The following is a 70,926-nucleotide window of genomic DNA, read 5'->3' as shown; positions in this document are numbered from 1 at the left end:
TATATATATATTGCGTACTTGTTAGTTAAACCTATGTATAAATTGTGACACTAAATATGACTAGTAAGTAGTACAGTAGCAGTACTAGTATACGTCGGTCAAATTATTCATCATGTCCACACATTGAATTGGGGTGACAACACGCTGCGCGTGAGGTGACACAAGAATCCCGGCGGCGTGTTCGGGTATTCTGGACTTCAGATTTGGAGTACCACTTATCTGTCGAAATCTTTCATCATTCACTTAAAACAGTCGATTGATCATACATTGAGTACCATATAACTGGAATTACCGATGCAAGTCGAAGAAGGATTGGCCGATGCTGCCGGCTGGCGTCAAGTTCGATCCCACGGATCAGGAGCTGATCGAGCACCTTGAGGCCAAAGTGAGTGCTGATAGCGCGAGATTTCAGTCTCTCATCGATTTGTTCATACCAACCATCGACAGCGAGCATGGCATATGCTACACCCAACCTGAGAAACTTCCAGGTAAGACACCGATCGGCCGTCTACTTGCACAAACATATTCCTTTGTTTATAGCTCTATTTTTCTTTTTAGACGCAGACCTAGTGAAGCAATTACAATTTGACAGTTAATAAAAAGTGAAACAAGTGACTGCAACATGCCCAAGATGTTATGAAAATTCCAACTAGGTACACTAAAACCTGTATTCCACAATACTGCAGGTATCACACTGAGTGGCCTAAGGAAGCATTTCTTCCAGCGCAATTCCAGGGCGTTCAAAAGGGGCACGTGGACGCATCGCAAGATACAGCCGGAGTGCGGCATGCACGCGATGTGGCACAAGACCGGCAATACCTTGCCGGTGATGGTCAACGGCCGGCAAGACGGGCAGCAAAAAAGGTTCTGGTGCTGCACACCAACAAGAACTTCGACCAGCAGAGGACCAACTGGGTGATGCACCAGTACCACCTCGGGGACCTGGAGCAAGAGAAGGAGCGGGAGCTGGTCCTCTGCAAGATTTTCTACCAGACGAACACTAGGGCCAGGAGTAAAAAGATTATAAGTTAGTTTGGTATTGGTAGTTGTACTACCTTGTCGTCCGCAAGTTGGTATTGTTGTTAACAATCTTTTGGTATGAACTTGCATTTGCTTCCAACCATCATGCCGAGGGTCGACGTGGATATAAAGCTGAATCATTTGTTTCGAAACGAATTTTCAGGCACCGGATTTTTATTTGATGGGTAGCATAAGCACCCGCCGTTCGAATTCCCAGTTCTCCAATTTTTTCGAAACAAGTGCATGCACTTATTATCACGATAAAAAAACAATATCCGTGCTGCATCCCAGTTATCAGTCTGTACTTGCAGAATTCTCTCGTTTATTGAGCATGTATATTGTTTTTTCAGGTCGAGCAAGTTCATCTGGGCTGTAGACTGCCCAGGGTTGGTTTTCTTTTTAACAGGCCCAGCCCATGACGACAATGGGGCACAAAGATCCAGCAGGTATCTACTGGCCTCTGGCCCGCCAGCGTTAGTTATATTTTGTCTTACAACATCCGCAGGCAGTTTTTTTTACTGAATCAAACACACAGCCCGGTTCTATTTTCCTCTTGAAACGCATGTCCTACATCCGTTTTCTAATCTCTACCTATAGTTTTACTAGTTCATATACACGTATCATTATATTAAAAACACATAAAATTCCCTTTTCATATTTACATCCTCATTTTTGTTGTTTTTTCCCACCCAGCGCTGATTTTTTTACCACTGGTTTTCCCTTAAACCAACTCAATTGTCCCACGTCTTATTTGCTTACAAAAACAAAACGATTTTTTTGGCAAATCAATAATTTATTAAAAAAATGTTTATCATTTCGGGATTACAACAGTTCGGAATCCACCGAAATATGCAAAATAAGGTTGAACTTTTTGACCGTGGTCCTGGGCAGAAAATGGGCTGTAATAAATTACTTAAGAATTAGCAAATGGGCTGCAAATTATAAAAAATAGCAAATGGGCTTTATGTTGTCTGCCACAGATTTGGAGGCTGACTTGTGGTCCTACTAAGTGCATGCGTACACAAGGTTTCTCAAAAAAGAAACTTAGTCAACAATCGACTCTACCAGCGTCAGACCGTTAGATGTCAATCTAACGGCAATCGTGCTTCTTCAGTCTCTGATCTTCCTGCCCCAGCCGCCCAAACCAGCGCCATCGGAACCGCCTGCTCCCGCCTCCCGTGGCCGGCAGTGCTGCCGGGCAGGCCTCACGACCCCATCATACTCGCATCCCTGGCTTGTCTATCCCTCTACTCACCCACACCTCCTATTATTTTCCGGCCACGGCAGCCGAACCAGTCAACCCTCGTACTCTCCACCGCGTGGGCAGCCACTGTCGTGTCTTCCCCGGCTCCGTGTCGTTCCCTTCGTAGGCCTCGCCGTCGTCCACCGCCCTGGTGCTCTCGGCGCGGCGTGGTCAACGATGTCCATCCAACGGCCGTAGTGCTTCTTCAACCTCTGGTCTTCTTGCCCCAGCCGCCCAAAGCAGCGTCGGTCGTGCCGCATGCTCCTGCCTCCCGTGGCCGGCTGTGCTGCCGCGGAGGCCTCACCGTCCCCATACTACTCCCACCGCTGGCCAGGCCATCCCTCCAGTCACCCACTCCCCCTGTTATTATGCGGCGACGGCAGCCTCACACCGCAGCCGAACTAGTGAACCCTCGTACTCCTCTCCGCGTGGGCATCCACTACCGCGTCTTCCCCGGCTCCACGTTGTCCCCTTCCTAGGCCTCGCCGTCGTCCACCGCCGTGGTGCTCTCGGCGCGGCGTGGTCAATGTGGTCAACGACCGACTTCCATCAGAAGAGTACTGTACGTGGAGAGGCTGACAGCTGGGTCCACGGCAGCCGCAAGGAAGTGCCTCCTTATTACGCGCAAAATAATTATTCCTCCACCTGACAGCAGGGACCCACCGGACGGGCCACCAGTATTTCGCAGAAAAAATGTTTCCCCCCTGACTGCTGGGACCCACCGGACGGGCCACCGTATTTTGCAAAAAAAAACTTTGCCCCTGACTGCTGGGACCCACCGGACGGACCACTGTATTTCACGAAAAAAATGTTCCCCTCGCTGTCAGCTCGGACCCACCGGAAGTGCCTCCTTATTACGCACAGAAAAATGAATACTCCCCCTGCTAGCTGGGACCCACCATGGTGGGAGGCTGACTTGTGGGCCTACTAAGTTGACGGGGACGGAGGGCTTTGTCAACTTAGTCAATATGAACGATTCTAGCTCCAGTGACCGTGCGATGTCCATCCAACGACCGTAGTGCTTCTTCAACCTCTGGTCTTCTTGCTCCTGCCGCCCAAAGCAGCGCCGCTCGTGCCGCATGCTCCTGCCTCCCGTGGCCGGCTATGCTGCCGCGGAGGCCTCACCGCCCCCTACTATTCCCACCGCTGGCCAGGCCCTGCGGCAACGGCAGCCTCACACCGCAGCCGAACTAGTGAACCCTCGTACTCCTCTCCGCGCGGGCTTCCACTGCCGTGTCTTCCCCGGCTCCGCGTCGTCCCCTTCCTAGGCCTCGCCGTCATCCATCACCGTGGTGCTCTCCGCGCGGCGTGGTCAACATGGTCAAGGAACGACTTCCATCGGAAGAGTACTGTACGTGGAGAGGCTGACAGCTGGGTCCACGGCCACAGCCCAGTTTTTTTGTGATTTGCCAACTAAGTCGCTTTGTCAGGCCTGTTGGACTGCAAATCTTTCAAGACGAGGAGAGCTTTCATTCGGCTAGCCGAGAAAATAGCCCATCAGTAATGAGAAATGGGCTGTACATTTTTAAAACACATCAAACCGGCAATTAGTTTCAAATATCTTTTTGTTATTTCGAGATTTTAAATTACATTAATTTTTATGCGTGGAGAATTTGTTGGATTTTATATTGATATACATTTATTTTTAAAATCAGTTTGAATGTGAGTCAAAATTTCGGGATTAAAAACAGTTCGGACCGCACCGAAATATGCAAAATTTTGATTTTTTAACCGTGGCCACAATATGGGTTGTAATGCTAACAAAAAGAATATGGGCTCCAAAAAAACCTTAATAATTAGCAAATGGGCTGTAAATTATTAGAAATAATGGCAGATGGGTTGTATGCTGTTTTTCACAGATTTGAGGCTTTCCTAAAAAAAGGTTGACGCACAAGCAGTGACTGTTGGATGGCCATCCAACGGCCGTCGTGCTTCTTCAATCTCTGCTCTTCCTGCTCCAGCCGCTCAAACAAGCGCCGGCGGGACTGCCTGCTCCCTCCTTCCCGCGGCCGGCTCTGCTGCCGCGCAGGCCTCACCGCCCCACCGTACTCCCATCGCTGGCCTAGCCATCCCTCTACTCACCCACACCTACTGTTATTCTCCGGCGACGGCAGACGAACCAGTAAACCCTCGTACAGTTGTACTCCCCTCCGCGTGGGAAACAACTACCGAGTCTTCCCTGCCTCCGTGTCGTTCCCTTCCTAGGCCTCGCCGTCGTCCACCGCCCTGGTGCTCTCGGCGCGGCCTGGTCAACGTGGTTAACGACCGACATGCATCTGAAGTGGACTGTACGTGGAGAGGCCGACAGCTGGGTCCACGGCCGCACGCAAGGAAATTCCTCCTTATTACGTGCAAAATAATGATTCCTCCACCTGACATCAGGGACCCACCGAAAGGGCCTCTGTATTTCGCGAAAAAACGTTACCGTCGCTGACAGCTCGGACCCACCAGCTATATCTTCGCACGCAAGGAAGTGCCTCCTTATTACGCACAAAAAAATGAATACTCCCCCTGTTAGCTGGGACCCAGTATAGTGGCAGGCTGACTTGTGTGCCTACTAAGTTGACGGGGACGGAGGGCTTTGTCAACTTAGTCAATATGCACGATTCTAGCTCGAGTGACCGTACGATGTCCATCCAACGGCCGTAGTGCTTCTTCAACCTCTGGTCTTCTTGCTCCAGCCGCCCAAACCAGCGTCGGTCGTGCCTCGTGCTCCTGCCTCCCGTGGCCGGCTGCGATGCGGCGGAGGCCTCACCGCCCCCTACTACTCCCACCGCTGGCCAGGCCATCCCTCTACTCACCCACACCCCCTGTTATTCTACGGCGACGGCAGCCTCACACCGCAGCGAACCAGTGAACCCTCGTACTCCTCTACGCGTGGCCATCCACTGTCGCGTCTTCCCCGGCTCCGCGTCGTTTCCTTCCTAGGCCTCACCGTCGTCCACCGCCCTGGTGCTCTCGACGCGGCGTGGTCAACGTGGTCAAGGAACGGCTTCCATCGGACGTGGACTGTACGTGGAGAGGCTGACAGCTGGGTCCACGGCCGCAGCAAGGAAGTGCCTCCTTATTACGTGCAAAATAATTATTCCTCCACCTGACAGCGGGGACCCACCGGACGGGCCACCGTATTTCGTGAAAAAAATGTTTCCCCCCTGACTGCTGGGACCCACCAGCTACACCTTCGCACGCAAGGAAGTGCATCCGGGCAAAAAAACAAAACGATTCGCCCCCCTGACTGCTGGGACCCACCAGCTACATCTTCGCACGCAAGGAAGTGCCTGACAGTCGGGACCCACCTGGTCGAAGCGTACATAGCATTGTCATTCTGGTCACGAACGTGTAGGTACATATATACTGGTGGATGTAGAGGCGCGCACGTGTCGTAGTAGAGGCGCGTACGTGTCGTAGTAGAGGCACGCACGTAGCATGTACACGTACGTACAGCGGCCAGGGTGCAAGAAAGAAAATACGGCCACGTATGTGTACATACGGGCGGGGTCTCGAATGCCTACTCGCGCATACGTACGGCCAGGGCTCGTGTACATGGCTGGGTCAGAACAGAGAAACAGCGTCGTCGTCGTGTTCATGGGGAGGCAACGGAATGCTTCATGTTCATGGGGAGGCAACGGAATGCGTCGTGTTCATCGGGAGGCAACGGAACACGTGGGAGCCAACCGGCTGGGTCGGAACGGAATGCGTGGTCGTGTTCATCGGGAGGGCTTAGATGGAACAGGCGATGGAAACGAGGCCTGGCGTACCGCAGAACGGAGGAAACGGACCTCCTACGGTCAAAACGGGGGTCCTGTTGATCGGGAGGGGTGTGGCGTACCGCAAAACGGAGGAAACGAACCTCCTACGGTCGAAATGGGGGTCCTGTTGATCGGGAGGTGTGTGGCGTACCGCAAAATGGACAAAACGGACCTCCTACGGTCGAAACGGGGGTCCTGTTCATCGGGAGGGGTGTGGCGTACCGCAAAACGGGACTCCATGGGATACTGTTCATCTCCACCGTCGACCTCCTCCAGCCTCCACGGGCTACCGTCGACCTCCTCCAGCCTCCATGGGCTCCTGTTCATCCAGCCTCCACCGCGCGCTACTCCAGCCGCTACTGTTCAACCACCCCTCCACCGTCTACTGTTCATCCAGCCCTCCACACCACGGGGTCCTGTTCAACCACCCCTCCACCGTCTACTGTTCATCCAGCCCTCCACACCACGGGGTCCTGTTCAACCACCCCTCCATCGTCTACTGTTCATCCAGCCCTCCACACCACGGGGTCCTGTTCATCCAGAGGCAACGCCACCGCTCACTGTTCATCCAACCCCCCCCCCCCCACAACGCTCACTATTCATCCAATCGATCGGCTTTAGTTAGCAGCAGTAGCGAAGGAATCGCTCGATCGGGTTCAGTTAACAACCATCGATCGATCGCTCGGGTTCAGTAACGCGTAGCCTGCAGTGCAATCGCTCGGGTTCATTTAGAGCCCAACGCCTCGCTTGGGTTCAGTTAGAGCCAACGCCTCACAGACACGCGCGTACGTGTACGAGAGAAACGCGCATCGCTCGGCCCCCGACCTCCCACCGAAACCGGGAACTCCCCGAAATTTTCCTCGCCCTCACTTCTACCACGGTTTTTTCCGTCATGGACGGCCCAAAGAATGTCATGCAGCTGCGTCTCCGGCCCGCCCAGGACGAAAAGCCCATTTTCTGTCATGATTTTTTGTCATAGAAGTAGGAGCCCACCACATCAATGATGATACCGGGTTTTGTCACAATTATCGTCATAGAAGTGTCATATGTATGACAGAAAAAAAATTCGTTCGGCCCAAAATGTCACGCTTGTGTCTCTTTTTTGTAGTGGGATGCGCGGGGTCAGCGTTGGAGATGCCTTTATGTCATCTGAAGCGTTAGGATACACTGAGTTAGACTCACTCTCAACCAATGAAGCCAATGGACACCGACAGATGATGCTTGGTAGGATACTATCTTTTCTTCTTCAGGAAAGGAAGGAGCTCAGTCGTGCAATATATTAGAGTGAAAGCGAGTTTATGCATAAAACCAAGACAAGGCAGGAGCCAGCACATCTTGGCTAGGAATGGTTCTTGTAACTCTTTATGTAAAATTTGGCTTCATGTTCCTCCAGAGTGTATGCACTCGGAGGTAACCGTCGAGGGGCTGCGAACTCTAAATAAATTAGCAACATTTCCCTTAAAAAAGGTGACGAGGTAGGGAAAGTCGGTTGGGCCGTCGATGTCGAAGTTGTAGTGCCCAAGGACCAGGTTCCAAATACCACGAGAGAAAGGGTATGTGACGCTAATATATTGACCCATCCAAAAGTGTGTCGGGACAGCAAGCGTGACTGGTTAACAATGGACGGGTGCTTGTTTGGGCGCTTAGAATATAAAAAATTAATTAAGGGGCATTTGGCCAACAATAGGGTGCCGATGGCTCTCCTCTCTCCCCCTCCCGCTCCCCTCTCTCCCCTCCCCTGCCCCTCCGCCGTCGCCCTGAGCCTTGGGGTGCCCGGGCCGGCGTCGGCCTCCCGTCCAGCCCCCCTCCCCATGGCTGGCTCCTCTCCCATGGCCCGTTCGCCGGCGCCGCGAGCTTCGCTTCCCCCCACCCCCGCCGTCGCTTGGCTCTCGCTTTTAGGCTCTCGACTCCGATGAGGATGGTTCTTCGGACGAGGCAGATGCGCGCTCTCCCTCGCCGGTCCTTCCCTTGCTGGCCTCTGCTCCCTCTGGCGCGCCTCGTTCTCGCAAGTTCGCTCCTGGTGGTCGGGGCCGGCCGGTGCCGTCCCCGACGGTGAATGTTAGCTGGGTCCGGGTTTCTCGCCGTCGTCGCAAGTCTGGTAAGTTTTCCCTCCCCTCGCCCGGATCTGGGATTCTGGGTGCTGCTCCGGGCGTGGATGGCCCTCCCTCCCATTGCTCTAGATCAGGCCCGTCGTCTCCGGCGATGGCGGCGCCTGGGCGCACCGTGGGGGGTGGCGTCTGTCCTAGATCTGGTCTCGCCCCCGCTGGCTAGTGGGCCATGTGGGGGGTTGGGCCCTGGGCCTGTTAGGCCTCCTGGGCCGCTCGTGTATGTCCAATCCGCTCTCCCCTCTGTGTCTTCAGTGGACGACTTCCCCTCCCCTTTCCCAATGTGGGCCATGTGCAGTTACCGCTGGCATGTATCCCTTCCCCCCGGCCCAGGTGGCCTGCCAGGCCCAAGTGGGTTTGGCACGGTCTGGCTATTTATGGGTTCCTCGTGGTTCCGTCCCTCCCCTGTTAGGGTTTCCGGCTTCTGCCGCTGATCTGCGTAGGTACCACACTCCCATTCGTCGGCTAGTCAAATCCACCCCCCCCCCTCCCCTCCTCCTCTCCTTCGCGGAGGCTCTCGCCATGGACAAGTCTAGGGGTTCGTCTAGTAATGCTGTCTCTGGTAGCAAGCATCGGCGTGAGGAGTCGCCAGGCTCGGGTGTGGATCTGGAGCTCGAGGCCTCCCTGCGCTCCAAGTTGGAGGCGGAGCAGGCGGCTCCTGAGCAGGCGGCTCGCGACCATGTTGCGTGGGCTGAGTGGCTCCAGCGCGCGGAGCGTGAGCATGCTCCGCCTGGATCTGGCCCCCAGGGCTCTGGATCTAGGCTGGCGTGTCCTCCGGTGCTGGATCCTTGGGAGGCCGTGGCGGCGGGCGGTGGGGGGCGCTCTTCCTCGTTGGGCTCCTTGCCTGCCCAGGGCTCGGGCCGTGGGCCTCCTGCCCCGATGCGGTAGGCCCCTGGCCCCGCTGGCGCTGGCGCTGGGCCTCGTCCGCCCCCGCGGTCCTTCTCGGGTCCTGTCCGGCGTCCTCTTGGCCCTCACCCCGGCGCGTCCGCGTCTGAGGTGGGGGACGACTGAAGGAAATATGCCCTAGAGGCAATAATAAAGTTATTATTTGTTTCCTTATATCATGATAAATGTTTATTATTCATGCTAGAATTGTATTAACCGGAAACGTAATACTTGTGTGAATACATAGACAAACAGAGTGTCACTAGTATGCCTCTACTTGACTAGCTCGTTAATCAAAGATGGTTATGTTTCCTAGCCATTGACATGGGTTGTCATTTGATTAACGGGGTCACATCATTAGGAGAATGATGTGATTGACTTGACCCAGTCCGAATTGGACAAGGAGGGGGGCGGCGCCCCCCTTTCCTTTCCCCTCTCTCCTTCCCTCTCCTCTCCTACTCCAACAAGGAAAAGGGAGGGAGTCCTACTCCCGGTGGGAGTAGGACTCCTCCTGTCGCGCCCCTCCTGGCCGGCCGCACCTCCCCCCTTGCTCCTTTATATACTGGGGCAGGGGGCACCCTAGAGACACAACAATTGATTTGATCTTTTAGCCGTGTGCGGTGCCCCCCTCCACCATAGTCCACCTCGATAATACTGTAGCGGTGCTTAGGCGAAGCCCTGCGTCGGTAGAACATCATCATCGTCACCACGCCGTCGTGCTGACGAAACTCTCCCTCAACACTCGGCTAGATCGGAGTTCGAGGGACGTCATCGGGCTGAATGTGTGCTGAACTCGGAGGTGCCGTGCGTTCGGTACTTGATCGGTCGGATCGTGAAGACGTACGACTACATCAACCGCGTTGTGCTAACACTTCCGCTTTCGGTCTACGAGGGTACGTGGACAACACTCTCCCCTCTCGTTGCTATGCATCACCATGATCTTGCGTGTGCGTAGGAAATTTTTTGAAATTACTACGTTCCCCAACAGTGGCATCCGAGCCTGGTTTTATGCGTAGATGTCATATGCACGAGTAGAACACAAGTGAGTTGTGGGCGATATAAGTCATACTGCTTACCAGCATGTCATACTTTGGTTCGGCGGTATTGTTGGATGAAGCGGCCCGGACCGACATTACGCGTACGCTTACGCGAGACTGGTTCTACCGACGTGCGTTGCACACAGGTGGCTGGCGGGTGTCAGTTTCTCCAACTTTAGTTGAACCAAGTGTGGCTATGCCCGGTCCTTGCGAAGGTTAAAACAGCACCAACTTGACAAACTATCGTTGTGGTTTTGATGCGTAGGTACGAACGGTTCTTACTAAGCCCATAGCAGCCACGTAAAATTTGCAACAACAAAGTAGAGGACGTCTAACTTGTTTTTGCAGGGCATGTTGTGATGTGATATGGTCAAGACATGATGCTAAATTTTATTGTATGAGATGATCATGTTTTGTAACCGAGTTATCGGCAACTGGCAGGAGCCATATGGTTGTCGCTTTATTGTATGCAATGCAATCGCCCTGTAATGCTTTACTTTATCACTAAGCGGTAGCAATAGTCGTAGAAGCATAAGATTGGTGAGACAACAACGATGCTACGATGGAGATCAAGGTGTCGCGCTGGTGACGATGGTGATCATGACGGTGCTTCTGAGATGGAGATCACAAGCACAAGATGATGATGGCCATATCATATCACTTATATTGATTGCATGTGATGTTTATCTTTTATGCATCTTATCTTGCTTTGATTGACGGTAGCATTATAAGATGATCCCTCACTAAATTATCAAAGTATAAGTGTTCGCCCTGAGTATGCACCGTTGCAAAAGTTCTTCGTGCTGAGACACCATGTGATGATCGGGTGTGATAGGCTCTACGTTCAAATACAACGGGTGCAAAACAGTTGCACACGCGGAATACTCAGGTTAAGCTTGACGAGCCTAGCATATAACAGATATGGCCTCGGAACACGGAGACCAAAAGGTCGAGCGTGAATCATATAGTAGATATGATCAACATAGTGATGTTCACCGTTGAAACTACTCCATCTCACGTGATGATCGGACATGGTTTAGTTGATATGGATCACGTGATCACTTAGAGGATTAGAGGGATTTCTATATAAGTGGGAGTTCTTAAGTAATATTATTAACTAAACTTAAATTTATCATGAACTTAGTACCTGATAGTATCTTGCTTGTCTATGTTGATTGTAGATAGATGGCCCGTGTTGTTGTTCCGTTGAATTTTAATGCGTTCCTTGAGAAAGCAAAGTTGAAAGATGATGGTAGCAATTACACGGACTGGGTCCATAACTTGAGGATTATCCTCATTGCTGCACAGAAGAATTATGTCCTGGAAGCACCGCTGGGTGCCAGGCCTGCTGCAGATGCAACTGACGACGTTAAGAACGTCTGGCAAAGCAAAGCTGATGACTACTCGATAGTTCAGTGTGCCATGCTTTACGGCTTAGAACCGGGACTTCAACGACGTTTTGAACGTCATGGAGCATATGAGATGTTCCAGGAGTTGAAGTTAATATTTCAAGCAAATGCCCGGATTGAGAGATATGAAGTCTCCAATAAGTTCTACAGCTGCAAGATGGAGGAGAATAGTTCTGTCAGTGAGCATATACTTAGAATGTCTGGGTATAACAATCACTTGATTCAACTGGGAGTTAATCTTCCGGATGATAGCGTCATTGACAGAATTCTTCAATCACTGCCACCAAGCTACAAGAGCTTCGTGATGAACTATAACATGCAAGGGATGGATAAGACGATTCCCGAGCTCTTCGCAATGCTAAAGGCTGCGGAGGTAGAAATCAAAAAGGAGCATCAAGTGTTGATGGTCAATAAGACCACCAGTTTCAAGAAAAAGGTCAAAGGGAAGAAGAAGGGAAACTTCAAGAAGAACAGCAAGCAAGTTGCTGTTCAGGAGAAGAAACCCAAGTCTGGACCTAAGCCTGAGACTGAGTGCTTCTACTGCAAGCAGACTGGTCACTGGAAGCGGAACTGCCCCAAGTATTTGGCGGATAAGAAGGATGGCAAGGTGAACAAAGGTATATGTGATATACATGCTATTGATGTGTACCTTACTAATGCTCGCAGTAGCACCTGGGTATTTGATACTGGTTCTGTTGCTAATATTTGCAACTCGAAACAGGGCTACGGATTAAGCAAAGATTGTCTAAGGATGAGGTGACGATGCGCGTGGGAAATGGTTCCAAAGTCGATGTGATCGCGGTCGGCACGCTACCTCTACATCTACCTTCGGGATTAGTTTTAGACCTAAATAATTGTTATTTGGTGCCAGCGTTAAGCATGAACATTATATCTGGATCTTGTTTGATGCGAGACGGTTATTCATTTAAATCAGAGAATAATGGTTGTTCTATTTATATGAGTAATATCTTTTATGGTCATGCACCCTTGAAGAGTGGTCTATTTTTGTTGAATCTCGATAGTAGTGATACACATATTCATAATATTGAAGCCAAAAGATGCAGAGTTGATAATGATAGTGCAACTTATTTGTGGCACTGCCGTTTAGGTCATATCGGTGTAAAGCGCATGAAGAAACTCCATACTGATGGACTTTTGGAACCACTTGATTATGAATCACTTGGTACTTGCGAACCGTGCCTCATGGGCAAGATGACTAAAACGCCATTCTCCGGAACTATGGAGAGAGCAACAGATTTGTTGGAAATCATACATACAAATGTATGTGGTCCGATGAATATTGAGGCTCGTGGCGGATATCGTTATTTTCTCACCTTCACAGATGATTTGAGCAGATATGGGTATATCTACTTAATGAAACATAAGTCTGGAACATTTGAAAAGTTCAAAGAATTTCAGAGTGAAGTTGAAAATCATCGTAACAAGAAAATAAAGTTTCTACGATCTGATCGTGGAGGAGAATATTTGAGTTATGAGTTTGGTCTTCATTTGAAACAATGCGGAATAGTTTCGCAACTCACGCCACCCGGAACACCACAGCGTAATGGTGTGTCCGAACATCGTAATCGTACTCTACTAGATATGGTGCGATCTATGATGTCTCTTACTGATTTACCGCTATCGTTTTGGGGTTATGATTTAGACGGCCGCATTCACGTTAAATAGGGCACCATCAAAATCCGTTGAGACGACGCCTTATGAACTGTGGTTTGGCAAGAAACCAAAGTTGTCGTTTCTTAAAGTTTGGGGCTGCGATGCTTATGTGAAAAAGCTTCAACCTGATAAGCTCGAACCCAAATCGGAGAAATGTGTCTTCATAGGATACCCAAAGGAGACTGTTGGGTACACCTTCTATCACAGATCCGAAGGCAAGACTTTTTTTGCTAAATTCGGAATTTTTCTGGAGAAGGAGTTTCTCTCGAAAGAAGTGAGTGGGAGGAAAGTAGAACTTGATGAGGTAACTCTACCTGCTCCCTTATTGGAAAGTAGTTCATCGCAGAAACCGGTTTCTGCGACACCTACACCAATTAGTGAGGAAGTTAATGATGATGATCATGAAACTTCATATCAAGTTATTACTGAACCTCGTAGGTCAACCAGAGTAAGATCCGCACCAGAGTGGTACGGTAATCCTGTTCTGGAAGTTATGTTACTAGACCATGACGAACCTACGAACTATGAAGAAGCAATGGTGAGCCCATATTCCGCGAAATGGCTTGAGGCCATGAAATTTGAGATGGGATCCATGTATAAGAACAAAGTGTGGACTTTGGTTGACTTGCCCGATGATCGGCAAGCAATTGAGAATAAATGGATCTTCAAGAAGAAGATTGACGCTGACGGTAATGTTACTGTCTATAAAGCTCGACTTGTTGCAAAAGGTTTTCGACAAGTTCAAGGGATTGACTACGATGAGACCTTCTCACCCGTAGCGATGCTTAAGTCTATCCGAATCATGTTAGCAATTACCGCATCTTATGATTATGAAATTTGGCAAATGGATGTCAAAACTGCATTCCTGAATGGATTTCTGGAAGAAGAGTTGTATATGATGCAACCGGAAGGTTTTGTTGATCCAAAGGGAGATAACAAAGTGTGCAAGCTCCAGCGATCCATTTATGGACTGGTGCAAGCCTCTCGGAGTTGGAATAAACGCTTTGATAGTGTGATCAAAGCATTTGGTTTTGTACAGACTTTTGGAGAAGCCTGTATTTACAAGAAAGTGAGTGGGAGCTCTGTAGCATTTCTGATATTATATGTGGATGACATATTGCTGATTGGAAATGATATAGAATTTCTGGATAGCATAAAGGGATACTTGAATAAGAGTTTTTAATGAAAGACCTCGGTGAAGCTGCGTATATATTGGGCATCAAGATCTATAGAGATAGATCAAGACGCTTAATTGGACTTTCACAAAGCACATACCTTGACAAAGTTTTGAAGAAGTTCAAAATGGATCAAGCAAAGAAAGGGTTATTGCCTGTGTTACAAGGTGTGAAGTTGAGTAAGACTCAATGCCCGACCACTGCAGAAGATAGAGAGAAGATGAAAGATGTTCCCTATGCTTCAGCCACAGGCTCTATCATGTATGCAATGCTGTGTACCAGACCTGATGTGTGCCTTGTTATAAGTCTAGCAGGGAGGTACCAAAGTAATCCAGGAGTGGATCACTGGACAGTGGTCAAGAACATCCTGAAATACCTGAAAAGGACTAAGGATATGTTTCTCATTTATGGAGGTGACAAAGAGCTCATCGTAAATGGTTACGTTGATGCAAGCTTTGACACTGATCCGGACGATTCTAAATCGCAAACCGGATACGTGTTTACATTGAACGGTGGAGCTGTCAGTTGGTGCAGTTCTAAACAAAGCGTCGTGGCGGGATCTACGTGTGAAGCGGAATACATAGCTGCTTCGGAAGCAGCAAATGAAGGAGTTCATATCCGATCTAGGTGTCATACCTAGTGCATCGGGTCCAATGCAAATCTTTTGTGACAATACTGGTGCAATTGCCTTGGCGAAGGAATCCAAATTTCACAAGAGAACCAAACACATCATGAGACGCTTCAATTCCATCCGGGATCTAGTCCAGGTGGGAGACATAGAAATTTGCAAGATACATACGGATCTGAATGTTGCAGACCCGTTGACTAAGCCTCTTCCACGAGCAAAACATGATCAGCACCAAGGCTCCATGGGTGTTAGAATCATTACTGTGTAATCTAGATTATTGACTCTAGTGCAAGTGGGAGACTGAAGGAAATATGCCCTAGAGGCAATAATAAAGTTATTATTTATTTCCTTATATCATGATAAATGTTTATTATTCATGATAGAATTGTATTAACCGGAAACGTAATACTTGTGTGAATACATAGACAAACAGAGTGTCACTAGTATGCCTCTACTTGACTAGCTCGTTAATCAAAGATGGTTATGTTTCCTAGCCATTGACATAGGTTGTCATTTGATTAATGGGGTCACATCATTAGGAGAATGATGTGATTGACTTGACCCATTCCGTTAGCTTAGCACTCGATCGTTTAGTAAGTTGCTATTGCTTTCTTCATGACTTATACATGTTCCTATGACTATGAAATTATGAAACTCCCGTTTACCGGAGGAACACTTTGTGTGCTACCAAACGTCACAACGTAACTGGGTGATTATAAAGGTGCTCTACAGGTGTCTCCGAAGGTACTTGTTGGGTTGGCGTATTTCGAGATTAGGATTTGTCACTCCGATTGTCGGAGAGGTATCTCTGGGCCCACTCGGTAATGCACATCACTTAAGCCTTGCAAGCATTGCAACTAATGAGTTAGTTGCGGGATGACGTATTACGGAACGAGTAAAGAGACTTGCCGGTAACGAGATTGAACTAGGTATTGAGATACCGACGATCGAATCTCGGGCAAGTAACATACCGATGACAAAGGGAACAACGTATCTTATTATGCGGTCTGACCGATAAAGATCTTCGTAGAATATGTGGGAGCCAATATGAGCATCCAGGTTCCGCTATTGGTTATTGACCGGAGACGTGTCTCGGTCATGTCTACATAGTTCTCGAACCCGTAGGGTCCGCACGCTTAAAGTTTCGATGACAGTTATATTATGAGTTTATGAGTTTTGATGTACCGAAGGTTGTTCGGAGTCCCAGATGTGATCACGGACATAACGAGGAGTCTCGAAATGGTCGAGACATGAAGATTGATATATTGGATGACTATATTCGGACATCGGAATGGTTCCGGGGGTTATCGGATATATACCGGAGTACCGGGGGGTTACTGGAACCCCCCGGAGGCTATTGGGCCTCATGGGCCCAATTGGTGGAAGAGGAGAGGCGGCCAAGGGGCAGCCGTGCGCCCCTCCCCCCCAAGTCCGAATTGGACAAGGAGGGGGGCGGCGCCCCCCCCCCCTTTCCTTTCCCCTCTCTCCTTCCCTCTCCTCTCCTAGTCCAACAAGGAAATGGGAGGGAGTCCTACTCCCGGTGGGAGTAGGACTCCTCCTGGCGCGCCCCTCCTGGCCGGCCGCACCTCCCCCCTTGCTCCTTTATATACGGGGGCAGGGGCACCCTAGAGACACAACAATTGATTTGATCTTTTAGCCGTGTGCGGTGCCCCCCTCCACCATAGTCCACCTCGATAATACTGTAGCGGTGCTTAGGCGAAGCCCTGCATCGGTAGAACATCATCATCGTCACCACGCCATCGTGCTGCCGAAACTCTCCCTCAACACTCGGCTGGATCGGAGTTCGAGGGACGTCATCGGGCTGAACATGTGCTGAACTCGGAGGTCCGTGCGTTCGGTACTTGATCGGTCGGATCGTGAAGACGTACGACTACATCAACCGCGTTGTGCTAACGCTTCCGCTTTCGGTCTACGAGGGTACGTGGACAACACTCTCCCCTCTCATTGCTATGCATCACCATGATCTTGCGTGTGCGTAGGATTTTTTTTTGAAATTACTACGTTCCCCAACAACGACATCCTTCCTCCTCCTCCTCCCCCTCCGATGCATCGCCCTAACTCTTCCACCCCAAGCAATCCCTCGGCGCTCACCTGCTTTGCCTGTCACCAGCCCGGGATTTCCAATCAAGATGTTCCAATCCTCCTTTCTGCCTGATTTGTCGTTTCGACGGTCACCTCGCTGTCAATTGTCAGAATCTTCAGAAGCCGCCGTCCTTTGTGCACTTTGTGACGGGCCTCCCTGGTTGTTCATTTTTGCCTTGGATTGTGATTTGCCTGTGGTGGTGGCGGCCCCCTCTCTTTACAATGCCGCCATTGTCACGGTGGAAGACCAAAGGATTTCCTCCCAAACTCTGCTTGAAGGGCTCCGAATCTGAGATGTCGAGGGATGGGATTGGCAAGTGAACCAGCTGTCTGACTTTGAGTTTTCAGTAGTCTTTCCCTCCCAGGATTGTCTCCGTATGATCGCGTCATGCACCAGCTTCACCCTCCCCCTCAATTAGCTGGTGGTGTCGGTGAAGCCTGCCTCTTGTGGTGTTAAAGCTGTTGGCCCTCTCTCTCAGGTTTGGGTGCCGGTGGATGATGTTCCAGTGGGGCTCCGATCTTCTTCCTTTCTGATGGCCTTCGGTGCTCTGATTGGCAAACCTGTGGAAGTTGACTCGGAGTCTCTGGATAAGGTTGGCCCTGCACATGTCAAGATTTGGTGTGTTGACCCGATATGTGTCCGTGGATCGATCGATGTGTTCCCCTCTCCCGATGGAGTTAGACTACGTGTTCGGGTTGAGGGGGCTGAAGCTTTCCAACCTCCTCCACCCCCCCCCCCTCCATCCAACCCCTCGGACAAGCAAGACAAGAATGGCGATGGCTCTATGGGTGGGCAGAATCCTAGTGGGGGCTCTGATCCACGCTTTACTCAATCTGAATGGGACGGGCTGGATGAATCTGAGCGGGAACTCTTCAAATCTAATGCTCCTATTGACAAGGCACCGCGTGAGGCGGGCGCTGCTCCTACCTCTGCCCCAATGGTGCCTACTGATGATGAGTTGCTGCGCAAGAAGCCTTTAGCCACGGTCACTCCCATCTCGAGAGTCTATTCCAACCTCCCTGGCCGTCCACTCTCTCCCACCCGCTCGGGTATTGAGGATCTGCTTCCCTCCCCAGGTCGTGTTGATGATGTTTCACAGTCCAAGAGAAAGAAGAAATCTTCGGTGCGGAGAGCAGGGCCTCTTCGGGCTCTAAGCAGTCTATGACGGGAGTTTGTCGTCGCCTCGACAAGGATCTTGGTTCGATATCTCGTTCGGGCACTGCCTCAGCCTCCCCCATGGCGCGCTCTCCCTCGATCTGGTCGCCTACCTCCACGGCTCGCAAGGCAGGCGGGTGCGCGACGCGGGTGAATCGGTGGTGGCGCGGGCGAAGCATCGTGCTGCTGCTAAGGACCTTCCTCCTTCAGGTAACTGTCATAGTCCGACTCCTCCTCTCTCCCCGATCCGGCTTGTTTTACCTTCTCTTTCTGATGACCACCTGTTAAATATCATGTCTGATATGGGTGTTACTATCAATCCCGATCAAGGTTCGCCTTCACTTCTTCGTTCTACTATTTGGGCTAATGAGGTGGCCCAGGCTGCCCTTGCTAAGGCTAAAGAGGTTGTTGCCTCTACGGCTACGGCTTCGGGTTATGTGGCTGCTAGGGATCAGAGAGGTGGCGTGGTGCTTGGTAGTGGCCAACCCCAGCCTAGCTCTTCCAGGAGGGGTACATCCAAAAGGTCAAAACCCTACGTTGCCCCTAGCAGGTCGAGTCTCTGCATAAAAAATCTATCCTATAAATGAAAGCCTTATTCTGGAACATCAGGGGTTTTGGTGCTAGGGGGCGCCGAGACCAGATTAGAGATGTCGTTCGTGGGGATAATATCGATATTGTCAGGCTAGTTGAAACCTTTAAAGATTCTTTCTCTCCCAATGAACTTTCTGCGATTGCGGGCATGGATAGATTCGATTGCACATGCTTCCTGCTTCGGGGCATTTGGGAGGGATTTTGATTGGTTCCAAAAGGGATGTTTTTGATTTTGTGGCTTTTGATCATGGTATTTTTTGGGCAAGCACGGTAGTTTTTCACAAATCTCTTAACATCTTGTGGGAATTTATGGTTGTCTACGGCCCTGCTGATCACTCGCTGACCTCCCTGTACCTGGATGAGCTCTCTGCTAAGATCGAGGCTTGTAATATTCCGATAGTTATCGGTGGTGACTTTAACCTTCTTCGCACCCCCTCGGACAAGAGCAATGCTAATTTTTCCTGGCCTCTAGCTAATGCTTTCAACGACTTTATTAGTACCTGTGCTATTCGCGAGATTCCTAGGGTTGGGGCTCGTTTTACCTGGTCAAATCATCAGGCCAACCCGATTAGATCTGTGCTAGACCGAGTGTTCATGTGTTCCAGGTGGGACGCCCTTTTTCCTCGGGCTTCCCTCCTTGCTAAAATTAATGTGGGCTCTGACCATAGCCCTCTGCTTCTTGATGCTGGGATGCAGCAAGATAGACCTTCCTCTCGTTTCCAGTTTGATGCTTCCTGGCTCCTCGTGGACGGGTTTACTGACATGCTGGCTACTAAAATCCTTAACTTCTTGGCCCCCAGACCTCGTTCCTTTGGCCCTATGGACGACTGGCATTCCTGTTCCTACGAGCTGTGCAAATTCCTTAGAGGTTGGTCCCGTAACCACGCTGCGGAGGAGCGTAGGGCGAAGATTGCTCTGGAATCCCAGATTATGGATCTTGACCGAACGGCTGATACCTTGGGTCTCTCGGATGCTGGGTGGGCTGTGCGCTATAACCTCGACGCCGCCTTGATGCAGTTGCATCATCAGGCGAAAGTTTATTGGCGCCAACGTGGCACGTTGAACTGGACGTTAAAAGGGGACTCCCCTATTGCTTATTTCTTTGCCATCGCCAATGGTCGGAGAAGACGGTGTTTTATAAATAGCCTGATCATTAATGGTGTCCGATCCTCGGACCAATCCTTAATTCTCTCTCATGTGGTGGATTTTTTCTCTTCTTTATTAGGGGCCAAGCTTCCTACTGGCTTTTCTATCTCAACCTCCCTGTGGGATAATAATATGAAAGTTTCGGCCGAGGAAAATGAAACCTTAATGATTCCCCTCTCTGATAAGGAAATTTGGGATGTGGTTAACTCTGCCAACCCCAACGCTGCATCTGGCCCGGATGGGTTCTCGATTCCCTTCTTCAAAAAATTCTGGCCGCAATTGCGTCAGTTGGTCTGTCAGGTTATTCAGGGCTTTTGTTTGGGCACCATTGATATATCTCGCCTCAACTATGCGGTGATCACCTTGATTCCTAAGGTTAAAGGTGCTGAGCTGATTTCCCAGTTCAGGCCTATTGCATTGATTAATAATTTTGCCAAGTTCCCGGCTAAAGGTTTTGCAAACCGTCTCTCCCCTATTGCTCATAGAGTTATCAGCCCTTTCCAATCTGCTTTCATCAAAGGGCGTTTTATTTTAGATGGTATTCTTTGCCTCCATGAGATTGTTCATGACCTAAAATCTCGTGACTCTAAAGTTGTCATCCTCAAATTGGACTTCGAGAAAGCATATGATTTGGTCAGTTGGCCTTTCCTGAGAGAGGTCCTTTTGGCGAAAGGCTTCGATGGGGCGTATGTTCACCGTATTATGCAGCTGCTCTCGGGGGGGGCACACTGCGGTCTCTGTTAATGGTCACGTTAGTAACTTCTTTGTCAATGGCAGGGGCCTGTGACAGGGTGACCCCGCGTCCCCTGTTCTGTTTAACTTCGTCGCCGATGCCTTCTCCCGCATCTTGTCTAGGGCTGCCCATCATGGTCATATTACTCCGGTTGTTTCTCATCTAATCCCGGAAGGTGTTACCCACTTACAGTATGCTGATGAAACGATTATTATGGTTGATTTGAATGATGCTTGCATTGCCCACCTCAAGTTCATCCTCCTTTGCTTCGAGGCCGTTTCGGCACTGAAAAATAACTTTTCTAAGAGTGAGGTCATTGTCACTGGCGTTGATGATTCTGAGGCTTTGAGAGTGGCCCGGCTCCTTAATTGCAACCTGGGTTCCTTCCCCTTTAAATACCTGGGCCTTCCCATTTCGCCAGACTTGCTTCACTCAAAAGACTTTGCCCCAGCTGTCTCTAAGGTGGGAAATAGGGTTCTTCCCTGGCGTGGCAGATATAATACTAACGCCGGGAAAGTAGCTCTGATCAATGCTTGTCTGTCTTCCCTTCCTATGTTCCTAATGGGCTTTTATCTTCTTTCTGCTGGGACCCATGCGGATTTTGACAAACACAGGGGTGCTTTCTACTGGAATGTTGCTGACAACAGACGAAAGTATAGGCTTGTTAAATGGCAACTCATGTGTAGGCCTAAGAATCTTGGGGGGTTGGGCATCATTAACACGTCTGTCATGAATAAATGCCTTATGATCAAATGGTGGTGAAAGATCATGTCTAGTGGGGTCGGTTCATTATGGTACTCTATTCTCAAAGCTAAGTATTTTCCCCATTCTAGCCCGATGTTTGCAGGGGCCCGGCGTGGATCTCAATTCTGGAAAGACCTTATTAAAGTCCGGCCTCTTTTCCTCAAACATGTTAAGTTTATTGTAGGAGATTGTTCCTCAGTTCGTTTTTGGATTGACTGGTGGTGCGGAGACTCACCTCTCTCTGTGAGATTTCCTGTTCTTTTCTCTTACTGCCCTAACCCGAATATCTCCATCGCGGAGGTGTCGGCTAATAATTGGGACCTGGATTTCCGTCGCTCCCTTTCTCCTAAAGAGTTGGAAGATTGGCAAAGTCTCTCTGCCTTATTCCCCACGCTCTCGGAGACTCCGGATTCGGTGGTTTGGCCTCATACCGCCTCCAGCCGTTTCTCGGTTAAGTCCTTGTATTCTAAACTTATTGGTGGTGCCCCTACTAATAGATTTTCTAGCATTTGACGGTCCCGTGTGCCTCCGAAAATCAAAATCTTCCTCTGGCAGGCCTTTAGAGGCTGTCTTCTCGCGGCTGACCAAATTCGGAAGAGGAATGGTCCGGGCTCGGAATTTTGTGCTCTCTGTGGTGACTTGGAGGACACGAATCATATTTTCTTCCATTGTGTGCTTGCTAAACTTGTTTGGAGCTGTGTCAGATCCTGGCTTCAGATCACTTGGGATCCCTCCTCCTTTAATGAGCTGAGAGGCCTTGCCAATTCGTTGGCTGGTGTGACAAAGAGGGTCTTCTGGGTTGGTCTGGGTGCCATGTGCTGGTCGTTATGGACCATTAGAAACAAATTTACGATCGAACATGTTTATCCTACTAAACCAGCTGATTGTTTATTTAAAGCATGTATCTTCTTGCAGCAGTGGAGATTATTGACTAAGGTGGAGGACCGGGACGCTCTTGATCTGCTCATATCTAAAGCTCGGGCCTCAGCGTCGTCTCTTTCTAGGCAGGATCCTGATGTCTGATCTCGCATTTTGGGGTTTCTTCGACTTAGTTGCTGGCTATGTCCTTCCTTCGTTATCCGGCCTGCGTGCCGTGTCTGGCAGGGTGCCATGTATCCATCATACTTTCGTGCTTGTCGTTGCGTGTTCGTGTTTGGGTGAACTGGTGGTGGCTTCGTCCCCGTTGTTGCTATGGTTGTTCTGTGACTCTGCCGTGTGGCTTAATTTATAAAGTAGGGCCTAGGCCTTTTCTCTAAAAATAATAATTAAGGGAGAAGCATTGATGGAGGAGTCTGTTGGGGCACCTATTTGAGCGCTACCATGATTGGTTGAGGATCTGTTGCCCTCGTTAGAAAGGCCCACGCTAGAAAAAAAGAAACCAGGTGCCCGACGACAAGCTTGGCATCGATGCCAGACAGAATCCTGGGATCGATTGGGGTTTTAACGAAACAGCCAGGAATTTGAACCTAGCGCCTGGTCTTAGCACCGGCGTTGTAGATGCCCTTATTTTCAGCCTCGAATGACCAGGTTGTCCACCGTAAGGATTTTATTTTCAGCAAGAATCCCAATAAAGAACTTGCACTTGGACCCGGTATATGCCTCCCAAATCATTGAAGTGTCATGTGCGTTAGGATGGAGCCTTCGAGTTGAGCGAGGCATGCTGATTTGGATGAATATTTTTCATCCGTCGTCCAATACCAACGAAAACTGGGGTCAGCTGACAGCGGAGGGATGCTTTGCAGGCCGATCTATGTCATTTATGTTGCATAGCATGACGGTTGTTTCTTTAGTTATTTGCAGTCAAATAAGTCGAGGTTAGATCACTTAATATTCTACATAACCTTTATATGTTTCGAAAAAAAAACGTGCAGTTTTGTTCTTGTGCCAATAGTCCGTTGCATCTTCTGGTCTGTAGGTGTCTGAAGAAATGCTTATCACTTACGGAGCAGATCAACACCCACACGAGCAAATAAACCAAAGCGACGGTATGCAAATGTGGTGGCCTGTATTGATTCTTAACACAACATTTACTTGCATTGTGACAGTAACTACCTTGCTCTCTTTTTTTGGCGACAGTCACTATCTTCCATTGAGACTTTGCTTCCAGCAGCAGGTTTAGCCTAGCCTTACTATGCATTTGTGAATGGTTCTGACAGTGCGACAGATGGCAAGACATTTAATTAAGAGCAATCCAACAAAGATGCAGTCAGTTTGATCACCTTACTGCTGATTTTCATCATCATAATCTAGTACTGTAATAATGTTATTGTGCCGCCAGCCTTGCTACCACACTTGGACTTGGTGGGTTGCATGCGTCAGATGAGGGGAAAAAACAGAGCAAGTATCGTGTTGAATGAACCCAGCTTTTGCTAATTCTTAGTTTTGTGTGATTTTCTACTAATTTTCGGTTCACTCAGGATTGCGAAAACTGGTGGCGGAGAATTTAAAAAATTTATTGTCTCTTTGCTAATTCACACAAGGAAATGATGACTAAAGGTCTGGTAGGATGGACGTGGCTTGAAAGCAAGCCACATATATGTCCTGTTCTATAATGCAATAAATTCACATACAAGGGTTCAATTTCTAGGAAACTAAAGGAAGAATTTGAACCTTACAAAGCTACTATCCCCGTCTCAAAATATAAGACCTTTTTGTAGCCTCGTGAATCGGTCCTTTCTGCAGTAGGTCGGTAGAGAATACCCTTTTCAGGTCGGCAGCGAATGCCCTTTTGTTATATACTACTATCATATTAAAAGCATAATAGCCTTGTGAACCTTTCTCACACAAATTAAAATTCAAACTTACACCCGAACAAAAGTTGATCTTATACCTTTACCGTTACATAGTAAATTATTAAACCATTGATTTGGAAAAAATATGTTGGCAATCACCGTTCTAAATAATCATATATTGTTACAAAGATATTAAACCACTAGCTCGGGAGAAAATATCCACATTGACCCATGGTAGTCAATCTCCTTCCAGGTGGGGCTCAGACTTTGGGATTTCATATCGTATTTCTCGCCCGTGTCAATAAAATGAAGAGCATCTTGGTCCACGTCTTCACAGGTAGAAATGGACTTGCAGAAGAATCTGCTGATGAAAAGCGCTTGACTGTCCAGCCCACCTGAAATCGGCACCCAGTGCGCGTCTCCATTGACATCCGCCTCATAAACCTCCACCTTGCGGGTGAAGTTGATACTATAAGAAGGCCAATGCAATTGTCGCTTCACCATTAGCAGTTTCCCACACGACTTACCAAGTGCCGATTGAGGGTGACGAAATCCTTAGGTTCATATGGCACCTCATCATCTAACCAACATGTTGCGCCTTCAAGAATCATGCCATCGCCGGTTTTCTTCCGAAGTTCATCTAAGGCATGCTCCTCGGGATCTTCATTGCTTGGTACCTCGATATGGCCTTCATCAATATTCGTGACCTTGTCCTTATTGCCCACATCATTGATTCCGGACTCAAAGTCATCATCATCATCACTCCACGCGCCGAAATGATAATAACCCGGTGGGTGTCTAATGAGGCGTTCGATGCTAGTAACGACGGGTATACCATCGCTACCAAAATCTATACCGAGGGAGACAAGGTCCTCTGCCTCCGTGATTCCATATAATTTATCTCCAAGAAAAGCAATGTCAACGATGTAGATGAAGGGGGCAGTTTGTGGCTCAGGCAACCACACACCCTTCCCCGTCTGGATTAAGATGAGAGGGTGATTGCAGTTATTGGTCATGACAGCGATGATGTCAGAAGGTGTTGGCCGTAGAAGCACTTTACGGACCATGAAAAGCTCGGAAACATCGCCGATGACAGCATCCAACTCGGGGAGCGGCACGGTGGTGCCAGTAAACGGATTGTGCAAGGAGTAGCTATGCATCTTCTTGGCGTCGGTGAAGTCGAGGGCGAGCCAATCGTCGGTGGAGCCAATGCATGTTGTGTTGCCGGGCAAGGTAGGGAGCCGGGGCGGCGAGGTGCAAACAACGTCCGAAGGTGTGTAGAACGAGCCGTCTGACATGACAATCCAAGGTAGCTGCCGTGAAGCCGAAAGGTGCCGGCGCATAGCCAGATGCCACGAACGGCACACCACACGGAAGCGAGCTCGATCGGCGGCAGAGACCCAATGACGGTCGCGTCGCACCTTCTCGAAGTCAGCGGAGAAACCAAGGAGCCGTCGGACTCGCGACCACGCCGAGGAGAAGAAGCCTCTCCGTGGAGGGGAGGATACGAGGCGGTCGATGACGAGGTCTAGTACGTCTGGCGGGAGTTCTGACCACGTCGGAATCGACGAGGCCGTAGCAGCCATAATTGAGGATTTGGAAGGCTCGTAACCTTGGCAGGCCGCACATATATAACAGCTCAGTCCGAATTTGGAAGGCCGGTCCTGCATGAACGTGACTCGGACGGAATCTTTTTATTTCCGTGTCTCTCACTGGGCCGACACGATGAGCCTGGCATAGCAAAATCGACCAGGCCCATATAATATCACGCACTTTTTTTTCTTGTTGATAAAAGTATCAGAAGGAATCGAACTCGGCGGCGGCGGCGGCGGCGGCGATGGGCAAGGCGAAGGGAAAGCAGCGGCAGGACGAGTACTACCACCTCGCCAAGGAGCAGGGGTACCGGAGCCGCGCGGCCTTCAAGCTGCAGCAGCTCGACGACCGCTTCCGGTTCCTCCCGGCGGCGCGCGCCGTGCTTGACCTCTGCGCGGCGCCGGGGGGCTGGATGCAGGTGGCCGTCGCCCGCGCCCCCGCCGGCGCCTTCGTCGTCGGCGTCGACCTCGTGCCCATCCGCCCCATCCGCGGCGCGCACTCCCTCACGGAGGACATCACCACCACCAAGTGCCGCTCCGCCGTGCGGAGGCTCATGGACTCCAAGGGGGTCGCCACCTTTGACGTCGTCCTCCACGACGGCTCGCCCAACGTCGGCGGCGCGTGGGCGCAGGAGGCCACCGCGCAGTCCGCGCTCGTCATCGACGCCGTTCGCCTGGCCACCATGTTCCTCGCCCCCAAGGGCGCCTTCATTACCAAGGTCTTCAGGTCTCAGGATTACAGCGCCATCATGTTCTGCCTGAAGCAGCTGTTTGATAAGGTCGAGGTGACCAAACCTAGAGCGAGCCGGGGCACATCGGCTGAAATTTACATCATCTGTCTGAAGTACAAAGCCCCTGCAAAGATTCAACCAGAGCTTCTTGATATCAAGCACCTGTTCAGTGTGGATCCAGAGAAGAGCATGCCTACGGATGTGCTTGATCCTAAGAGTGCCAAGAAGAGAACCCGTGGCGGGTATGCGCCTGGAGTCACGGTACTGGAGAAAGTTGGTCTGGCATCAGATTTTATATGGTCCGAAGTGCAGAAACCACGGGATTTCCTCGGTTCTTTTACTAAGATTTCATTTGATGATCCTGCATCTCTGCCTATCAAGAACCATGAGCTCACCACAGATGAGGTCAAATACCTTTGTGAGGATTTGCAGGTGCTGGATAAAAATAGCTTCAAGCATATCTTGAAGTGGCGCACACGCATAAGGAAAGCGCTGCCATCATCTTCGCAGGTTACACCAAAGGTCAAAGATGATGTTCAGCTTTTACAAGAAATGGAAGAAATGGATTCGGATGAAGAACACCAACTGGAGGAGATGCTCGATGAAGCTTATGAGCGTTATGTGACAAAAAAGGTTGGGAAAGTAAAACAAGAACACAAACGTGCGAAGCAAATCAATCCTGATGCTGATGCAGATTTGTTAGAGGGAGGTGAAGACGATGGTGGCAACGATGGCATCGATCAAGGTTCTGACAAAGATCAAGATCAAGAGACCAAACCCCTTTTATTATGTCTAGATACAGAGAAGCCAGCGGAAGAGCAGGATGTTAAAGCAGTGGTTCAGTCAGAATATGTTCACAGAAGCAGGAAGAAGGGGAAGGGTGGCAAAGGAGGCGCCAAAGGGGGGAAGGGATGAAGGGTTCCGCCGGCCAGAAGAAATGAGGCATGTGAGGGAAAGCTGAGAAGTTTTTTTTTTTGACTATACACAGTAGGGCAAAAAACCCACTGCAATTTTTATGTGAGAAGTTCAGCAGCAGAGTTAGTTTCGCAAGGCATTGAGTCAAGTTAGTTTCGCAAGGCATGGATGAATAACAGGCATTATGTGAGATCAGAGCATTTATGTGCTTTTTGGTACTTCTCTGTGATGTTGAAAACAGATAATTAGCCGATGTAGTCCATTCTATTAAACCATGTGGACAACTGAGGCATTTGTCTGAGAGAACATTTGCTCCATCAATTTCTTTCCTCCTTTTTTCCCACTCCTTTTCGTATAATTGTGTCACTGGCATAATGATGAAGACAATTGGTGTCCAATCTATTTGATGATAAATTGCTCCTACTGATTCTGAATGTCAAATCGGCAGCATATATGCTTTTTTTGTACTAGAAAGATTCATCTTACAACAGTGTTCTTCATGTTACCTTATCTACATGATGCAGACACTAGCTTTGCTGTTTGTTATATTCTCTCATCATTTTAACAAATTTATCATTAGTTTGGAATATGATGAAGAACAATTGGTCCGTCTTTTTTATAATCACGTGATGATTTCCAATGAAACACTCGATGCTTCTGATTCTAAAAGCTCAGGATTGAATTACTGTCCATTCTGTTTATTGTAATCAAGTTTTGCTGTTATGTTCAGTATGTGCACACTACATTTCTGTGTACTGATGAGTTGTATGTATACTTAATTGTATTTGCACTTGATTTATACTGCTTTAGGCCTAGTTACATGTATGAGATGAGCATTAGTTCTGAAAGCAGCTGTACTAGTTTATATCTGGCAGATGCCCTTTCTTTTTAGATTGAATGGATCGTTCGTCATGTCTGAAACAAATCTAGTTTAGTTTTTAGGTCGACTATAGCGTGTATTCATGCATCTTTGAGTGTGCCATGTACCTAAATGATCTTGTGAAGGGTGTGCTTCATGCAACTTTACATTGCATGATACATCTAAAACCAATGTGGTTGACCATTTTGTGGAGTATCCAGTGATTTTGTTTGGTGCTTTTGACATCTGAACTTTCTTTGTGTACTTTACTGAGCTAACCTAAAACTAATCCCACAGGTCCGTTGTTTGCATGCATTGCCCTGAGCAGATAACCAGTTGTCATCAATTTCTTCTAATTTTTCACCTGAACTTATGAGGCATTCTTCATTCTTGCCAAGTGATATATCTTTTCAGTCCTTATAGTTTAATATTTGATATTTTAATTATAGGGTCCTAGGATGGCATGAAATCTTTGGGACCCAATTATTCCTAGGATGGCATGAAATCTTTGGGACCCGACTATTCTTATGATGACAGCCATAGGCATGTCTCTGACGACCTAACGCAAGTTTGTACCAGAGGTTTTCCGAGTATTTTTTGAGCATTTGGTGAGCTCGTTTCTGGAGTTTTTTTAGCTATCACAGTGTCATCTGAACCTGTAATCTGTTCATGCAAACCCTATTTTAACATTATTTTTACTGCAAATGCTATATAGGTGAACGTTCCAAAGACCAAGCATATATACTGCAACTGCAAGAACAAGGAGTGCAGCAAGCACACCCTTCACAAGATCACTGAGTACAAGAAGGATAAGACAGCCTGTCTGCTCAGGGAAAGCTTCGTTTATGACAGAAAGTGTCCTGTATCTACCATTCTTAAGAAGTTGCTCCCCACTACTCTCTGTTATCTCACCATGCACACTGTCCACATCAGCGATGTGCCACATCAGCACCCAGATCATCTTTTTCGTTTGAGCCCACTGTCATGTTTGAACTGACCGTCCTTTTCTTCATCTGATCGTCTCCTCCACTAACTCTTTTATTCCTGGACTACCCCACCTATTGATGCAAGCCCGTTACGTCGCAGCAATCCATCGATTGTTCGTCTCCTCGCCTTGACTCTCCGTCTACCAAATTCAATACTTCACGTACTCATGACCCGTTGCCTCCCACTGTCTCAACATCACTTTATCTGCTCGCCTTTCATCTCCACCAGACCACCACGCAGACGGCAAGCCACCACAACTGCATCATGCCTATGTTTATGTCGGGAAATCTTCTCAGGCCTTAATATTCTACAGTTTATCACAACCTTTTATATTTTGTCTACATTGCTGCACAGTTATTGACAGGTAAAATTCGTAGATCATTTTGTTACCTTTAAGAAGCTCTAACATCTAATGCCATATGTATGCAGATATCAGCTCATTTGTCGCCCGTTGATAGAAGTTTGTTCTTTACTATGTGCACGATGTGTGTTATTTTCATTTGGAATCATATACTGCAGTACATGGCCAGAAAAAAACAAGGATACTAGGTGAGATTGTTCTTACCTCTCGATCAACTATCCTCATTTTTAACATTCGTAATGTTTGTTTGTTTAATGATGTGCCCAATGTTTGTTATTTTCCTTTCAGATCATAGATTGTAGTTCATTTTTTAATAGCAGAATAAAATAATCCAGAAAGAAAGAGAGGAAGGGTGAGAATTAATGTTCTTACCTGTTATTTGTTTTTGAGGGAGTGTTCATACCTGTATATATCTAAAGTTGTACGGGTCATTTGATTAAGGTCTCTTTGGTTAAACCGTTTGGAGAGCAAAACATCCCATAATGCACCCATACGTGCATACATCTTTTTTTTTTATGATGACACTACATGACCTGTATCCTGTCCTATAAACTGTAATTAAGATTGATCCCGACTCCTTCCTTCCCATGCAATCTAGCACATCATCGCAATTGAAACTACCAGGTCCATCAACACTTCGTCTTCTCCCATAACCTCCTGTTTATGATGTATTTTATCTATTCATTTGTATATTTTATTGAGTATGTTTGATCAATGATTAAAAATTATTTATGCGGGTTACTCCCTCTAATTAATCTCTGGATGATTCATTCACAGCCATAATATATCGAGAGTTAACTAAAACAAAATATATTTCATGTTGCAACCATTACATATGCATGTTAAACTTTCCTTTGTTTTCCTCTCCGTTTGCAGTGAACTTTTGTTTGTTTCTCAACGCAAAATATCTACAAAGACTTTCAAGGATTCCCGCCGCAACGCGCGGGGTATCTTCTAGTTCCACAAGAAGGTATGGCGACATCATTGGGTGTGATGATCTATTGATCTGCCAACATGATATATACTGTAGTTCAGTATTTTTCTGATTCTCCTGTCAGTACATTGCCATGATGCTATGTACTTATAGTGTCTGTTTAATGTAAACGTCTGGTACAAAGATTAGAGCCAGATGTGCAATGCTAATTTTTTGACATTTTCAGGTGAAACTCGCCAGGAAGATTGTGCTGAAGCTGCAGTGCCATAGCTGCAAGCACTGCTCCCAGCGCAGCATCAAGATCTATTCCTGTACTCTTGAACTAAAGATTTATTTTCCTTCTGTGTTGCACTCTCAGCCTTTTGTCTTGAACAATGATGCAGGCATTTTGAGGCCGGTGGAGGCAAGAATGGCAAGGGGAACATCTCTCTCTTTTAAATTGCTTTCATCTGTCTGTAGTCGTTGCGGTCAAGAACTATCTCCTGCTAAATTTTGAATAATTTCTACTGTTGACCTTTTTCTATAAGTTACTATGAGCAATTTCAGAATGCGCACCATCTTTAGTTTCTTTGCCCCCCTCTGTTCAATGGCATCATGATTCTGTCATTTTTATTTCGCAGGCACATTCATCGTGCGTTGTGATCCCCAAGCCGGCATGTCGATCTCCTTGAGTTTCCAAGACGCAGCAGGGTACTCCCTCCGTCCCATAATATAAGAACGTTTTTGACACTACACTGGTGTCAAAAACGTTCTTATATTATGGGACAGAGGGAGTATGTTACAATCGCAAACAATGCCACTGATGTTCCATTATATCTAAGCATGATTTATGGTAAACCCTGTATTTTACAGGGACACCATCGGCCAAGTGCAGACAAGACAGAGGCTTGATCGTAGGGATGAGAGTAATACTACCTAATGGTAGTTGACATATACATATCCCTTTCAGCCCTTGGAGAAATAAGTCAGCCAGGACTCAAGGGTTATATTTTTTCCATTATTTTGTGCGCGCGCACCCCCCCCCCCCCCCCCCCCCCCGGCGCTATTTACTTTAGTGTAAAGCAATGGGCATCTAGACTGAACACCTGAAACCAATCCTCTTGTTTTCTTGTTCAGGATTTCTGGTGAATTTGCTGTAATAAAAATAGCAAAACTGCAGCTTCGAAAAAGGTATTTGGCGAATGGTAAGGAAATAAGAGCAACTCCAATGGGGCGACCCATTTCGTCCGCCCGCGTCCGTTTGGGTCGGCGCGGACAAAAGTGCCGGCCCAACGCGCCGACCCAAACTCAAATCGTGTCCGCCTGGCGTCCGCGCCGACCCATTTCCGGCCCAAAATTGCGCCTGGAATCCGTCGGCGCGGACGCGCCGCGCATCTCCTCGCCGTCCGCCGCGTCCCCACCTGGCGGCCACCCCAACCGCCACCGGTCGTCTTATTTATGACGACCACCGACAGCGGGCCCACGCGTCAGCCAGTGGAAGCGTCCTTTTTTAACCACGCGTGCGGCGGGGTCGGCCTCATCCACTTCTCCCGTCCACATCTGCCCCCCCCCCACCCCCACTCCCTTTGCTTCCTCGCCGGCGACCGCAAACCCTAGCCATGGGCCTCTTCGGCAACAGCAATGGCAAGGGCAAGGGCACCCCCGGCGCCTCGTCCTCCCGTGCTCCCCTTCCCCCTCCTCCTCCTCCGGCGGCGACGCGTTTCCGCCCTGGTCGCCGGCGCCTGCACATCCCGGTGCACCAAGCGCGATGGCACTGGGAGTACAGGCAGCCATTGCCGTACCCCGATGTCACGCTGTCGCACCATTGGCATCTGGATCCGCAGCGGATCCCGGTGCTGGCGGTTCCTCGTACACAACGGGCGCACGCCGACGAGGTGCGCAGGCGCCGCGCGCAGCTCACGCCGGAGCAGCGTCGGCTGCCAGAGTACGCCGCCGACTCCCCCAACTGGGAGGCGTGGTTTGCCCTCGAACACGAGGAGCAACGGCGCTCAGGTGTCGACGCCGTCCCGCCGCCGTTCCCACCGCCGCCCCCGCAGGTAGAGCCGGAGGACATGGAGGCGGAGGCGGAGTACCAAGCCGCCCTCGAGGAGGCCCTGCAGCACGCGCTGGAGGCTAGCCGCCTCGAGGAGGACGCGCACTGGGATGGGCTGGAGCAAGCCCTTGCCCTGTCGGCAGCGGGGGACTCTGTCCACACCCCGCTCTTCGTGCCGCCACCGCCACCGTCGTCGTCCGTCCAGCCCAAGCCGGAGCCGGAGCCTGTTTCACCTGTCGCCTCTATTATGCCAGCAGTACATAAAACATTATTTGCACCTATCAAAAAATAACCGGTCAAACCTGATGAGTCGGCGAACCCAGCAGCCTAGCTGTTTCATTCACCGGTCCAGTTTTAAAACTATGCTGCAGCAACGTCGGATTAAAACCATGTGGAAACAAGTTGGGCAGAGTTGCATGGATGGATCCGTGCTCCAGCAACGTCAGATTAAAATCACCGTTCTTGTTGCATATGTATGTTTCTCGCAGTGAAAATTGTTCTGGCTGTTGCAGATACAGTTAAATTTCCGAGAAACAAATTGTCCTGAGAAGAAACAGTTTTAAACTTGCGCTGGCGCCATCTTTGTTCCCCCTCCGTTGAAAAAGGGCTCATGATTATGTCACCTTCTCTTCCCTCGCAGGGACATTCGTCCTGTGGTGTGTGCGATCCCGAAGCCGCCACATCATCCTGATAAGCCGGGATATGCAAGACCCAATCACCGAACGACAGCGAAATCGATCCCATCCGTCCGTGGCCGCTCCGCGAAGCCAGGTGTGATCATGGATGGACCACCCCACATCCTCCACGTGACCCCCGCCTACGTCCATCTGCTTCCTTCTCATCTACTACCAGCTCGCCCCCTCATCCCCGGCTCCAACCATTTATTTCGCTCTCGCACCAAGGAGAAAAGCCTCAAATCTATCTCCCGTCTGGCAGCCTGCCTGCAGCCTGCTTGTTGATTTCTACATAATTATTACAGCTTTGCCTACCGTGTTCTTATTCCGCTTTGAAATTTGTGATTTTTGTTTTATTTCGCTGGTCGAGCTGCGTGAGTTTCAGTCGCTGTGCTCCTTCTTGACTTGCCTGTGAGATTTCCCATTCGAGGCATCTTTTCTTTTCGGTTCAGTTGATGTGTTCTTTCTTCGTGGTTTGATCCATTTCGGCGTGCCGATGATGATGCAAAAGCATCGGTGAATTCTGGATGAGTGTGCCCGCGCACGACCAGTGTGCGGCTCTGGTGATATCCACAGCGTAATACTCTGAGGCACCCATGTGGAAATTAAAGCATGGATTCATTTCTTTTGGGGGGGTTATATTCTGATTTTCTTTGTGCAGCCCCCCAAGAAAAATTTCTTCTTAAAGCAAGCTGATGAGTTAGAAAATTTGCCCTATCAAGTGAACCAGTGATCAATCACCTCTGTTTTATTCTTCAGTCAGGATTTCTGGTGAATTTTCATGTCGTCCACAGTGAGTACACACCGTTAATTCTCTGTAGCAAAACAACTGTTTGTCACATTTGATGTTATCTTTTTCAAGGAATAATTCTTGTTTCTCAGAGGTGTTCAACATTGCTCTTTATTTTATATAGCTACCAATAGCATGCTACACATGAGACCAGGTGCGACCAAGCATATCTTAGTGCAGATTCATCTTCATATATATACAGCATGTCTTCACACAAGGGAGAACATGGCCCTATTTTCTACAGAAATACCATGAACCATCAGAAAGGCCGAGCCGCCAAAGTTATCTCTTAACCCGTTTCGAAACGGTCTTGGCTAGAGCATTGTACATGTCGCGACTCCTCTTCGTGTTTTCATCGGTCTTGCCACAGGCTTTTATGTCTACATTCGCCTGTTGTTCCAATGCTTCCCTCACAAAGAACTTCAACCTCCAGAGGGTCGTCTCGCTCTGCACCCGCGCACACATGAAGCATGGTTGGTCAAACATGATAACAAATGTGTGATGCTTGGAGGAGCAGTGCTAGGGGGTTGGTTAGCACAAAGAAACATTACCTGAGCATCCATGTCAAGGTCCACTTCTTCTGCTGTAGTTTGGAAGCTAGGATTGTCTTGCGCGACCAACTCTAGCGCCTTGTTAAGATCTTCTGGAGACAATTGGCAAAGACCTGCGCCGAGTTTTCTCTTCTCGTCCGTCGTCATTTTCCTGCAATATCAAGAGCTTAGCAAATGTACGACCTTTTTAGGGTCAGCGCGCACACCGCAAAAAAGAACTTGGCAAACAGTCAAATCGATGTGCATGACATGAACAACTAACACAAACCTGCATCTCTGAACCACCATTTTCTGGAGCTCCTCCAGCTGCTTATTAATCTCATTCAGCTGCAAGACGAGAAAGAAAAGGTACTGAATATCTAACCAAACAAGGTAACATACAAGGGGTTGCAGCACTATGCAATTGGCTTGTGAATATGCAAGGCGTATATTAGACAAGGATGCAGAGGCATGTTTAGGTTGGCCACAACTCTTAGTCAAGAAAGGATTTCTTATTGGTACATCAACAGACAAAAGCTAAACAACAACAGAAACACATTGATAAAAAATCTGGGACCTTTTTTTCTAAACAATCTATACTGAACAGGAGCCAGTCAGTATATATAGTGCTTCAATCAATACATACACAATAAAGAGATAACAGTACATGAGAGGGCCGACCTCATTACCAGTATCTTCAGCTAATTTTGCAATTGCAGCTTCCGGAGAAATGCTTATGGTTGGAGCATCATTTGGTTCCTCCCGTTCCCTTTCCTGAAAGAATAGAACCCAACTTATTGTTGTCAAACGCTAAATAGCACATATCCAAATCAGAACAAAAATGGTAATGTATGTGACTACAAATATCCACCTCGTTCTCAACTTTAGGGAGAAGGTGAAGCCATTTCTCCTCAAATCTCTCGAGTAGGAACTTGGCCATTATGTTAACAGGGTGACCTTCAACATTGTACTTCATTGCATTGGTAAAAACTAATCTAACATCAGAATATATTTCTCGGACACTGTTATATGTGGTACTTTCCTTCCCTTCCATTTTGTTTCGGATGGTCGAGAAATCCATAGGTTTTGTTATAATCTGCAAAAAGTAGAAACCAAATATATGGATCACCACAACCAAGATCCAGGTAAAGAAACCAACGAAGCAACTCCATCTTATTGATATGGCAAATATAGAGAAACATATTTGCGAACAACTCAGGGGCTCCATCAAGTTGAAGTAAGTACACTAAAGAAGGTAAATAACAAGTCTCAAACCAATTAATAGTTATATAAGAAACAGATAGCCTAATATGCCAGATTTTCCTTCTATAGATTAGGGGTGATTACAGTATTTGGAGTTCCAAGCAATGGTTTTCAATTTCATGTACATGGAAGAAGGCAAATAATAGCGATAAAACAAACAAGGGAGGATTTACAGTATTTGGATTTCAAAGCATATACATGATTATGTTTTTCCATTGAGATATAAAATATTCTAATAAAATGCAACAACATGTCAACTGAAAGTATGTTCGAGACAGAAAAGCACAAATCCTGCAGCGACTGAGGAGTATGGTGATATCAATAAAACCTGCTTTCTTTTTTCAGATCCTGATTGCTTGCCAACATCAGGTAACACAAAAATATAATCAAAACTGATTTACATTTAGACCAAAATGTACTGGCAATATTACCTGGTGATAGTCATCAAGTTGAAGACCTACGACGTCTACCGGTTGCAAAAACGGCTGTGCCCATTCATGAGATGTAATCTGGAAGAAAATGAATATAGCAAAGAAGATCAAGTGCCAAAATTTGCAAAGATCAACAGAAATCTTTTCATAGGGAAAAGAGATAACACATTTTGTGATTTTAACTGCAGTAGTTCAATACGAATTCGAAGGTGCGCAAGAACCATTAACTTTGTATTGAGTATTAGGCTGTAGAAAACTAGATTAAAAAAAGGTTGTCCACATATAGTGGTCGAATCAATCTCAAATACACTAGCAATAAAAAGCTGCTTATAAAATTCACCACAAGGAATTGTTTACATTCAGATGATCTCATTTGGCACAAGCTCGAGACCAATTTTTTAGTCTTATTTCATGCACTACGCTATAAGACCAGAAATAGAGAATGGAGTACCAATAACAGCCCAAAAGAACTAGATTGTATGCTTTATCCCTGTTCATGAAAGAAAACACAGATTTGCGAGTGTTCGAAACTTGAGACAGAAAACTTGATTTTCCAGCAGAAATCTCTCTTGCTGGAAAGAACAGAAGCAGTATGTGCTGGCAATATCTACAAGCATCTAGGTCACCATATTTATCAATAAGATCTGTGAGATAGAAAAAAGCACTGTAAATTGTTCTAAATTAACCTGCCAATTACAAACTTAACACCAAGCCGACTTTGTAGAACATGCTCCAGGATGCAAGAATATAGCGAACATGACTACACAAGCAACAACATAAAGCGACATAAATAAATCATGGGATAAAGCATAGCCGAAGAAAGATCATCACCTGGCGAATGATACCGGCAAACTGGCGCATGAGGTCGGGCATCCCATTGCCGTGGCTGTCCCTGGCACCGTTTGCCGCGTACCTGCCGCCAGCCTTGCGGCCTCCACTGCTGTGCTTCTTGGAATTGTAGAACCCTACCACCTCGTTCACCCTCTTCTCCAGCTGCAACACACATACCACACCAACCAGAGTCAGTTCTGCAGACCACTGCCGAGGCGAAACGGAGTTTAATACCGAGGTTAGGAGGGGCGTGGGTTACCACGTCGGTCTTGGAGAGGAGGTCGTCGACCTGGCGCCGGAACGAGTTCACCTCCGACACTTGAGGCCCATCCGCGGCGGTGGTCGGCTCCATCGGCGCCGGATGGGGCCACGCTCCCTCCATTGCCGCCCCTCGCACCACGGACATGGGTTGCGCGAGCGACACGGGAGCGTCTATACCTCACTCTTGATCTGCTTCAGGAAACCTTATATCATATAGCAGCAGCAAAGGAAGAAATCAGTCCGTAGGAGCATCACATACACCCGCATCGGCTCTCCCCCTCTCTATTTTTTCTCACAATTCAGCAGCACCAGCACTCACCCAAACCCTAACTCAATAGCAGGTAAAATCAGTGGTGATCCCAATCGCAAAATCAGCAGCCCACCCACCGAGTGCACCTCGTCTCTATCTTCCTCCTGCTCCTACCCCACCGAGCCCATCCCCACGGCAGAGCGGCGGCGGCGGCCGCAAGATCCGGCCAGATGGCGCGTGGATCCTCGACCAAGTCGTCCCCCAAGTGCCCTACCTCTCTCTCTCTCTATCTCTCGAGATAAAATCGAGACGACCTACCTCTCGTGCCGGCGCGTTCGCGGCGGGAGGTGGCGCGGCGCGAGGAGGTAGGATCCGGCGGCGGCAGTTGAGCTTTGGAGGATGCGGAGCGACAGACCACGGGATGGACGAGGGCGTTTTTTTTCTGGCTCGCGGTTTTCTTAGGGCTTTTTGGCTCGGGGCCGAGGCCTTTGAGTGGGCTCTCGCACTTGTTCGAGGCGGCCTGGCTAGCTGGCTCCATTACGCGGCCCATCTAGGCTACCTCCCTTTAATTAAGCTCGCCCTGCAAGCCAAGGATATATTATTACACTAATTAATAGTACCACATTGGCAGCCGAGTACGGCGTAGACCGGTTTATAGACGCACCACCCACCGTCGCACCCGCCGAGCGTGGTGGCGCACGCTTGTCACTCCGGCCTCGGAGGGCTAAAGGGGGCTTGTGGCATGGGTGCCGTTTCGTGGTCCTATTTATACGAAGAAAGAGGGAATAACACAGGCAGGAATTGGACACCGCAAGCATATACCTATCCATTGCGCTCCTGTGCACAAGCAGGCGCGCGTCCTCCGGGCCGAAAGGCCTGGACGGGCATTTGTGCTGCGGGGTTTACGCCCCCGGCCGTAGCCCCGTGGGACTGGCCCACTTAACTCACACTGCCCACCCATGCCAACTCCCTTTTTTTCATCTCGCATCTTCGAGACGTTCTTCGTCCGATCGTTTAGCGGCTCTTTCTAAGAGACGGTCTAGTGATCTTTATAGTTTTATGAGAATAAATTTTCTCTTTTTTTTTATGGTGTCGTGAGGTTAGAGAGTTTTCTGTCCTCGCAGACCCGGTTATTTGAACCTGTTGAGTTTATGTTGTTGTGTCAAGTTTTTTTTTATTTTGCAAAAAAAAAACTTTTTTGTTGGTTTGATTCTTTATGGAGGTCAAATCTTTTATAGACACCATGCTGAAGATATAGTGATTCGACGACCTGCACTTGTAGGGGAATCATCCCCGCCCCAAGTACATTCATCGATCAAGGATTCCCATCTTTTTGGATGGGCGACTTAAGGCACTTTCAAAAACCATTATTGATAATGTACGTGCGGGTGAAAGAGTGACAACATCGTTGCTGCAGTTCAGTTGTAGCCTCTTTACCAAAGTCTTTGAAGTATTTCTTCGGGCAGAGATGTGATACCGCGAAGAAGGTGTTTTCAAAAAATTTCATTGTAATTCTTAGTCATAGGAGTTACTTTGTATTTACTTGGATCGCAAGTCAGATCAGTGTACATGTAATTGTTATGAGTATGATAAAATAACAGGCGTTTCTCAAAAAAAGAAATATGGTGAATTAAAATTTGCATCGAGTTTTAAAGGTGTAGCCCGGGCAATTTTTGTGCCAATTTTGCATAGAGTTTCGAGGAATCGGCCATTCTGTGTCCTCGTTATGCTGCGGTTGTGAAAGAAATATACTGTTGTCATTGATATATCAATGTTTACTTCTTTGTGTGAAACCATTTTCTTGCAGAAATATGTTAATTTGTTTGTTGACTGGTGATACCACTGCGGTGGTGATTATATTTCCAATTTTGTTTTTTGAAAATGATCATATTCCCGTTTCCATTCTATGGTATATGTCTCGCCAACACTTTTTTGCATACAGTACCTTTTTTGCATACACGTACCATCTGGTAGAATGCGGCCCAGAGATCCTGGTGGTCATTCTAAGCCACAACTACAAGAAGATTTCAGTTTAGGGCGACGGTGAGATGACTGAGGCGACGTCTGAGGCGACGTCTGAGGCGACTGCGGTGACCGTGCCGCCGCCGCCGGAGCCACCGCCCGCGCTGCCGATCGTGCTGAGCGTGGAGTCTGGCAAGGAGCGGCGGGACCGAACGCCGCCGCCGGATGCCTTTCCGCTAATCGCGCAGGCATGTGAGGAGGATGGAGAGGGGGTGGTGGTTGGGCCGCCGCCGCCGGCGGCATCACCTGCATGCGCGGAAATGACGCCGGAAATGCAACGGCCTTCAGATCCACCGTCGCCGGCACTGGTGACCGCGGCTCTGTCGCCGGCAGCGCTGGCAACACAGGGGGCCGGTTCCTTCGTCGCCGGGCCTGGAGAACGTGGCTCCGCCGCCGCCGGCGCGGACAGTTCGGAGGGGGCCGGCCGGATCGGAGGGAGATGTGGTGATTCAGGCTGATTCCATCCGATGGAGGATACAATTCAGCGACGGTCACAAGTATGGATCGGGTACAGATGGGTTCCTCTACTACCATGCGGCTTCTAGATGGACGACAATTCGAGATCGAGATCATGACATTCTCGCGGGACGTTATCTGGATGTGGATGAACAGATCCAAGCAGGTGCGTGGTTTATTATTGATGATTTTCAAATTGTCGTTCGCGAGTGTGTGCAGGCGAGTTCGCTGGTGGAGGATTCGACTGAATTAGTCGATCTCGCGTCGGATTCCGAGGGTGCAGCTCCTAAGCCAATCATCGGAGGACGATTTTGGGTACTGGCGGATGATACTGATGCAGACGAAGACGGTGAGGGCGGATGCATTTTGTCCGACGATACTGAGCCCAACGCGCTTTCGGGCATGATACGGGCTCCGTCTAAGGATTCACAGGTGAAGAAGGTTCCCAAGGGCAAACCGGAGGGACACGGTAAATCCACGTCGGCGAAGACCAAGCCGTGGAAAGGACCTATTCCCAAGGTAATTTTGCCGCCTCATACTTTGTCAGATTATTTTTCGGATGGTTGGACGAGAGTATCGCGGAAGAAAAAGAAGCATTGTGTGGGGGCTTCTAAGCAGCAGCTGGGACGGATGGCTGCGCGCTGGACGAGCGCTCGATCGGCGCCGGAGGTGACTGCTGCTGCGTCGCAGCCGGTCACGGCGATCCAGATCAGAGACGCTCGTAAGTTGCGTTTGAATTTTCTGCTGGGCCAAGGCGAGCCGCAAGTTACTGGGCCGGGTGGTACGAGTGGGCCGAGCTCCGGTGGGTATGAGGCCCAGCCAGAGCCGAGTCCGACTACTACCATCGAGGGGGGCACATGCACGCTACGTCCGTTGTCTCCCTCCCCATCGCTGCGCCGGCCTAGGGTTTTGTTGCGTAGGGCGCCGCATCGCCGTCTGGTGGGGCCGGGCCGAGCTCGCCGCATCCTCCCTCTCGGCGCGATGGCGGCTCCTGGTGGTGCGCCGCCTCCGGGCAAGCGGCCACCTGCCCCTGCCGGTGCGCCTCCCCCGGGAAAGAGGCCGCCGGCCCCGAGCGGGTCAGCACGGGTCGTTGCGCCGCCGCTGCCGGGCCAAGGAGGTGGCCGAGGTGTGTCGCCGGCTCCGGCGCCTGGTGCTGGACGGGGCGGAGCGGCGCCTCCCAAGGTTCTGGCGGGTCGCCGGCTCCCGTCTTGTCGGCGGGTGGGCGAGGCGGGCCGGCGTTCGGTCCCCGTCCCATGGCCGCCAATGGGGCTATGCCGTCTGCTGCAGGCCGGGGGGCTCCTCTCCCGAAGGCGCCGGCGTCGTCGGTTTCGATGCCCAGGCCGGCCCCTCCTCCACATGTAGTTGCTCGCCCATCTCCGCCGATGCAGAACGGGGGTGGCTCTGTGGCTGTGCCCAGGGGTCAATGGGGGGATGACGGCTACGATGTCTATGGGACTGGACAACACCGCGGTTCATCGTCAACGGGTGGAGGTCGAGGTTACGCTTGGCAGAGCGATGGTACAGCTGAGAGGCCGTTCTTGGGTCCGTCCGGTGGCTTTGTCGAGGGGCAGTCAGGTCCGGATAATCGGCAGCGTGGTGGTTACCGTGGCCATCGGGGGGATCGGGGAGGCCGAGGGGGCCGGTACCGTCCTCGTCAACCACCCCCTCCTATTGTTGTCGAGCATGGAGCTGCCAAGGAACCAGTTCTGACCGGGCACGCTATGGAGGTGGTAACGGCTCTTGCTACTGTCCAGGTTCCTGAGAATGAGGTTATGACTGATGTGTCTGGGGACACGACAGAAAGGGCTGAGTCAGATAGGGCGTCCAAATGGGCGCGTAAGAAGGAAAAGATGCGGTGCTATCGTTGTGGCGACAAGGGCCACTTCATTGCCGAGTGTGTGGCTCGGCTATGCGACACCTGCGGCAAACCGGCACATGATTCCGGAGACTGCCTGATTCTGCGAGAGCAGGCACCGTCACTTATGATGTATGGTGTTTACTGTGCTGAGCTCACGTTTTTTGAGTCTCCATATGAGCGAGAGGTTACTGATGAGTCACCGAACATGACTACGGGGATTGTTAAGGTTGCCAGAGGGGAGGTCTCTGAGACGCAGATCGTGCAGAGGCTTCGGGAGCTTGTCCCTGGGGACTTCCAGTGGGACCTTGTCAGTCTCGATAATAAGATGTTCAGAGTTGAGTTTCCCTCGGTTGAGGACCTGCAGAGGATGCTGAGTTTTGGGATGTGTAATGTTCCGGGAACTGATGGCATCCTTGAGTTCCACGAATGGAAGCTGGTGGAGCCTCAGGGTGCGCCGCTTACTCAGGCGTGGTTGCGTTTTTCCGGGGCCCCATCCAAGCCTTTGCAGGATGCTCGTGTTGTGGCCAGCTTGGGTATTTTGATTGGGAAGCCTGAGCGAGTGGATATGACGTTCACCAGAGCTCATGGGATTGCTCGGGTTTTGGTTAGTATTCTGAACGTTGAGTATGTGCCGGAGGTGGTTAACTGGGCTTACCAAGGCAGGATCTATGATTTGGTTATTGAGTTTGAGGATGAGAGCCTTTTGGTTGCGGCGTCGCACGGGTCCGATGTGGATATGCACGAGGGTGACGGCATCGCAGGAGCGAGGGAGCCGCCGGTCGAGGAGTCTGGACGACAGATGTCCAAGGGACCGGGGCCCGACACTGCGATGACCGAGAAGGGAGCGGAGCCACCCTCCTCGCCGCCTGTGACATCACTGAGATTTGGGTCTTTTGAGCCCGCTTCTGCACCCCCGAGGCTCTGGAGTGATCAGGTCGAGTCTGACGAGGCTTTTGAACTTGCGTTGCCTGCTTTGGGGTTTGAGGATTCGGTCTGTTCGCTGCCTGTGGTTACTGAGGTGTCGTCGATCTCGGGCAGCGGAGGGGTAGAGGTGAGTCGGCAGGTGGCCACTCTCTCTCCTGTTCAGCATGGTGTTCGTTCTCAGGTCGAGACACCAGTGGTCGTGGATGGGTTGTCGGGAGGGACCCCGGGGCAGGCGGCTTCCGGTGGCTCTTTTCCGGCTGAGGTTGGTGACGCGGGGCAGGTGGCTCCCGTGACCATCTCGGCGTTGGGAGGGGATCTGAGGCAGGTGGTCGTGGCTACATCCCCTCCCGTCGCTTGCTCCTCTATGATGATGGCGTCGGTGCCTTTGGGGGGGGCTCGGGGCAGGTGGCCTCGGGGCTTCCTTCTCCTAAGGCGCCTACACTGGTGACTTCTGCGGTCCTGGGGGGTTAGGGCAGGCGGCCCTGGTACTCCCGCCCCCCTGTTCGCCACCGGTGCAGTCCCATGGGGAGAGCCAGTCTGTCCTGACGGACCGGCCTGACGGTTGGAGTGGGGCAGGAGGCCTCAATCCGACCATGATCTCTCGGGAGGAGGTGATTGCGTTCGGTGGGATACCGGATCCGATGTCTGAGGGACGACGGGTGAGTGCCCGTCTCCAGACACAGCCGGCAGTGGATGACATTCAGCAGCGATGTGCCATGAGGGTGGCTAAGCTTCAGGATGCTGCAATATCTACTGGTATGTCCGTCAACATATCTAACTCTTTATTGCATTTTTCTAATGAGGAGATTATAAATAATGCAAACCAATTGGGAGTTTCTCTCGGGGCTACAGATAGTGAGATTTCCAGTTCGGTGAATGATTTGTTAGATTTGGAGGCGGAGCGTGCCTTAGAAACTATTTGTAATCTTGCAGCAGTTAAACCCATGAATGACAATGAAATTGATGCATTAGGGGTTAGCGTGCTCAATAATATGTGTGTGGATTTAGCACCATCCAATCATGAGACAGAGGACGATGATATGCCTATTGAGAATGCAGTTGTTTGTGCCGCTGAGCCCGGTTATGAGGATCGGGAGTCAGGACCTAGCAAACCCAAGCGTAAGTGGAAACGGAAAATTTACCCCGATTCTGCAGTTCGTAGGAGTGCTAGGACTCGGACTACTAAAAAATTTCATGATGAGTGATGAAAGGAATTTTTTGGAATAGCAGAGGTCTGAAAGACTTGGCTAAAAGAAGGTTTCTTGCTGAGGCATCTCTGGAGCATCGTTTAGATTTTATTGCTCTATCGGAAACTGGTAGAGATAACTTTGCGCCCCAATTCCTCTCCTCTCTGGCGGGTGGTGTTGATTTTGATTGGCATTGTCTCCCTCTGCGAGGAAGATCGGGTGGTATCTTGCTGGGTGTGAGATGCGATTCGCTTGAAGTCCGGAGCGTAGTCATGGGCGACTTCGCGGTTAAGTTTCGAGTCAGGTCTAAGGTTGATGGTTTCAACTGGGCGTTGGTGGCGGTTTATGGTGCCGCACAGCCCGAGCTTAAACCAGATTTTTTAGCGGATCTTGTTCGGATTTGTGGGTCCGAGCAGCTTCCAATCTTAGTTGGGGGAGATTTCAACATCATTAGGAGGAGAGAGGAGAAGAATAATGATAACTTTGACGGCAGATGGTCGTTCATGTTCAATACTATCATTGAAAGCCTGGATCTGAGGGAGATAAAGCTTTCTGGTAGAAAGTTCACCTGGGCTAACTCCTTGCCCAACCCGACGTACGAAAAGCTTGATCGTGTTCTTGCGAGTGTGGAGTGGGAACAGAAGTTCCCGCTTGTGACGGTTCAAGCTCTTTCCAGGGGTTTTTCCGATCACACACCCCTGTTCGTTGACTCAGGGGAGCCGAACCACGTGGGAAATAAAAACACCTTCTCTTTTGAGATGCCTAGTTCGAACGCGAAGGATTCCTAGACCTGATCGCTCGGGAATGGGCGAAGGGTGCAGGCGGTAGGACCGCGGTCGAGCGTTGGCAAAATAAGATTAGGAGTTTGAGAAGCTTCTTACGGGGTTGGGCTAAGCACCTTAGTGGGGTATATAAGATTGAGAAGGACAGGCTTCTCTCTCTTATTCAAAATCTGGACGTCAAGGCCGAATCCACGATTTTGATGCCTGCTGAGCTCCAGGTTAAAACTGAAGCAGAGAAGAGGTTGAAAGAACTTCTCCGTGAAGAGGAATTGAAGTGGGCTTTGCGGGCTAAGGTTTGCAAAGTGGTCCAAGGGGACGCAAATACTCAATTCTTTCATCTGATTGCTAATGGTAAGCACAGAAAGAAGAGAATATTTCAACTTGAACAAGATGAGGGCACTATTTTAGGATAGGATAACCTAAAAACTTATATAACCGAGTATTATAGGCAGCTATTTGGACCTCCGGAGGACAGTTGTGTCTCTCTCGATGAGTCCAGAACTGAGGATGTGCCTCAACTCTCGGCTGCTGACAACGATATTCTGGTTGCCCCGTTTTCGGAGAAGGAGGTGTTTGATGCTATAGCACAGTTGAAAAATAATAAGGCTCCCGGACCGGATGGATTTCCGGTAGAGTTCTACAAAAAGTGCTGGCATATTATTAAGGGGGATTTGCTACCTATGTTTCATGATTTGTTCTCGGGACAGCTTCAATTATTTCACTTGAATTTTGGAACTATCACACTGCTTCCTAAGAAGACGGATGATGTGAGAATTGAGCAGTTCAGGCCGATCTGCCTACTCAATGTTAGTTTTAAAATATTCACCAAGGTCGGGACTAATAGGCTCACACAGATTGCGCATTCTGTGGTGCAGCATTCCCAAACTGCCTTCATGCCGGACAGGAACATCCTTGAAGGGGTGGTTGTCCTTCATGAAACGCTCCATGAAATCCATTCCAAGAAGTTAGATGGTGTCATTTTTAAGGTGGATTTCGAGAAAGCGTATGATAAGGTTAAATGGCCATTTCTCCAGCAGGCACTGCGTATGAAAGGTTTTGACGAAGCCTGGCGACGCCAGGTTGAATCATTTACGCAAAAAGGGAGTGTGGGAATTAAAGTGAATGACGATATTGGTCATTACTTCCAGACACATAAAGGCCTTAGACAAGGAGATCCGATGTCCCCTATCTTGTTTAACATTGTGGTTGATATGTTAGCCATCTTGATAGGAAGGGCTAAGGAGCATGGTCAAGTGGGTGGCTTGGTACCTCATCTGGTTGATGGAGGTGTATCGATCCTTCAGTACGCTGATGATACAATCATCTTTATGGAGCATGACCTGGCCAAGGCGAGAAATATGAAGCTGGTGTTATGCCTTTTCGAACAATTGACCGGGTTAAAAATTAACTTTCATAAGAGCGAGCTGTTCTGCTTTGGTAGAGCCAAAGACGAACAGGAGGCTTATAGGCAATTGTTTGGGTGCGATTTGGGGGAATTACCTTTCTCGTACCTAGGTATTCCAATCCACCATAGAAAGCTGACGAATAGAGAATGGAAGTGCATCGAAGACCGGTTTGAGAAGAAACTGAGTTGTTGGAAAGGCAAGCTCATGTCATATGGAGGCCGATTAATTCTGATCAACTCGGTGCTCACAAGTATGCCTATGTTTCTCTTATCGTTCTTTCAAGTCCCAGTAGGTGTTAGAAAAAGACTGGACTTTTATCGATCGCGTTTCTTCTGGCAGGGTGATGATCTAAAAAGAAAATACAGACTTGCAAAATGGGATATCATCTGTAGACCAAAAGACCAAGGGGGTCTTGGTATTGAGAATCTTGAAGTTAAGAACAGATGTCTTCTCGGCAAGTGGCTGTGGAAGCTTTCTCTTGAGACTGATGCCATGTGGGCACAAATCCTTCGCAGCAAGTACCTCCAGACTAAGTCCTTGTCCCAGGTCACAGTCAGGCCAACTGACTCGCCTTTCTGGAAAGGCCTGATGAAAGTTAAACAATCTTTGTTTAATAGGACAAAGGTTGTCATTGGCAACGGCGTTAGTACACGCTTCTGGGAGGATACATGGCTCGGCGAGACACCCTTGGCCATTCAATATCCGTCTTTATATCGCATTGTTCAACGACGTGAGGTTTTCGTTGCTACGGTGTTTCAATCCACCCCCCTTAATATTCAGTTTAGACGGTCGTTAGTGGGCAATCGCTGGGAAGATTGGCTCCATCTAGTTTGGAGACTAATGGATGTCCATCTTTCTCAACAACCCGATGAATTACGCTGGAAACTGACTAGGTCTGGAGTATTCACGGTTAAATCAATGTATATTGATGTAATTAACTCGAGCTCCATTCCTACCTCCAAACATGTTTGGGCTGTCAAAGTTCCCTTGAAGATAAAAGTGTTTATGTGGTTTGTCCATAAACAGTTGCAAACGGATCTGCCGGTTCACCAATCATTGATGGCTCGAGAACCGCTAAACCTACATTACATGCTGTCTATCAATAACTGCATGCATTGCACGGTGAATGTGAAGAAGTAGGCCATTGTCGCGGCAACAGGTTATTTTAACCAAGGATAACTTGATTAAGCGTAATTGGACGGGACCTACGAGGTGTAGCTTCTGTGATCGGGACGAGACAATCAAGCATCTCTTTTTTGATTGCCCGTTTGCCCGAGTACTTTGGCGGACGGTTCACATTGCCTTTAATATTACTCCACCGAATTCTGTCACTACATTATTTGGGACATGGCCCACTGGGATTGAGCCTGAATTAGCGAGACATATTCGTGTTGGAGTTTGTGCTTTGTTGTGGACTATCTGGACTTGCAGAAATGATTTGGTTTTTAACAGAACATCACGTATTCACTTTTTGCAGGTTATCTTCCGAGCCACGGCTGTGATCCGTTCGTGGTCGCTACTCACTCCGATGGAGGCCAGGGAGCATTTGGTTACTGGATCTATCCGCTGGGAGATGGTAGCTCGGGATATATTCAACCGGTTTGGATGGCGGTCATGTAATAGGATAGGCAATTAGTTTACCTATCTTTTTGTAGCCAGCCGGTTGTGACGTCTTACCTTGGCTAGTCTGTGTGTCCAGCCTCTGTACCTCTGTGTGAGCTGGCTTTTTATTTCTTTTCAGTCGGAGACTTTGGAACCTTGTTGGAACCTTTTATTTCTTTAATAAGATGGCCGTATGCATCACTCTGATGCAGAGGCCGGGGACATCCCCTTTTCAAAAAAAAAAGTACCTTTTCTCTTGAACTGGACATTTCTTTTCCTTCAGTTTCCCTTTGCTCAGCCTTTCTTGTTCTACTGAAAGCATTTTTTAGGATCGGTGGACGCAAGAATGGCAAGGGAGCATCTCTTCTTCTGAATTCCTTTCACCGGTATTTGATGTCGTTGTGGTCAAGAACTATCTCCTGCTAAGTTCTGAATAGCTCTCTGCTACTGATTTTTTGTCTGTCCAGCCTGCCGGCAAGTCAGATGAAAACTGCTATACCTGAAACGAGAAAGTAGTAGTACTAGTGTTGTCATTAAAAAGAGGGTACACACATACAAGTGCTATTCTGGCAAGTTTATTACTCCCTCTATAAAGAAATATAAAAGCGTTTAGATCAGTATTTTAATGCTTTAATGTTCTAAACACTGTTATATTTGTTTACGTAAGGCTGATTACTTGACATCAAGCTGCCCAGTGGTTAGCCACTGCCTTATCCAAGGTCCCAACTTGCAAGCAACTTATGCCAATGGAACGAATCATCAAAAGAGTTCAGATTTGGACGAGTCACGGTGGAGTTGGCAAAAAGGCCATACCTCTACTGCATCTCCATCCCATCAAACGATCTCCCCAATCACACTCATGCAATCTTCCCAACGCAATTATATCTATCTGAGCTGAAAGAAGTTCGGTGCTCCATGAAATATACAAGCTCAAAGTTAGATGTCAACGATGGGCACACTGTAGCTGCCTCGTGATCAAAGTTCAGGCCTCCTTTGCATGTATGTGCCCATTTTTTTAGAGGACGTTCAAATCCCTTTCCTATAGAAAGATTAGAGCATCAACATCCGGACCCCTATTCCCTCCCTAAATGTTCGGGCCTTTGATCAGTGCCTGGTAAAAAGAAGTTGATCCAACTAGACCCCTCACTGACCAACACTCTTCAAACCCAGACTATATATGGAGGTAATATGAGGGGTTGCGGACATGCCCGCCGGGCAACGCTCCACCGTCAGCTACAGCCCACTAGTGACCCTGCTTGCGGCCACTATTCCTTTGTCTCATCCCCTTCGTTTCATTCCCAAGATGGTGACGGCTGCACACGGACGGACAGGTGCTCGTGTGTAGGAGCCCGCACCCCGCGTACGAGGTCGGAGCTAGACATGTTGCTTGGCCTCGCTCTCGCGACCAACCCTCGTGCCACCGAAGGCTTTGCCCATGGAGATCGCGGCTGTGGCCGACCCTCGCTCCCCTGTGACCAGCCCTTGTTCCGACCTTGAAGCGATGCTCCTCTGACTTGAAGCGATGCTCCAATCACCATCTCGATGGCAGATCTTCCGATAATCGTCCAACCATTACTCAATGTCATGTCGGAATGACGCTAGCAAAAGGATGGGACATCTTCCCACCAAACATCAACGACACTACCGTCGGGAGGCCACCCATGATGCGGTGTGGATCTAGCCGTTGTCACTCCACACAGGTGTGAAAGGACCTGCAACATCCACCACAACCCCGAGGCCGCTGCCCCTGAGGCAATTCAAGTAAGCTAGTCTGGTTCACACCGTCGCTTGCCACGACCGGTGTCGACACCGAATCGACCAACGTCGATACCTCTACGCCGCTGGCAAGAGGGGACCACCATCGCCGTGGGCGTTGCCCTTACATCTGACCCGTCGAAGCCCAAAGGGCCACATGAGCAAGAAGGTGCTCTTCTCCATGAGCACACATTCTACCTCCTCCAGTTGGATTGGATCCTTCGTCGTTAGTCGCCTCAGCCCGTCCAGATCAGACGCAACAGACGAAGGATACTCCTCGTGATACCCGGCGCCATCCCCGACGCAGCCAGCCGCACTCCTCAACGGGATGCGTTCTAGCCCGAGGTGCCCTGGGCATCGCATCATTGTAGGGTGGAGATGTCTCCTAGCTTGCTGCACACATGGGCATGAGCCCCGTCGACACTCCTCCAGGCACGACCCTTCACGACGCCCTACTAAATCGCAGGTAACTAGCAGCATGACGATGAACCACTTCATGTGCATGTCCTCCATCCTCAGCTCCTCCTTGTTCATCTCATCCTACAACGCCTCCCCGTACGGACACCACCAGAACCGGCACACTTCCACGGATGCAACGAACGACGGATGTTGCGCGGGCACTTGCGAGGTTCTGTTTCAGCACATGGTGACCCACGGCCAACAACGCCCTTCGGCTAGGACACACTCCGCCGCAGGTGATTTGGTGGTCTATCAGAATAATTGCTTGGCATTGTGAACAGGCGTGTGTAGGTAAATTTTATATATGCATAGCTAAAATGGTGTCTATCATAGCTTACCATAGAAGGTAATTCTCTGACAATTAGTTATTATTCTTAGCCATCGCCCCCTCCCCCTGAAGCTTCTACAATCTGGTTTTGTGAAGCTTCTAGAATCTTTCGGCCCATTTGGGAAGCTTGAAGCTTCCAACCATTTTCCCTTTCCTTTTTTCTGGTTTTCTGTTAGGTTTTTTTTCTTTTGTCTTTTTTGTGAATTTTCTCAAATGTGTGATTTTTTTTCATATCCATGACTTTTTCAAATGATAAAAGTTTTTTTTGATTTCACACACTTCTTAAAAATATTATGAACTACCAAAAAAGTTTTTTTATTTTGTGAAGTTTTTTGAATTGTTGAGAACATTTTCAAATTCGTGATCTTTTTTCAATTTCGCGAGCCTTTTCCAAATTCGCAATTTTTTTATTGAATTTTCTGAACATTTTTCGAATTTACAAAAAATTTAGTTCTTGTTCTTTTCAAAAGTCAATGGTCAACCGGTTTAACCAACTGTGATGAGCCAGCCCACTGTGCGCGCGCGAGTGCCAGTTGGGGTTAGCCGACGCCAAAGGCACTGAATAGGTTTTTTTTAGGGTTTAACCAAATTTTATTCATCAAAAACCACAGAGAGTGGGATACAATTCGGATCATGGGGCTGACCATACCAAACATGACGCCCCTAACCGAGATTAAAAGTGGATTTGGCTAAACTATGTGCTTCATGGTTCACAGCACGACTTTCATAAGTAAAAGATGTCCGCTTGAATCTTGATTTCAGTGATGATGGCTTCGTAGTCTCCTCTTGCCCCCTTGTTGATGTCGCCAATTGCTTGTTTCGAGTCAGACGAGATGACAAACTGTTGTATATGCAAGTCCGCCGCTAGTGCAAGGGCCCCCCTACATGCGATTACCTCCAAAGTCGTTGGATCGCAGAGACCATCGATAGCTAGGGCTGAATAGGTGTTCTCGTGGACAAGGGCATTTTTTCTCCTTCGGCTGTGTCATACGAGTGGGCTCTTGGGCCGCGCGCACATATGGTGGCCTGGCTGGCTAGTTCCATGACGCAGGCCATCTAGGCCGAAGCTCTCGCGCTGCAAACTGAGGAAATTACCGCTAATTAATAGTACCGCATCGGTAGGCGAGCACGGCGTACACCGGCATATAAGCCTGGACCCGTCCATGGCGCACGCTTGTCACTCCAGCCGCGGAGGGCTAAAGGGGGCTTGTTGCATGGGTGTAGTTTCGTAACGAGGCGTGGGCGTAGTATCATCTGCTACGCTCATGAGAGTGTCTCTGAATCCTTCCAGAGAAAGGTTCCTGCGGGGAGCCATCTCCGGGCCAAAAAGCCTGGCCGGGCATTGCGCCGCGGGGTTTACGCCCCCGGCCGTAGCCCTCGTCCGGTCGGACAATTGCCACACACCCATGCCAACTCCTTTTTTCACAATTCTGTTATTAGTCTTTTTTTAAATCTGAATTCAGTGTAACATTTCTTTTCACTTTATTGCGCTTTGCCCGTCCTTTCTTATTCGTCTGTGCAGACTTGCAAGCATTATGGGACCGGTGGAAGCAAGAATGGCAAGGGAGCATCTTTCTTCTGAATTGCTTCACCTGTCTGTAGTCGTTGTGGCGAAGAACCATATCCCTGCTAAATTCTGAATAGCTAGCCGTCAAGTCAGATGAAAAGTATTACTGTTGTCATTGAAAAGAGGATATAGAACTCCCAAAAAAAAAAAACAGAGAGAGAGGATATAGAAGTGCTAATCTGAACAGTGTGTTACAGTAGTTGTTTACTTCAAGTGAGGTGCTCAGTGGTTAGCCAACTGCCTTTCCAACATCTCCACTTGCAAAACAACTTATGCCAGTAGAAGGAATTATCTCAAGAGTTCACACTTGGACAAGGCTCGATGTAGGACCTCTACTGCATTTCCATCCCATCAGGTGATATCTCCAATAACACTGATGGCAACACACTTTTTATCTTTTTATATCTATCCGAGCTGGAAAGAAGTTTGGTACTCCATGAAATGTACCACGCCTAAAAAGGCCCCGTCTCTTCAGTTTTTTTTCGAAAAAGGGGACTCTCCGGCCTCTGCATCAGAACGATGTATACGGCCAACTTTATTAATAAGCAAATAGGTTCAACAAAGGTCATAAAGCCGAAGTGAAAGTAAAAGAAAAGCTCACATTGAGCCTAAAAAAAAGTAACCATAGCGCCACAACCGGCCGGCATCAACAAGATAAGGAAACTAATTGACTATCCTATTACATGACCGACATCCAAACCGGTTGAAAATATCCCGTGCTACCGTCTCCCATCGGATAGATCCAGTAACCAAACGCTCCCTGGCCTCCGTCGGAGTGAGTAGCAACCACATACGGATCAAAGCAGTGGCTCGGAAGATAACCTGCAAAAAGTGAAAATTTGTTGTTCTATTAAAAACCAAGTCATTTCTGCAGTTCCAGACTGTCCACAATAAAGCACATACTCCTACGCGAATGTGTCTCGCTGTTTCGGCTTGTATCCCGTTAAGCCACGTTCCAAATAACGTGCTGACAAAATTCGGAGGAGTAATATTAAAGGCTATGTGCACCGTCCGCCATAGCACTTTTGCTAGCGGGCAGTCAAGAAAAAGGTGTTTGATGGTTTCATCCCGATCACAAAAACTGCACCTAGTAGGTCCTGTCCAGTTGTGCTTTGCCAGATTGTCCTTAGTTAAGATGACTTGTTTATGAACAAACCACATAAACACTTTAATTTTCAAAGGAACTTTGACTTTCCAAACATGTTTGGAACTAAGAATGGAGCTGGAATTGATAACATCGAGATACATCGATTTAACTGTAAATTCCCCATTCCTAGTAAGCTTCCAGCGCAACTGATCGGGTTGTTGAGATAATTGGACCTCCATCAGTCTACGCACTAAATGGAGCCAAGCCTCCCAACGATTACCGGCTAGCATTCTCCTGAATTGAATATTGAGGGGGATGGACTGAAATACTGTTGCAACAGACGCATCGCATCGTCGGACAATATTATAAAGAGTCGGGTATTGAAGCGCGAGGGGTGTCTCTCCTAGCCAAGTATCCTCCCAGAAACACGTGTTGGTACCATTTCCGATTATAAACTTGGTCCTATTGAAAAAGGCGGATTTGACTCGCATCAAGCCTTTCCAGAAAGGCGAATCCATCAGTCTTGCTGTCGCTTGGGACAAAGTTTTAGAGTGAAGATACTTACTACGGAGAATCTGTGCCCATGTGGCCTCTGTCTCTATAGATAACTTAAACAGCCACTTGCTGAGAAGACATCTGTTCTTGACCTCGAGATTTTCAATGCCAAGACCCCCTTGGTCTTTTGGTCTACAAATAATATCCCATTTGGCGAGTCTATATTTTCGTTTTAGTTCATCGCTTTGCCAGAAGAAACGGGATCGATAAAAGTCCAGTCTTTTCCTAACTCCAACTGGAACCTCAAAAAAAGACAGAAGAAACATAGGCATACTCGTGAGGACCGAGTTAATGAGAATTAATCGGCCTCCGTAAGACATGAGCTTGCCCTTCCAGCAGCCCAGTTTCTTCTCAAAGCGGTCCTCAATGCACTTCCATTCTCTGTTTGTTAGCTTACGATGGTGAATTGGTATACCTAGATACGTAAAAGGTAGAGTCCCCAATTCGCACCCAAACCATTGCCTATAAGCCTCTTGTTCCTCATTGGCTCTTTCAAAACAGAACAATTCGTTTTTGTGAAAGTTAATCTTTAACCCGGTCAATTGTTCAAATAAGCATAACACCAGCTTCATATTTCTTGCTTTTGCCAAGTCATGCTCCATAAATATGATAGTATCATCAGCGTACTGTAAGATGGACACACCTCCATCCACTAGATGAGGCACCAAGCCACCCACCTATCCAGCTTCCTTAGCCCTTCCTATTAGAATTACCAACATATCAACTACAATGTTGAACAAAATAGGAGACATCAGATCACCTTGTCTAAGGCCCTTATGTGTCTGAAAGTAATGACCTATGTCATCATTCACTTTAATTCCAACACTCCCTTTTTGTGTGAAATATTCTACTTGACATCTCCAGGCTTCATCAAAACCTTTCATACGCAAGGCCTGTTGAAGGAAAGGCCATTTGACTTTGTTGTACGCTTTCTCAAAATCCACCTTGAAAACAACTCCATCTAGTTTTTTCGTGTGAATTTTGTGGAGCGTTTCATGAAGGACCACAACCCCTTCTAGAATGTTTCTGTCCGGCATGAAAGCAGTTTGGGAGTGCTGCACCACAGAATGCGCAATCTGTGTGAGCCTATTAGTCCCGACCTTGATGAAAATTTTGAAACTAACGTTAAGAAGACAGATTGGCCTGAACTGCTCAATTCTCACAGACTCTGTTTTCTTAGGAAGCAAGGTAATTGTTCCAAAATTCAGATGAAATAACTGAAGCTGTCCAGAGAATAAATCATGGAACATTGGTAACAAATCCCCCTTAATGATATGCCTGGGAGTAGTTTAATCCGGGAAGAGGTTGACCATTAAACTACTCCCAAGCTCCAAGTTAAATGTCAACGATATAGTCCCTCTGTTCCATAATATAAGCATTTTTGACACTAGTAGTTACCTCCAGATCAAAGTTCAGCGCTTCAGCCCCTTTTCTCTGTACCTGCCCATTTTTTCGAGGACGTTGACACCCTTTTCCTATAGAAAGAAGATTAGTTCGTAGAAAGAAAGATTAGTTCACAAGTTGACCTTGTTGCCTGGAACAAAGAGCGAAGCGCCGTCAGACCTTTTCTTTCAACTGCGCATAATTTGCAAGCAACAGGGGTTTGACATCCCTCCAAGAACTACTGTTCAGGTTTCAGACCACTTCTGAAAATGATCAGAGTCGACGTCCGTACTGTTAAGAGCAGGGAACAATTCTTCTTCTGAAGGTTCGATCTATGTGGCTCCAAACGAGTTAGCTGAATGTTCTGTGCACGCACGCACGCAAGGATTGCTGGATGTTGAACCCAACGCAGAGTCACCTCAAGTAAAAGTTGGCTTGGTTGAATCCTCTCCATCTTCCACAGTCAAATATTCTTGGACACCTCCGGCCGCCGGACTCGTAAAAATAAAGAAAAAATATATTTTTCGTCCTTGAACTCTCTCGAAAGTATACATATTGTCACTCAACTTCTTTTCCTAAAATTCGTGATTTCTTTTTTCAAATTGATGCTTTTTTAATCCATTAATTTTTATAAAATTCATGAACTTTTCTCTAAAATACATTAATTTTTTCCCAGTTTCATGAACTTTGTCTCAGTTTTTGTGAACTTTTTTCAAATTAGTGAACATTTTCAGATTCCGGAACTTTTCATTTCATGAATTCTATTCAAATTCACAAAGTTTTCTTAAAAATGTGAACTTTTAATTAAATTCAAGAAGTTTTTTCAAATTTATGAACCTTTTCTATCTGTTGTTATTTTTTTATTGCATGAACTTTTCAAATCCGTGAACTTTTTATTTTCATTTTTTTAAAGTGTTGTGAACTTTTCCGAAAAGTTAACGATCAAGGTAGACTTTGGTCAATGGTCAACAGCGGCCGGTCAACTAGGAACCGACCAAACCGAGTGAACCTAGGGGAAAAAAACAAGCGAACTAGGACCTTTTTTTAGCGAGCGAGTTCTCCTAAAAGCATTCGCAAGAGCTTATTGGGTTGACCCATTAACGGGAGCTGGTGAGTGCCGGTTCTCCTAACCGGCGTAGAAGGCACGGATTAGGAGCACTCAGTACGTGTGAGCTTGCTTTTGGGAACATACCACTAGTATGTGGCTCAGTACATGTGATGTCCCTGTCGGGAGCGCTATGCGATGCAGCCTGCGGTATAAGAGGTTCAGCGCTAGGGCTATGTATCGCCCGTACAGATTCATAGAAGCTCTAAGCCCTATTTTGGGATGCTTCTCAAAGCTTCCAGTCCGTTTTCCCCTTTTCTATTGTTGTACATGATTTTGTTATTTTTTTATTATTCCTTTTCCTGTTTTATTTTTATTTTATTTTACTCTTTGTTAATTTTTTTTTGACATTTTATCCCCTGTTTAAAAATACATGATTTTCCCAAATTCATGCATTTCTTCTCAAATTCGTGAACTTTTTTTGAATTTTGTGAGTTTGTTTCCTTAAATTCATAAACTTTTTTATTTCAAATTGATGCTTTTTGTATCCATGATTTTTTCTGCAAATTCATGATTTTTTTCAAAATCTATTAACTTATTTCAAAGTTCATTATCACTTTTGTGAATGTTTTCCAAATTCATGAACTTCTTATTTCCTGAATTATTTTCAAATTTGAAAACTTCTTAGAATTTTTGTGAACTTTTTATTAAATTCGTGAACTTTTTCTATTTGTTGTGATTTCTATTGCATGAAATTTTTCAAATTCGTGAAGTTTTTTATTTTCTGATTTTTCAAATTTTGTGAACTTTTCCTAAAAGTCAATGGCTATGGTGGTCTTTGGTCAATGGTCAACAGCGGCAGGTCAACTGGGAACCGACCAACCCGAGTGAACCTTGGAAATAAAATATCCAAGCCAACCGGGACTTTTTTTTGAGCGAACGAGTTCTCCTAACAGTGTTCGCAACATCTTATTGGGTCGGCCAATTAACGGGAGCTGGTGAGCGCTAGTTCTCCTAACCGGTGCAGAACGCGCCGATTAGGAGCACTCGGTACAAATGCTTCAACGGGTGAAGGCTTTTTTCCCCTAGGGTTCCTAGGGTTCCACCTATCCTCCGGCGTCGCCGCACCGGAGTCCACGTAAAATCTCACCGGAGGACCGGACTGACCCGGCCGCGAGTGAGATCTACTTCTCCCGTCACGCGCAGTCGTGTGCATGGAGGATCCAACGCAACAGGTGCAAGGGGGCAAGGAGGAAGAGATCGCGGCGGTGGAAGCCTTGGCGGCAGCAGGAAGGCCGAGCGGATCGGGAGGAATGAAGGAAGGGGTTACGGATGAGAATAGGAGTAGGGATGGGTTTGTTCGCAGCTCGCAGGATGTGCGGAACCAATTCGGAGGAGAGGAAGAGGAGTTTGCAGATTATCATGGGCCTGAACCTGATTTGGAGGATCAATTTGCAGGGATGAAGCTCCATGGAAGGGAGGAGGAAGAGCTAGATTTTTCAGCGGAAGTTGACGATCTGATTAAGGATGTACGTTGGCTTGCCTTGTTCCGTGTCCATACTACGAAACCCTTTAGCCACGCTGCGCTATTGTCTCAGATGCGTAATGCATGGTCGGCGGCTCAAGGGGTGACGTTCAACATCAAGGGACCCAATTTGTTTCTGGTGCAATGCCATTGTCTAGGTGATTGGAGGAGGATTATGGATGGAGGGCCATGGCTGTTTAGGAGGGCACCGGTGGTGATCCAGGAGTATGATGGTTTTTCAGATGTCAAAGGTTATAGACTCAATAAAATTCCGGTATGGGCGAGGGTGAAGGGGCTGCCGGATGGTCTCACAAGAAGGAAAGAGTTAGCGGAGAAAGTTGCAGCTAAAGTAGGTGACCTACCTTTCACCGTGATAATGAATGAGGGGAGAATCAACCCAGCTAGTACCCTCCGGGTGAGGGTTTATGTGGATGTCAATAGTCCACTTGTCCGTTTTGTTCCAATAACCTTGAAGGAGTATAAAAGATACAGTGTTTATTATGAGAAGCTACCGGACTTTTGCTTTGCGTGTGGTAAGATGGGTCATCTTGCAGATGAGTGTGGTGATGGGATTCATGACCCAAACTCCTTTGAGTGGGGTGAGTGGCTGCTGTGGGAGCCTGAATTGCCTACAGCCCAAGGTGCAGGAGGCCGAGGTAGAGGAGATGGAGGTAGTAGGGGAAGAGGTTGGGATGCAGGTAGGGGAGACCGAGGAGGTAGAGGAGGGAGAGGCCCGATGGGCGGAAGGGGGAGAGGGGATCCTGGAGCAGGGGTGCAGCAAGCTGGAACACAGCATATGGATGTGGAGGGCCTGGGAGACGGTGTAGGAGGTTTAGGGGAAAGGGGAGCAAGGAAAAGGCTCGTTGAGGCGGATGGAACCCTTAACGTCCGGGGGCAACAGCCTAATCATTTGGCTGGACGGGTAGCTGGTACTGTCATGATGATCGAAGGGGGACCTCAAGTGGCAAACACAAGTGATGTGATCTCCACCCCGGAGAAGGACCCAATTGTGAAGAGAAGGCGTCAGGATGGAGAAGAAGGTGTTTTAGTGGATCAAACAAGAGAGGCAGCCTCCCTCGAGGAGGGTCGCCGGGCCTGATGAAGACATTGTGCTGGAACTGCCGCGGGATTGGCGACCCCGCGACAGTTAGGGAGCTTCGCGATCTCGTGGAGGCGTGTGCGTCGTCGATCCTTTGCATTGTTGAAACTCAAATTGCGAAGGCCCGAGTGGAGGGATTGGCTGTTTCTTTAGGTTTTTCAGGATGTTTTGTAGTTCCAAGTAACGGTCGTAGTGGTGGTTTATGTATTTTTTGGAAAGATCATGTTAATCTCGCAATAAAGAACTTTTCACAGTATCACATAGACTCATGGATTTCACAACCAGGTGCTGATGATTGGCGTTTATCATGCTTTTATGGTGAAGCCAACAGAAGTCTGAGGCATAACACATGGGAGACGATGAAGAGATTACGAGGGGAGAGTACACTTCCTTGGTTATGCATTGGAGACTTTAACGAGGTGTTGCGTGCGGAGGAGCACATGGGTATTAGCACTCGAGACAGTGGTCAGATCGCAGGCTTCAGAGAGGCTGTGGATGTGTGTGAGCTTGCTGATTTAGGCTACAAAGGTCTTGATTGGACGTGGGAAAAGAGAGTCAGGGGAGGCGAGTTCTGTAGGGTGCGACTGGATCGTGCGCTGGCTAGTCCCAGTTGGTCGGTGCTGTTCCCTTTTGCATCTCTTGAGCACCTAACCGCAGCCAAGTCAGATCACTGCCCCATTCTGCTTAATACAGAGCTAGAAACAACAAGTATGAGGCACGCTCTAAAAAAACCCTTTCGATATGAGTGTATGTGGGAAACAAAGGAAGATTTTCATCAAGTAGTGGAGGAAGTCTGGAACCGTAATCAACCTTCTCTTTCAGTGTCGGACCTAGCTGCCAAGCTCAGTTCAGTTTCTGTAGCGCTGGCTCAGTGGGGACGCAGGTCCTTTGGATCAGTCCGGCAGGAGCTTCGTTCGTTGCGACATCAGCTAGCTACCATACGGGCAGTCCCGGGACGGGTAGGCCCAAGTGAGGAGGAGAAGCGAGTCCAAGATCGTATGATTGAAGTTTCTCTGGCGGAGGAGATCATGATGAGGCAGAGATCACGAATAAAATGGCTCGCTGAAGGGGACAAGAATACTGAATTTTTTCAGAAAAAAGCAAGTGCCCGCAGGGCAAAAAAAAGATAACTCAGCTACAAAAAAACGATGGTACAATCAGCACTAATCCGGAGGAGCTGGCACGCATGGCCACTGAGTTTTACTCTAATCTCTATACTTCGGAAGGTACAATTGGTATGGAGGAAGTGCTCTCCCATATACCATCAAGGGTAGATGCTGAGATGAATGCACGCTTGAATAAGCAGTATAGCAAAGAGGAGGTCAAAGAAGCACTATTCCAAATGTTCCCAACAAAAGCTCCGGGACCTGATGGATTCCCGGCGCACTTCTTTCAGAGCCATTGGGATTTGTGTGGAGAAGAGATTACGGGTATGATCATAAGAGTGCTCGATGGAGTTGACTCACCGGAGGATATCAATCGTACGTTCATTGTTATGATTCCGAAAGTTGCTAGTCCAAAAATCTTAGGACAATTTCGTCCAATAAGCCTTTGTAACGTAATCTACAAGATTGCATCAAATGTATTAGCCAATAGGCTGAAAATGATTCTTCCAGAGGTGATTTCAGAAGAGCAGTCAGCGTTCGTTCCTGGACGTCTCATCACGGATAATTTTATCACTGCCTATGTGAGTCTACGCTATATGAAAACGAGAAGAGTAAAGAGTAACCGGTTTTGTGCGCTAAAACTGGACATGATGAAAGCGTATGATCGAGTGGAATGGCCATACTTGAAGGCGGTCATGACGAAGTTGGGAATTAGCCCGAGGTTCATTGATACTATCATGAGGTGCGTGTCGTCCGTGTCCTTTTCGGTGCTTTTTAATGGAGGTGTGTTGGATGATTTCAGGCCTTCTTGTGGAGTTAGGCAAGGGGATCCAATATCCCCCTATCTGTTCGTCATTGCAGCAGAGGGTTTATCTTGTTTGCTGAAAAATGGCATCCGCGGTATCAAGGTGGCACCGACAGCCCCGGAGGTCAATCATCTTCTGTTCGCAGACGACAGTTTACTATTTTTTGAGGCATCAAATGACGAAGCAAGGAGAGTCCGCGACTTGCTGCAGGTTTATTGCAACGCCTCCGGCCAAAGAATCAATGCTGACAAGAGATCTATTTATTTCAGTAAGGGAGTTTCGGACAGCTTGAGAGGTGAAATCAAGGAGACCCTAGCAGTTCAAACTGAATCTCTTTCGGAGAAATACTTGGGTCTTCCAACCGATGTTGGCAAATCCAAGGTGGGATGCTTTCGATATTTGAAGGATAGGATTTGGAAACATGTGCAAGGGTGGATGGAGAAGTGCCTCTCTGCAGGAGGAAAGGAGGTCTTAATTAAATCAGTTGCCCAATAAATACCAACATATTCGATGTCATGTTTTAAGCTGCCTCGTGGTCTTTGCAACCATATCAATGGGCTTCTGAGGAAATTTTGGTGGGGGAGTAAGAGGGGTGAAAGGAAGACAGCCTGGGTCTCCTGGAATACTATGACAAAGCCAAAGTATATGGGTGGAATGGGTTTTCGTGATATTGAGCTTTTTAACTTAGCTTTATTAGCCAGACAAGCTTGGAGGATATTACAAGATCCGAGTTCATTGAGTGCCCGTGTCTTGAAATCAAGGTACTTCCTGGAGGGAGAGTTCTTGGATGCGCCACTTGGACCAAACCCATCTCAGGTGTGGCGCTCAATCAGGGAAGGAAGAGAAGTTCTGGCCCTGGGCTTGATTAAGCGTATAGGTACGAGGGAGGACACTCAAATTTGGCAGCACAACTGGCTACCGAGGGATTTCAAGCTGAGACCGATCTGCTCTCGATCAGCTAACCCGCCCGTGTTGGTGTCTGAGCTGATTAATCAGTCAACCAGGACATGGAATAGGCAAGCATTAGAGGATCACTTCATTGCACCCGACATAGATGTCATTCTGGATATTCCTCTTAGTACGCGAGTGCATGAAGATTTCTGGGCGTGGCACTATGATCGTAGGGGCTTATTCTCAGTACGTTCTACTTACAGAATGATCTCCGGAATTAAATTTCAGCGGGAAGACTGGTTGGAAAATCGAACAAGCAACTCGAACCAAACGGCGACGAAGAATGACTGGTCAAGACTGTGGAAAACAGAGGTGCCATCAAAGGTCCGGGTTTTTGTGTGGCGTTTGGCCCACACGTCTTTGCCGACGGGATCGACCAGACACGAGCGGAAGATGGCTACATCTCCAGTATGCGCGATATGCTCGGCGACCGAAGATACCTGGCGTCATTCTCTTCTCAACTGCCGGATGGCTCGGTGTGTCTGGTCTTTGGGAGATGAAGGAATTCTTGAGCATGTGATATCAAATCAATCTGAAGACGCAAGACAGTGGCTCTTTTGGTTGTTTGACACGCTACCCCGACATGACCTAGCCCGTGTGCTAATCACAATGTGTTCTATCTCGTGGGCTAGGAGGAAAGCCATCCATGATAATGAGTTTCAGAGTCCCTTAACTACTGTGACGCCCCCGATTTGACCATACACTAATCATGCACGCAAATGTGTACGATCAAGATAAGGGACTCACGGGAAGATATCACAACACAACTCTAAAACATAAATAAGTCATACAAGCATCATAATACAAGCCAGGGGCCTCGAGGGCTCGAATACAATTGCTTGATCATAGACGAGTCAGCAGAAGCAACAATATCTGAGTACAGACATAAGTTAAACAAGTTTTCCTTAAGAAGGCTAGCACAAAAGTAGCAACGATCGAAAAGGCAAGGCCTCCTGCCTGGGACCTCCTAACTACTCCTCGAAGCCGAACTCCACGTAGAATCATCCTCGGGATCTCTAGCTCCTGGACTCCAGCATCTGGTTGCGACAATCCGGTATAGAAAGGGGAAAAGAGGGAGAAAAGCAACCGTGAGTACTCATCCAAAGTACTCGCAAGCAAGGAGCTACACTACATATGCATGGGTATATGTGTAAAGGGCCATATCAGTGGACTGAACTGCAGAATGCCAGAATAAGAGGGGGATGGCTAATCCTGTCAAAGACTACGCTTCTGGCCATCTCCATCTTGCAGCATGTAGAAGAGAGTAGATTGAAGTCCTTCAAGTAGCATCGCATAGCATAATCCTACCCGGCGATCCCCTCCTCGTCGCCCTGTTAGAGAGCGATCACCGGGTTGTATCTGGCACTTGGAAGGGTGTATTTTATTAAGTATCCGGTTCTAGTTGTCATAAGGTCAAGGTACAACTCCGGGTCGTCCTTTTACCGAGGGACACGGCTATTCGAATAGATAAACTTCCCTGCAGGGGTGCACCACATAACCCAACACGCTCGATCCCATTTGGCCGGACACACTTTTCTGAGTCATGCCCGGCCGTGGAAGATCAGCACGTCGCAGCCCCACCTAGGCTCAACAGAGAGGTCAACACGCCGGTCTAAATCCTATGCGCGCAGGGGTCTGGGCCCATCGCCCATTGCACACCTGCACCTTGCATACGCGGCCGGAAGCAGACCTAGCCTAGCAGGTGTTCCAGTCCAATTCGGCGCGCGCCGCTCCGTCGCTGACGTCAAGAAGAGCTTCGGCTGATACCACGACGTCGAGTGCCCATAACTGTTCCCGCGTAGTTGGTTAGTGCGTATAGACCAAATGGCCAGACTCAGATCAAATACCAAGATCTCGTTAAGCGTGTTAAGTATCCGAGAACGCCGACCAGGGCCAGGCCCACCTCTCTCCTAGGTGGTCTCAACCTGCCCTGTCGCTCCGCCACAAAGTAACAGTCGGGGGCCGTCAGGAACCCAGGCCCACCTCTACCGGGATGGAGCCACCTGTCCTTTCAGCCCCCTCATCAGAATCACTTGCGGGTACTCATCGAGCCGACCCGACTTTAGTCACCCCATGTGTCATGTATATAAAGTATATAGTATATACCCGTGATCACCTCCCGAAGTGATCACGACCCAGTAGGATAGCATGGCAGGCGGACAAGAGTGTAGGGCCACTGATGGAACACTAGCATCCTATACTAAGCAGTAGGATAGCAGGTAAGGGTAACAACTGTAGCAACAATGACAGGCTATGCAACAGAATAGGATTAACGGAAAGCAGTAACATGCTACACTACTCTAATGCAAGCAGTAGAGAGTAGAGTAGGCGATATCTGGTGATCAAGGGGGGGTCTTGCCTGGAAGCTCTGGCAAGTAAGAGGGGTCGTCAACTCCGTAGTCGAACTGGGCAGCAGCAGCGTCGGTCTCGTAGTCTACCGGAGAGAAGAGGGGGAAGAAACAGTAAATACAATGCAAAAATAAGCATGACGATGCGTGACATGACAATGAGCGGTGCTAGGTGTGTCCTAACGTGGCAGTAGGTGGTACCGGCGAAGGGGGGGGAACATCCAGGAAAATATTCCCGATGTTTCGCGTTTTCGGACAGACGGACCGGAGGGGGAAAGTTCCATGTTCGCTATGCTAGGAACGTGTGGCTGACAAAAAGACTACGTATTCGGATTCGTCTCGTTGTTCTGAGCAACTTTCATGTACAAAGTTTTTCCATCCGAGCTACGGTTTATTTTATATTAAATTTTAAAGATTTAAATCATTTTTAGAATTTAATAAATTAATTTAATTCAAAATTTAATTAATGCATCAGCATGCCGTCAGCATGACGTCAGCAGTCAACGTTGACCGTTGACCTGGTCAACCTGACAGGTGGGTCCCACCTGTCAGGGGCTGTTAGCTAATTAACAGTAGTTAATTAGGTTAATTAGTTATTAGGTTAATTAATCTTAATTAGTTAATATTAACATGATTAATTAAGTTAATTAATTATCGGTGTCGGGGAGGCGACGGAGCGACGGCAGCGTCGGTGAGGTGGCGCTGGCGTGGTGGCGCCGGGGATGGCGAGGCAGACGGCGTCGAGCAGCACTCGGCGGCGTCTAGATCGAGCGGGGGCGGGAGGGCGGCGGCGTAGTCGGGGGCGCGGGATCGGGCGTTCGCCCAGATCCGGTCGGAGGGGAGTGGTGGGGAACGAGGGGAGAGGGGTTCGTGCGGGGGGGGGGGGAGTGGGGATCGAGTGGGTTAGGATTTTCCCCCGGTGGGGTGGATAAGGGGGAGGGTGTGGGGTGCGGCTGGGCCGGCCTGGCGGGTGGTGGCCCAGTTGGGCCGGTGGCCTGCTGGGCCGGAGCCCAGTGGCGGGGGTTTGCTTCTTCTGCTATTTTTTTATCTTTTGTTTTTCTTTCTTTTCTGTTTCTTTTAATTTTCATTTTATTTTAACTCTATTAAAACATATAATTAGCACCTAAATTTAGTATGTTAAATAAACCACTGCCACCTAATTTTGGACAACTAAATAAAATAGTTTAATATTTTATTAATTGAAAAAGGCACTCAATTAAAAGTTCTGCTGTTGTTTTAATTATTTTGATGACCTCAAATACTTTTTAATAAGGTGGTTTCCTCACCAATGTTAATCAGGATTTATTTGCTACAACTTGAACATTTTTGTTTTGATAATTGAAATTTTTTGTTGCTTGCCTTTATTTTGAACTTGAATTCGAACCGGTTTCGAACTAACGCAAGATTATCAACAGTAACCGTGGTGACGTGGCGTCATTAACGTGGGATTACTGTAGCCTAATTATCCGGGCGTCACAATTCTCCTCCACTACAAGAAATCTCGTCCCGAGATTTAAGAGGGGGACTAAGGGGGAAATGTTTGGTTACGAAATTCTAACAAATCTTCTCGGTCTTGGTTGCTCTTCTCGAAGTGGTCGATCCATTACATTGATGTCTTCATTTTTCTGCTTCAGGTCATCAAGATGAAGCCGGCATCCTTTCTTCGGAAACTCCAATGTACTTACGAATAGGTAAGGGGCAGCTCGGCTACAACAGAATGCTTATGAGGGAAAACAATCTGGGGTTAACCCATGAACGAGCATAAGATTATCTCTCGAGTTGAACATATAAAATACATCGAGAGTAAGGTACGAAGGTACAATAAGAGGTTCCCAGCGGATAGGTAGTTGCTCGAAGTCTGAACCAGAGTGAGAAAGGGGTTCAGAGCGGCGAGAGTAAGTATTGCGTCTGATACCAGAATAGATTACTAGGCATGTGGCCTGTGAATTACATACGAAGTCAAGCTCGAGGATTAACTTTGACAACAGGGTGTACAGGAGAGTCAGGTTTCGATCCTGTGGAACTATGGGTTATGGGCCCACCATGTGAGTTAAAAGTAGGAAGGGCGGAGACGTCTTGCGTGATCATGCAAGCAAGGCATGTCAAAGGGTAGCCTGTCTTTTATGTCGGGAACAACATCGGTACCAAGGGCGAGGGACGAAGAGAACCATTTTCCTGCTCGTCGAAACGAGGCAGACCAATAGGCAAAGTTCTCGTCCATCGGTGGTTACCGGAATATCATCGACCATAGTAACAGGTTCTTACTGACAAAGTCGTACACCGAGGTGCTTACAAAAGCAGTGACTTATTACTGCTCAGATCATATAAATCACAAGAAAGGTTAAACCAAACAATGGAAAGGAAGATATGATTATCAGATTTAAACAGAACAATGGAAAGGAAAATGTATTTAAACACATATTTCAAGGGTATATCCTTCCCAAGGACAAGCAGAGCATGATATCCAGGACAGGATATAATGTAGAAAACTCTTTAGGTAAGGTGAGAGAAATTTCATGACATTACCCATACAACGGTGTTTGGATAATTGAGCAAGAAACATTTAGCATTGGGCTTCAAATGTTCTTGTTGAAAATTGGATTACCACAGACATGCTTCGGGATAGCATTGTCATGGTCTTCAAGCAAAAATTGGACTTTGGATACACAAAGGATCCATCAGGATAAACTTATTAAACAAGGCATTCAATTTCCTCATGGAAAAATGATTAACCCTGTTAAAAAGGAAACTATAACACTAGGTCCTCTGGTCAGGCGTGCTAGGCATGACATCACCTTACCGGGGCATATAGGGACCAATGTTATAACTCTTGAAAATATGTTCCAACCATCATATCTGACCGAGATTCAGATCTGATTGGTGTCAAAATACCTTAGACTCAGGATGCCTGAGAAGAAAGGTGCAACACAAATTGTCGAGGTGACATTGTATGATTCTCGGGAATTAAACCATGGAAGCGAGTTCCAAAACAAGAGTTCATCATAAAATGAAGGAGAGGTGAGGAGGTGACTGATTGACTCAGCGACAATCCATTGACATTTCCAAAAAGGATGGATTTCCACAACTATGTGAACAAGGAGATAACATTAGCCAGATCAAATGACTTAATGATGTATGCTGGAGGAAAACATAGACAATTAAACATGGTCTGAAAGGTGCATTCGAAATAAGGGTTGGGTTGCACGCCCAACGTCGGAATGGCGATTGAGCAACCAACACACTAAATTGGAATAATTGTCCATTAACTCTGAAGCAATAGGGTTGCCAGAGATAATAAATTCGCACAACAGAGTTCACTCAACACGGGGACCAAGAAGGGAATGGTGATGGTGAGAAGCATCACTATACCAAGAATACTTAAGAGGTGGAGCAATCCTCACAACATTCTTGATATAGAAGACAGTAATACTACAAGGTAGAACATAACCTAAGCTAGATAGCAAGGATATCAAGGTACAACACAGAACATGAACAAGTTTGTGTTGGGGGAAGGTAAGAATGTTGTCGATGATTACACAAATGATCGAGGGGCAAGGATGGTATTTCCCATCATGAATCCGATTGATATCCTGGAAGAGCTTAGAATGTTGATGATGATCACGACACAATTGTCGAGAGATTTCATGAAGGTGTAATCGATCGGCGATGACATCAAGTCAAAGGAATGATGAAGCGAAAGGTTATTGAAACCACGGGTACGACACAAACTCGAGACCAAGCTTGTTGTCCAAGGCGAAATGGTAAGACGAGGAAGGTCGATGTAAGCTTAGCTCATCGTCGAAAAGTTGTGTTCCGGGAATAAGGACCAGGTAGCACACTTAAAATCATCACGACAATGATATAGCCAAATAGGCTAGGAATGGCGTGATCGGGTATGAACTCGTACGTAAAGAAGATTACTAAGAGTTGTTGAACCATAGTGTGGACTCGATTCAGTTATCGTGTCTTTGAGTGTTTCATAACTCAGAGCCCGTGAAAAATTGGAATCGGTGAAAATGTAGTACTTGATGAAGAACTCATAAGAAGTTATGATGTTTTGTGTTTATCTCGAGATACCAGGGGGTAATACTCGACGATAGATTAAAGTAAAGGTTGGACAGGTGCAATGATCTGCAGAGGACAAGTGGTTTAACTTGTCTGAGAAATGGTATTTAAAGGAGAACGTGGTCGGAACCATGATTGCAAAAGGCCAGATCCCAGATATAAGATGAACTTATACCAAGGGAATAACTAATTTTAAAAGAAGCTTCGATGAGAAGATCTACATCGTGTCCATGGGCATGAACACAAAGTTCAAGGTCGACTCCCACTTCTCCAATGCATATCCTTTCATTTACTTATCGCGTTCGATGAAGTTGTAGTGTTGAAATTTTATATGGAAAAATACCAGAAGAGTATGACTCGTGAAAACTTTCGAGTTCACACATATTAAGGAAGGCATAGGTTCAAGCCATCAGGGCTTCTTAGAACATATACCACGAACTTCAGAAGTAAATAACACAAGCTCAAAAGTAGAGCATGGTTGAAAAAGCAGAAGATACAATTTACCAAAGGCATTATATACCCGTGGAAAGGCTGACAAGGTTATTGAATATGAAGGACGATGTCGGATGAAATCCAACAATGGATCGGGCGATCCACAACGAAGCTGATGTGAGTTTCAGTACTCAATCAAAGGAAGAAAGAATGCAAGGCATCAGATTAGGGGAATAACTAACTAATTCAAATCTTAATGCAAAGGAGTTGCGATTTCCAAATCAAGAGATCAGAAGCAAACGCTCTGATTGAAGATGGATAAGTTGAGTAAACTTACGGGTGAAGGAAATATGCCCTAGAGGCAATAATAAAGTATTATTTATTTCCTTGTATCATGATAAATGTTTATTATTCATGCTAGAATTGTATTAACCGGAAACATAATACATGTGTGAATATATAGACAAACAGAGTGTCACTAGTATGCCTCTACTTGACTAGCTCATTAATCAAAGATGGTTATGTTTCCTAGCCATAGACATAAGTTGTCATTTGATTAACGAGATCACCTCATTAGGAGAATGACGTGATTGACTTGACCCATTCCGTTAGCTTAGCACCCGATCGTTTAGTATGTTGCTATTGCTTTCTTCATGACTTATACATGTTCCTCTGACTATGAGATTATGCAACTCCTGTTTACCGGAGGAACACTTTGTGTGCTACCAAACGTCACAACGTAAATGGGTGATTATAAAGGTGCTCTACAGGTGTCTCCAAAGGTACTTGTTGGGTTGGCGTATTTCGAGATTAGGATTTGTCACTCCGATTGTCGGAGAGGTATCTCTGGGCCCACTCGGTAATGCACATCACTATAAGCCTTGCAAGCATTGTGACTAATGAGTTAGTTGCGGGATGATGTGTTACGGAACGAGTAAAGAGACTTGCCGGTAACGAGATTGAACTAGGTATCGAGATACCGACGATCAAATCTCGGGCAAGTAACATACCGGTGACAAAGGGAACAACGTATGTTGTTATGCGGTCTGACCGATAAAGATCTTCGTAGAATATGTGGGAGCCAATATGGGCATCCAGGTCCCGCTATTGGTTATTGACCGGAGACGTGTCTCGGTCATGTCTACATAGTTCTCGAACCCGTAGGGTCCGCACGCTTAACGTTACGATGACAGTTTTATTGAGTTTTGATGTACCGAAGGAGTTTGGAGTCCCGGATGAGATCGGGGACATGACGAGGAGTCTCGAAATGGCCGAGACGTAAAGATCGATATATTGGACGACTATATTCGGACTTCGGAAAGGTTCCGAGTGATTCGGGTATTTTTCGGAGTACCGGAGAGTTACGGGAATACGTATTGGGCCTTATTGGGCCATACGGGAAAGAAGGAAAAGGGCCTCAAGGGTGGCTGCTGTTGGGAATCGTAGCATAATTTTAAAATTTTCCTACGCTCACCAAGATGCATCTATGGAGTCTACTAGCAACGAGGGAAGGGAGTGCATCTACATACCGTTGTAGATCGCGAGCGGAAGCGTTCCAATGAACGTGGATGACGGAGTCGTACTCGCCGTGATCCAAATCACCGATGACCGAGTGCCGAACGTACGGCACCTCCGCGTTCAACACACGTACGGTGCAGCGACGTCTCCTCCTTTCTTGATCCAGCAAGGGGGGGAGGAGAGGTTGATGGAGATCCAACAGCACGACGGCGTGGTGGTGGATGTAGCGGCTCTCCGGCAGGGCTTCGCCGAGCTTCTGCGCGAGAGAGAGAGGTGTTGCAGGGGAGGAGGGAGGCGCCAAAGGCTGTAGTGTGCTGCCCTCCCTCCCCCCCTTTATATAGGCCCCCAAGGGGGTGCGCAGCCCTTGGAGATGGGATCTCCAAGGGGGGGGGCGGCGGCCAAGGGGGGAAGGGGTTGCCTTGCCCCCCAAGGCAAGGGGGAACTCCCCCCTAGGGTTCCCAACCCTAGGCGCATGGGGGGAGGCCCAAAGTGGCGCCCCAGCCCATTAGGGGCTGGTTCCCCTCCACTTTCAGCCCACGGGGCCCTCCGGGACAGGTGGCCCCACCCGGTGGACCCGCGGGACCCTTCCGGTGGTCCCGGTACAATACCGATAACCCCCGAAACTTTCCCGGTGGCCAAAACTGGACTTCCTATATATAATTCTTCACCTCCGGACCATTCCGGAACCTCTCGTGACGTCCGGGATCTCATCCGGGACTCCGAACAACTTTCGGGTTTCCGCATACATATATCTCTACAACCCTAGCGTCACCGGACCTTAAGTGTGTAGACCCTACGGGTTCGGGAGCCATGCAGACATGACCGAGACGCCTCTCCGGTCAATAACCAACAGCGGGATCTGGATACCCATGTTGGCTCCCACATGTTCCACGATGATATCATCGGGTGAACCACGGTGTCGAGGATTCAATCAATCCGTATGCAATTCCCTTTGTCAATCGGTATGTTACTTGCCCGAGATTCGATCGTCGGTATCCCAATACCTTGTTCAATCTCGTTACCGGCAAGTCTCTTTACTCGTACCGCAATGCATGATCCCGTGACTAACGCCTTAGTCACATTGAGCTC

General features: G+C 48.1%; 2 protein-coding genes, 1 long non-coding RNA gene and 4 other non-coding genes across 8 annotated transcripts; 6 read left to right on the top strand and 1 right to left on the bottom strand.

Annotated features, from left to right (window-relative positions):
* Nucleotides 1-25,912: 25,912 nt before the first annotated feature.
* Nucleotides 25,913-27,711, top strand: LOC109743708 (adoMet-dependent rRNA methyltransferase spb1). The gene has a single exon (XM_020302793.4). The coding sequence runs from the start codon at nucleotides 25,968-25,970 to the stop codon at nucleotides 27,366-27,368; it is 1,401 nt and encodes a 466-aa protein (XP_020158382.1). The 5' UTR covers nucleotides 25,913-25,967; the 3' UTR covers nucleotides 27,369-27,711.
* On the top strand, nucleotides 27,589-27,674 carry LOC120973120 (small nucleolar RNA SNOR75). Its single transcript, XR_005767235.1, has one exon. It is a non-coding gene; the product is annotated as a small nucleolar RNA SNOR75 (small nucleolar RNA).
* A 23-nt stretch (nucleotides 27,712-27,734) lies between the features above and the next one.
* Nucleotides 27,735-27,801, top strand: LOC120972964 (small nucleolar RNA Z105). Its single transcript, XR_005767096.1, has one exon. It is a non-coding gene; the product is annotated as a small nucleolar RNA Z105 (small nucleolar RNA).
* Nucleotides 27,802-28,714: 913 nt separating this feature from the next.
* On the top strand, nucleotides 28,715-28,786 carry LOC120972979 (small nucleolar RNA R66). Its single transcript, XR_005767108.1, has one exon. It is a non-coding gene; the product is annotated as a small nucleolar RNA R66 (small nucleolar RNA).
* A 4,663-nt stretch (nucleotides 28,787-33,449) lies between these two features.
* Nucleotides 33,450-34,093, top strand: LOC120965189 (uncharacterized). The gene is made up of 2 exons (XR_005757561.3): nucleotides 33,450-33,792; nucleotides 33,877-34,093. It is a non-coding gene; the product is annotated as an uncharacterized lncRNA (long non-coding RNA).
* Nucleotides 33,704-33,811, top strand: LOC120972985 (small nucleolar RNA Z188). Its single transcript, XR_005767113.1, has one exon. It is a non-coding gene; the product is annotated as a small nucleolar RNA Z188 (small nucleolar RNA).
* A 7-nt stretch (nucleotides 34,094-34,100) lies between the features above and the next one.
* On the bottom strand, nucleotides 34,101-38,031 carry LOC109743695 (transcription factor GTE1). Of its 2 annotated transcripts, none has more exons than XM_020302780.4 (9): nucleotides 37,890-38,031; nucleotides 37,320-37,524; nucleotides 37,061-37,222; nucleotides 36,230-36,307; nucleotides 35,407-35,631; nucleotides 35,217-35,309; nucleotides 34,825-34,883; nucleotides 34,557-34,707; nucleotides 34,101-34,452 (listed from the first exon to the last, which is right to left on the bottom strand). In XM_020302780.4, the coding sequence occupies exons 2-9, from the start codon at nucleotides 37,464-37,466 to the stop codon at nucleotides 34,288-34,290; spliced, it is 1,080 nt and encodes a 359-aa protein (XP_020158369.1). In that variant the 5' UTR covers nucleotides 37,467-37,524; nucleotides 37,890-38,031; the 3' UTR covers nucleotides 34,101-34,287. The 2 variants fall into 2 exon arrangements, with proteins under 2 accessions (XP_020158369.1, XP_020158370.1); XM_020302781.4 differs by having other exon boundaries at nucleotides 37,320-37,510; nucleotides 37,890-38,022.
* Nucleotides 38,032-70,926: the final 32,895 nt, after the last annotated feature.

The sequence above is a fragment of the Aegilops tauschii genome, chromosome 1 (assembly GCF_002575655.3).
Source record: "Aegilops tauschii subsp. strangulata cultivar AL8/78 chromosome 1, Aet v6.0, whole genome shotgun sequence".
NCBI lineage: Eukaryota > Viridiplantae > Streptophyta > Magnoliopsida > Poales > Poaceae > Aegilops > Aegilops tauschii.
This window is presented reverse-complemented; position numbering and strand designations above follow the sequence as displayed.

Bases quoted from the DNA above. Each gene is read 5' to 3' on its own strand.
- LOC109743708 (XM_020302793.4), top strand. From the start codon at position 25,968: ATGGGCAAGGCGAAGGGAAAGCAGCGGCAGGACGAGTACTACCACCTC.
- LOC109743695 (XM_020302780.4), bottom strand. From the start codon at position 37,466: ATGTCCGTGGTGCGAGGGGCGGCAATGGAGGGAGCGTGGCCCCATCCG. The intron at 36,308-37,060 runs GTGATGATCTTT...ATTTTCTTCCAG, and splicing joins TTGCCGGTATCATTCGCCAG to ATTACATCTCATGAATGGGC. The intron at 35,310-35,406 runs GTGGATATTTGT...CTATTCTTTCAG, and splicing joins TCCCTAAAGTTGAGAACGAG to GAAAGGGAACGGGAGGAACC.